The following is a 63,834-nucleotide window of genomic DNA, read 5'->3' as shown; positions in this document are numbered from 1 at the left end:
ATATCTGGGGCAGACACTTGTGAAGTGAGAGGGGGGAGCAAATGGCCAGTATGACATGTATATATATGTTATTTGAGTCAGTGCATGTTAGTTTTTTTTTAGGGTTTGTTTAGGTCTAGGAATTATGTGTTATGTTTTTTTTTATGAATGGGCTTAAAACTCAACTGCCTCGAACTGACGGTGAGGAGAATTGAGGGAGATAAGGCATACCGGAAAACAGAAACCACCCCCTCCAGTAACCCCTAGTCAGTATAGATGATGCAAGTATGAAGGAAAAACCCATCCCTTAGGTCAGACACGAAAGCCCTCTTAAAAGGTGAGTTAGAAGCCCCAAAGTGGAACTGCTTTCCACTAAACACTGAAAAAAAAGAAGAGAGGCTACCACATGATGTCTAGGGCAAGGTGACCGCGTGTAGCAAACCCTGAAGGCAGTAGGAAACCACCCCGTAAAAAAAAAAAAAAAAAAAAAAAAAAAAAAAAAAAAAAACCCTACCCTTAGAACCCCATTTTCTAGCCTGATCTATACCCCGAAATAAACCATCAGCCACTGGAACTGTGTGCGTGCAAGGCATAAGGCAAGGAGGAAACTGCCCAGGAGGAAACCAGCTGAAGAAAAGAAAGACAAAGAAAGAAGGAGAAAAGCGATCTGAAAAATTCCAGATCCAAAAAAATAGAAGAAGGTATAAGGGTGGCAAAGCCACAGGAAGAAAACCGAAGAAAATGGTCGCATACTTGACCACAAAAAGAGAAAGGAAGAAGAAGGAATAAGGGTGGCGAAGCCACGAGGAAGCTACTGACCAGTTGGAAGCCAATGTCAGAAATTGTCCAGCCAAAGAAGAAGCCTTCGCCAAAAGCCCGAATGAACACAGTTCTCCCTCATCAAATAAGTAGTTAGTTTTTGAACCCTAGAGCCTTAGGGACAACTGCCCCAAACATTACAAACCAATAGCCCCGTTACAAGGCTTAAAGACCTTTAGCAGCTACACGTGAGATCTGAGTCCGAAACATCTGTGGTTTAGCATTGAGAGAAAACAGTCCTAACATCCCTTGTGAGGAATGAGTGACTGAGTGAACCCAGTGTTTGGCCTAGGATTGGGTGATCCTGACAAGCAGATATACTGACTGGGGAAGAAAAGGGGGGCGGTGGAAGTTCAAGGCTGCTTAAGGCCGGATTGCACCTGGTCTCGAGGGAAGGGGTGGTTGAAAATATAGCCTATTCTATATGTTTAAGTTAACTATATGTTTTATGTGTTTGTGTAGTTTTCTTTTCCTTTGTGTCAGAGTCTTGAGTCTAGTTAGGTAGAGTCGGTCAGGGGGAGTAACCAGGCTCGAATTCGACTTATTTCTTTTTGTTTGTCTTCACGCTTGAGGACAAGCATGTGGTAAGTGTGAGCAGTTTGATAAGTCGTATTCTAAGCCTTAGTTACTGGTCAGTATGTCGTGAATTGCATGTATTATCTCGCAAAACAGTTGCTCAAGTGTGCAGGATTAAATGATCCCAGTCAGTAGGAGACGATTCGGGTGACGCAAGTGAAAAGGGCGCTAGAAGAGTGCAATACGACCAAGATGCATGCCAGAGAAAAGGCTCGAGATGGAGAAGAAGGATAGCTGGGATATCATTAACAAGGGCATAAAAGTCAAAACTTGAAGGAAGTCTACCCTAAAAGCAAGGGCAAGCCTCCCTATAAAAGAAGCCACTTGGAGAGAGAGAAGGAGTTCGGCCTTTGGTTCTCGGTTCTCAAATACACTTAGTAGAATTCTCTCTAGAAGATCAGTCCTTCAGCATTGTCCAACCTCTCATTCCTCGCCACAACTATGGTCACTTGACGTCCAAGAGTCTGCCGGAGAAGTCATCGATCCACCGTTCCAGCCAGTTGTCGTAGTAGTATAGCAGTATCATCACCCGGAGTGGCCAAACAATCGTTATTTTGCTTTCTAGTTTAATCTTTACTTGTTTTCGTCGTTGGTTTTGTTGCAAACACTCATCGCTGTTGCCTTTTGAAGTACTTTGCGAAGTTCCAACTTTTTAATTATGAAGTTTCTATTTCGTATGTCGCTTTGGTTCGAGTTTGCTTCATTCTGCTTAGGAAAGTTAGATCTAGTTGTTGCTTTTAATTTCTAAGTGTTTTCTTATCTGGAGTTGTCGATCTGAAGTTGTAGTTATGTTCTAGTCTAATCTTCGTGCTTGAGTCTTCGTGTTGCATTATAATCACCGTCTTGCATGTTAGTCAGTAGAAGTAAAATTGCAGTTTCACGTTTATTTTGAGTTTGAGCATTTTAATCAATGGATCGTAAGTTTGAGGTTATGAATCTGAGTTTAGTTATGGTGTTTGAGTTCATCTGATTTTGTTAATGCTTGGTGAAGAAGAAAACGTCAAAATCAACTTTAGTTTAAACCACTTTACTTTTAAGTTACTTTTGCTTTTGTTCCCTACTTTTCAGTTGTACTGTCCAGACCTGTCAGAAAGCCACCCAGCCACCAGATATACCTTGTTGTCTAGATTTCCTCTTTTAGTAACTGTCTACTTTTCATATGCCTCTGAGACACCTTGTCCCCTATTTTCACGAACACCATCACATGCCTGTTTTTTTCACGCCTACTAGTCAGTAGAGTACCACCTTTATTTCTTGCCTAGGTAAAATCTCAACCCAAGCGTGGTAGCTAACCAAAAACACCCAGGAAAGTCACCGCAGTTATCTAAACGTGTCCATCCTTGTGGGATTCGACCCTTACCTCCACTATACTAATCAGTAGAAGTGGGTTGAGGAAACTTGTTTGAAGCCAGGTCCCGGTTGTCGTACCAACGACTCAGCTGGGTCGGGAATCTCTTCCTGATCAGTTGGATACACTCCAAATTACATACGAAAACTGAATATAAAGAACAGACCAGGAGGCACTTTCAATCGGGTTTGAGTGCTAGGGGATGTGACAAAGACATCGTGGTATGTCACGTTAAGGTCGATTGTCGGACATCCTTCGCTCGAAGAGTAGTTTGGTGGCAGAAACTTTGGTTCTCTTCGGCATTCCACTTCCCACCGCTTCTGCCCCGCCGGTGTACTTTGGGCTCTTATGGATAAGCTTCCAAATGTTGTAGTACTTGAAGTGCTTATTCCCATCAGAGAAAAACTCCCCGTTGGCTTTTGCCACTAGGTCCATCTCGTTGTGACCGCTTGGCCACATCCGGACTACGTTTGTCCACTTGCCATTCTACTTCGTCATCTCCTTCTGCACCCGACCCTAATGCTTCCATAGCTTCACGTAGCTACGCTCAAACGTCTCTCTTGGTCGACCAGCGTTGTATTTTTAGGCAATCCGCTTCTAGAACACTTTGCCGCTCTGCTGGTTGCCGATGACAAGATCCTCGGAGACGTAGACGAAGTTCCTGGCTAGCCACAATGTCTCCTCCGGGCTATACTTCTTCGGCTCCTCATCATCAACTACCGCAGCCTTGCCCCTCCCTGCGACAGGCTCCATATCACTAATGTCGAATTCATCAGTGCTAACCGACGATGACAATTCCATGGGCCCATGGTGGACCCCACTCCCAGACTAGGCGCAACATTTCCGTGCGGCGTTGCCGGTAGGTACCAGTTGTTGGCGTTGACGAACTTGTTCAACTCGCGTTCGTCGCTGTTAAACCAATCCATACGAAGAACAAATATTGAAATAATTTAGAGGATAGAAATGAGAAAGATTCGAAACTATTTAAAAAATGTAGGGGGTTTGGGTCCAGCCAGAAGGCCCTCCAACGTCGGGCCGGGACGCAACGGGTCACGGCTCCGGTGGCTCCAACGCTGAGCTAGGCCGGAATTGGCAGCGGCCCAGGCCGCATATTTCGCCCCTCCAACGCACCGGGCTGCAGGCCGTGTAAGAATATTTATATTCTTATGTGACCTATGTATCAATTGGTTTAATATTAAAGTTTAAGTTCATAATATTAAATTAAAAGAGGTTCTAAAATTAAAGACGATACGGTGATGGATCGGTTTTTGATTAAAGAATTAGAATCGGGTGTATTGATAACCCTCCTCTCTTACCTTATTATTTAATAATATATGAAATAAATATATATGTATATATTTATGTGTGTGCCGTCTGTTTACCTTAAAGGAAATAAGTGGCGGTTGAATTGGATATAATAAAAAGAAGTTTAATAACTACCATGTAGTTATAAAACTTGAACAGACGCGTCAATTCATGAACAGCCATATATTTCCTATATAAAGGGGTAATTGCATTCACAATAAAAAAAGAGGGAACCGAGACTTGTATGAGTATGTGTTCTCACGCATGCAAAATAATAGTAGTAACTCATGTAAGGTGTATATATACATTTGTGAGAATACATGTTTAAAGTAGTTGCATGTTATAAGAATCTCACGGCAATTACATGTATGTGATTAAGGCATTCACATACACACATGTATATATAAGGTTACTCTCGGTCCATATATATATATATCTATATTATATCTAAGGTTATTGATTCTTTATCCATCAAAAGAATTAAATTAAAGACTAAAGGCCAAAGAGGGGATAACATCAATTATGGAGAATCCAATCAACGTAATGACAAACATTAAATGGTGGATTTCAACCTCTACATCAAATGAAGAAAGCATGGATGGAGGTTGGTGATTTTATCTCCACTTATAGTATAAATGCTATGGTTGAATTGATTCAAATCTAGAATTAGATTTCATTATAGAAATCATTAAAGTATTGAGAAATGGCTTACAGTTGGTATCAGAGTCAACCTAGATTTGGTTAATTCACCATTTATGTGATTTCAAAATCAAAATTTGAATGGTCTTGGATTTTTCGATTTTGGTTAATATGCTTCCGCTTATGTGTTGGGTAATTGTTTTATGAAATGTTAAAACAATATAAGGTTATTCTACCCATTAAAGATTTCAATGTATAAATAATATATAACTTGTTTATCACCAAAGTGGTCTTGTTATATTGCATTTATTTATTGAAAATGATAAGTGTTAATTAATTGATCATGATTATAGAGATGTTGTAAATGACATAAGAGTTTGATTGATCAATTATTTTATTATCTATATACTGGGAGATCACCCAAAGGTGGATCATTGTATATAGTTAATAAATACGAAGTGGATTAATCATTTATTCATGTGTCATTTAGCATGTACACCCAAAGACAACATGCTTATTTGATATATGTTTAGTTTGATTAATTGTTAAAGCTATATTTAGCATCGCTGAAAGTACATGTGCTTAAGTATTACCCAAAGGTTAGTTGAATGCATGTTATTTAAATTTTTATTACTGTTTATGAATCTGTGTTAAAGAACTCAAACATGTATAGATAAGCATGTATAAATGTTGCAGCTTTATAAAATTTGTATGCATATGCTTACTCTGTCATTAAATTAATGGGCAAAATTATAGAGAATGGTCTGAATAGATCCGGCTTAAGCTGGGTGTAAATATATTAGACCATGTCATACTAACGGAAGAGGAATCCTCAACCATTATAGATGTCACTCTGTAACTAAAAATCTCAATATGAGACTTGGGAGTGATCAAATAGGTTGAGCCTTATGAAAATGACGATGGCAGAAAATTTGAGGTCATCTTTGCCCATGACAGAAAAAAGCAAGGGAATTTATTAAGAAAATTATAGAGTGTTAACGATCGGGTTTGGCTAATAAGTCAAATGTAGAAGCATAATGAATGAGCTTACTACAAAGTAGTTTGACTAGTTTCAGCCGATTCACGATCATGTGACAAACATGTCTAACTTGACGGACAGTAAAGTTAACGACCTTAAGAAAGGAGGTTCATGAGCAATTGTCGGCCAAAATTTATCATAAACTTCCTACATGTTGAATTTAGCCGGTTCCAGGTGAATTAAACACCATTAAAGATAAATGGGACAATTAAAGAATTAAAAGCTATGTTGGTATAAAAGGAAGGGAAATTAAAGAAGATAAATTATCAAGTTGCGAATCTCATAGGTCTTGGAAGTGTAGGCACCAGTAAAGGAAAACTAAGTAAGTAGGACAAAAGGAAGGATAAATATTTTCTGAAAGGTCCGGAAAAGCATATCCATAAGGAAAGAAGTGTTTCATTTGCAAGCAAATAGAACACTTCAAGAAAGATTGTCATAAAAGAAAGGCTTGGTTCGATAAGAAAGTTGAACATAACAGTTTTGTTTACTTTAAAATTAAATCTTATCGAAGAGCCTAATAATACTTAGTGGCCAGTTTTTGGTGCTACAATCCATATTCTCATGTTACATGGATTTAGTTCGATACAATCTACAAAAGGATTTGAACAATAATTGTTCATAAGAAACATGATAAAGGCATGGAACGAAGGCATTGAGACTTATAGATTGATCGTAGACATCAGATGTCATGTAAATCTTAACGGTTATCTCTATATGCCTGAGTGTGCTATAAATATTGTTTCTATAAGTGGATTGGATAACTTAAGTTTTAATATTAAGATTGGATATGGTGTATCCACATCGTACCGAAATGATTACTATTATGGTAATGGTACATTATTTGATTCACTGAATAGATACAATCTTGATGCAAAATTTTCTGAATCCTTATTTAATATTGAGAGTCGAGGCGTTAAAACGTTTTTCGTCAAGTAAAAGTTTGGCATTCTTGTGGCATATAAGAGTAGGTCATATTTCAAAAGAAATGATTATGAGGTTGGTAAAGTATGAAAGTCTTCCTCAAAAATTGGAAATTAGTGTCCTAAATATGTGTGTAGATTGCATTAAAGTGAAGCAAACTAAACACGTTATAAAGAAATCAGCCACGAGAAGCACTCATCTTATTAAGTTAATACATACTGATATACTCGGTCCTTTTGATATTCCTTCTTGGGTTGGTGAGAAATACTTTATCATCTTTATTGACGATTACTCACATTATGAAATAAGTATCTATTGCATAAAAGATTTAAGCCAGTGAATGTCCTAAAAATATTCATTGACGAGGTGGATGGCAGTTAGATAGAAAAGTTAAAGTTGTGAGATCGGATAAAGTTGTTGAGTTTTTATAATAGATATTATCCATGTCCATTTGTAAAGTTTCTCAAAGTAGAGGCATTTGTGCATGGTATGCAATGCTTAATACTCCGTTACAGGATGGTGTAAAAGAAATGTGGAATCGTACATTAATGAAAAATGGTTAGAAGTATGTTAAGTTGTTATACTTTACCCTTTTCATTGTGGATTTATACTTTAAAGAATACGATGTATATGCTTAATTAGGTTCCCAGTAAGACAGTTCCTAAAACTTCTTTAGAACTGTGGACGGTAAGGAAACCTAGCTTAAGGCATATTCGTATTTGGGGTTGTCGAGCATAAGTAATGTTATACCACTTGAAAAGATTTTGATTTAAGGATTGTCAGTGAATTTTTTATTGGCTATCCGGAAAAATCAAAGGGGTATACACTTTGTTGATCTAACCATAGTACGAGAATGTTTTAAACGGGAAATTCTAGGTTCATTGAAAATGGTGAAGATTAGTGGGAGTGGTTAAAGGTGGATGTTCATGAAGTCTACAATAAGGTTCATCCACATGTTGTTACACTTAAGGATGTTGTTCCTAATGTATCACAATCAAAAAGACACAATAGAACAACATGATGATGTGTAAAACCCACTAACCGAAAATGAAGTAGATGAACCTGTCACAATTCTAGAAGAGAATAGTGAACCACAATAAATGTTGAAACGATCAGTAAGGAAATGAAAATATGTCGTTTCAAATTACAGTGGTTTACACTATTAAAACTGATGTGACATAAGTCGTGATAAATATTTACTCATTTCAACGAGCCATGAAAAGTGACTATTCTATAAGAATTATTGGCTCATTATGACCACGAGCTTCACCAAATGGATGTAAAAACTACTTTTTTGAATGGAGAAATGGTAGAGAAAGTATATATGGACCAACCTAAGATTCTTGACCACATAACAAGAAAAATTAGTATGTAAGCTGAGTAAGTCATATATAGACTAAAATAAGCTTCCTGGGAATGGTATTTTAAAGTCTAATGGTACCATTGTGTCATATGATTTTGTAGAGATCATTATTGATCGATTATCTATGTAAAAACCAGTGGGAGAAAGTTTATGAATTGAGTCTTATATGTTGATGATATTTTGCTTGTTGCAAATGACATGGGTATGTTACATGATGTTAATAAATAGTATCTCCTTTAAGGATTGCTCCAATTCAGAAGAGAGACAAGTTCGGTAAAATGAAATGTCCTAAAAGTGAATTGGAGCATAAGATTTTTGAAACGAAAGATATGAGTGAGACATAAGTATGTGATCGAAATAGAAATATTTTGAGCTAGATCACAAGGATTGTTAAAGTTGTCTCATAAAGGATATATCTATAAAAATTTTAGAGAGATATAGAATGGAAAATTGCTCTATAAGGATAGTTCCAATTAAGAAAGGAGATAATGTCTTAAAATTGAATTGGAGCATAAGGAAATGAAAAGAATTCCATATGCATCAGTGGTTGGGAGTTTGAACTATGTTCAAACATGTAGACGACCAAATATTACATTTATTGTTGGGTCGATATCAAAGTAATCCCAGAATAGATCACAGGAAAGTTGCAAAGAAAGTCCTCAGGTACTTGCAAGGCACCAAAGAGCACATGCTTATGTAAAGGGGATCCGATGACATAGAAGTCATTGGATATTCAGATTCAGGCTATGCCGGATGCGTCAATGGTAGAAAATTGACGTGTGGCTATTTGTTCCTTTAAGTCGTGGGAGCAATATTATGGAAAAGTGGAACATAGTTTGTCATTGCTATTTCCACTATGAAAGTTGAATTTTGGCATGCTTTGAGGCCAAAGTTCATGAAAAGTGATTGCGAAATTTAATCTCGGGACTTGGAACTTTTAACATTATAGCTAAGCCGTTGAGATTTTGTTGTGATAATTTCGCATAAATCTTCTTCTAAAGAAATTATAAGTACTTGAAAGGTGATATGCATGACGTTGAAGTATTTGTCGGTAAAGGAAGAAGTACAGAAACATAAAGTGTCTGTTGAGCATATTAGGACAAATATAATTGGAGCGGATCCGTTAAATGAAGGATATCACCCAAAATGTTTATTGGCCATGAAAAACATATGGGTATTATAGAGGAAGCCTTGCTATACAAAATTACAAATTATATTGTGCTCATAAGGTGTAAGACACTTGGAATTCAATTAAAGTTGTGTTTCTGTTTATTAAATATGTTATCATTATAGTATGTATACATTATGGTTTTAGATAACATATGAAAAATTGAGAATAAAGGATCATCTCAATGAAATGACAATATAAAGTTAGAATTAGTTTGTGATACATGGAAGGGATCATGTCGCTTAATGATGTGTGACCGCCATGATTCGATTAGTTCTAATTTTATATGGTATTTAAAGGATTTATGAACTTGATATAAAAGTGCGCATTATAGTAATTAAACCATCAAGACGATACAAAGGTCAAGTGGGAGAATGTAAGAATATTTATATTCTTATGTGACCTATGTATCAATTGGTTTAATATTAAAGTTTAAGTTCATAATATTAAATTAAAAGAGGTTCTAAAATTAAAGACGATACCATGATGGATCGGTTTTTGATTAAAGAATTAGAATCGGGTGTATTGATAACCCTCCTCTCTTACCTTATTATTTAATAATATATGAAATAAATATATGTGTATATATTTATGTGTGTGCCGTCTGTTTACCTTAAAGGAAATAAGTGGCGGTTGAATTGGACATAATAAAAAGAAGTTTAATAACTACCATGTAGTTATAAAACTTGAACAGACGCGTCAATTCATGAACAGCCATATATTTCCTATATAAAGGGGTAATTGCATTCACAATAAAAAAAGAGGGAACCGAGACTTGTATGAGTATGTGTTCTCATGCATGCAAAATAATAGTAATAACTCATGTAAGGTGTATATATACATTTGTGAGAATACATGTTTAAAGTAGTTGCATGTTATAAGAATCTCACGGCAATTACATGTATGTGATTAAGGCATTCACGTACACACATGTATATATAAGGTTACTCTCGGTCCATATATATATATATATATATATATATATATATCTATATTATATCTAAGGTTATTGATTCTTTATCCATCAAAAGAATCAAACTAAAGACTAAAGGTCAAAGAGGGGATAACATCAATTATGGAGAATCCAATCAACGTAATGACAAACATCAAATGGTGGATTTCAACCTCTACATCAAATGAAGAAAGCATGGATGGAGGTTAGTGATTTTATCTCCACTTATAGTATAAATGCTATGGTTGAATTGATTCAAATCTAAAATTAGATTTCATTATAGAAATCATTAAAGTATTGAGAAATGGCTTACAGGCCGAGGCTAAGGTGCGGTCCGGCCCGCAGCGTCAACGATGCTCTTAGTTTCACAGGGTATGAGAAGAATTAGTCAATCCTGCGCATATAGTTTGTACCATTGTTATCAATGTGTTTGCTGCTAACTTACAATAATAAATTCTAGTAATTTGTTTGTTTTCCTACTTAATATGATAAATTGTTGATTTTTCTCAAAATGAAGTCTGAATTCTTCAAGTTGGATTGTGACGCAAGCTTAATTCTTCATCTTTAAATATAAACATGTAATAAACCTACTATGTTTGTTTCCGCATAGTGACATGGTTGTCTGAGATTATGTAACAGAAATGCAGGGGATTTTCTTGAAATTTAAGCATTATTGATTGCAGCAAATTTAATCATCATTGTTTTTGGAAAGGAGAAAATGAAGGATCAAAGTGCTATACCTAATCTTCTAAATAGAAAGGCTCCAGAATCATGACATACAGCCCTAACACAAGAATGATGGTCCATTTAGTGTCTGAGATATTGCTACTAAAAGATAGGGTAATAAATTGCTACTACTATTAAATAGAGATTTTGTTATTTTTGATACAACCTGCCAAGATTTAAAACTTCCTATCAAGATTTGAACTCGGATAAAAACACAAGTGTAGTCCATTTTTTAATTATTTTTCAATGCAACTTTACCAAACATATTTATGAAAACAAACACTAAAACAGAGTTCTACCCAACTAAAGACTAACAGTGGTTAGCATGCAAGAAATACTTGAGAGATTTTCATTTTTTTTCGATAGCTTTTTTGCACAGCTTAACCAGGAAAATGATAGCAATGCTGAATGATAAATACACAAAAAGCTAACAAGATAATAACGAAAATTATATAGAACTAGCTTAATAACAAGATTCAAGGTAACATGTATATTAATACATGGAGTATTAAACTAAGAACTTAGAATAATAGCAAAATACTTCTACTACCTAGAGTTTCGAGCATATCCAAAATACTTGAACAAAAGAGTGTAAATATAAATATTGTTTTAGGGACTCTTCACTGGATAACAAAATGAACAATGATGATCTTCACGGATGGTGGGTTGAGCTTCGGACATTGGGTAGCTGGACTCTGAGTGGTGGCCGAGCAAAGAACGTGGCGTTATCAACGAGAACTCGGAGTGGTGGCCTAACAAATTACCATCCGTGACAATGAGGACGTTAGTCCTTAAGGGGGTCAATTGTTACGGACCCAATGTTCCACATTGATCGTAAGAGCAACTAGTGTGGGGTTTATAGACGAAATGGACTATCTCCTAACACGCTAGTCTTTTGAGATGAGCGTAGCACCCCTACCAGATTAATGAAATTTCCTTTTTGGCCTCATTACACATGTTTCCTTCCCAAGGATTGCCCAAGCAGGCAATAGAAATCACATTTCTCGTGCGAATTTATCAATTATCGACCAAGAACCAACATTACAAAAAAAAAAGTTTTTTGAGGACATAAAAATCGAGATACAAAAACTTGTTTTAGAATATTTTTAAAAAAACAACGATTTAGGCCGCCAAAGAAAACATTTCTAAATTAAGGATAAATTAACTTAATTTTCAATTATTATTGTTTTGTTGTTGTTGTAGTACTAGCAAACAACCTACAAAGGGATGAAAAAACCTAGTCTATAAACAAGCTTATAAGTTCAAAATGAATCGCCTATAAGGCGATACTAAAACCCGTTAAAGATCAGTGAATAAGTCAAAATAAAATACGGTAAAAACACACATTTAATTAATACCCCGTTAAGGATAAAAGAATAAGTTATAATAAAATACGATAAAAATACACATTTAATTAATACCCCTTCGAAAAAAGTTAATAACCTTTTTTCGCCTTTTGCCTTTCTTTCTCTTAAATAAAATAGTTCAAAAAGTGGAAACTTCACTGGATGGCACGTGCTGGATATATTTTGAACAGACAATATACAAATGTATTGGAAAAAAGAAAAGAAAAAGAAAAAAGAGGAAATACTTGATAATGATGGGCCTAAAGGGTGCTCCCACGTGCCGATCTGGGCTTTATATGAAAGGTTAAGACAAGAGGGCCGACACGATAAGGCCCACAACCACTCATTAAAGCGAAGGCCCCAAGACGCACACTGCACGTGGATCTCTAATTATTGGCGTTCCACTTCTCTCTCTATTACAACAAAATCTTCTTTGCAATTATTATATCTTAGGAACCATGTGATTTATGAATAACTACTTACTTTACCAAAGTTAGGTTTCTTCTATTCAAAGTTGTTTTTCAGTAGTATCTTTAATTTCTCTCCGTGTGCGGATAAAAATACGATTAGAATGGGATTTACTTTTTTTTCCCTTTCTTTCATTGATTAATACGGTTCTCATTCGTCCAATTTTAAGTAGAACATTTCTTATTCAGTATAGAATTTTTTATAATGTTGTTTTATGGGTTAAATACAGAGAGAACAAAATAGAAAGAGTAATGTTCACGTGACATTTAAAATGGGACATTCTATAAAAGTAAATGTGTCACTTAAAATAAGACAGACATATTATTAAATTATTACAAAGTTTCTTTGAATAAAAAACATGGAAACAATCTATATCAAATTTGATTGCTCAAATACGAGCTGATTTTCCATTATTATAAATTGATGAAATGGTAGCTTATCCGATAGTTGCTTACTCTTAGAATTTGTAAAATGTTTTCGCGTTCTTCAAGTGTAAACATTTTATAAAAGTATGGTGTGATATAATTTGGTCTAACAGTAGGATGTTAGAATTTGAAAGTTCTTTTTAGAAAAATATTTATTGAGGAATGACATGTATTTGTTTCGGATCGTGGGAATTACATGCATTTAAATTGCAACTGTATCTTATAGTAGTAATAAACAATTTATTTATGAATAAGTTGTTAAAATGATTATTTGTCTAGGAGTAGTACTACTAGGTTTTCTTTATCAAATTAAACTCAATAAATGTGTTAATTGATTTGATTAAAGAGTTCAATTCGGATTTTCGATTCCAAGTCCATATAGTAGCTTATATAACTTGCGCGTGAACAAAATTAACGTTAAAATTGATCAAATTATGAACTATCAGTGTTGTACATAATTAAAATGGTGAAGAATATGCATTTGACAAAATAATGCAATATGCATATATTATGGTGAAATGAGTGTTAATTACACCGATCATGCCGACTATATAGAGTATATAATTTGTTGTTTGTGACCAAAGCAATATCGAACTATTGTTATATTTTAATTTATGTTTTTCATTTTTGTAAAATACGGTTTCTTTCCTATTAACCAACTAATTTGTGAGTTCAATAGAGAATATTCTGTACAAGGTGATGCATAAACTTTGATATGATGACTGTACTCAATTTTGTTTGAATATGTATATTCAAATCTTTGAATACTGTACTCCCATTTGTACAAGAAGATGCTAGCTAGAGGTAATCATATAGTGGCATTTTCCCATTTTTACTATGTATGCATAATGCATGCTTAATAATGTAAAAGCAAAATTACAATTTTCGTCCTGTTTAACTTGATACCCAGTCAAATCCCAATAAGACTGTTTAATTAAGTGTGAAACTACTAGTAACGAGTATGGATGCTTTTATTATACTACTAGTATTCGAGGTCAAATAATACTCTATAACAATCCTATAATATAAGTACTCCATATTTTGTGTCTCAGAGCTAGCTCAAGTGACAATGATGAGACACTTGCAATCTCTTGCCCATAGAAAAATGACGGAATGAAAGAAATGACAAAAAAAACAGGAAAACAATGGGATAAAATAAATGACAAACTCACCCGTCTAAAAATAAGCTAGAGCTAATGACAATTAAGATAGTAGTAATAAAAAACGCACCAACAATATAGAAATTTGGAATCTGTGTAAGAAACCATGATCCTGTGGGATTGATTCAGTGATGATGTCCACCCAAATTCTACATTAGTATGATATTGTCTGTTTCAGAATAAGTTTTAGGGTTTACGGTTTGTTTATAGGACACTTTCCAAAAGGTTGCATATTAATAGAGTTGCGATAATTCTTATATAAGTATAACTTGCAACTATTCCCTAACGTGGAATGTGGTTTGTATCCTAACAAATTCTAGACAATACTAATCAAACTCAACTCTCGGGGAAAGAAAAAAACTAATGCTCCTTATATAATGAAACAAAAACCCCAGTTTTCTTATATGATGAAACGAAATTCTAGAACAAGCATCTCATAATAATTAACCTACAGTCCAAACTCAACTAAAACACACACCCACACACATTATCACAAATCAATCACACATATACAAATCCATAGGATCATTCAATAATGTCTAAAAAAATAGTAAAATTAAAAAATAAAAATCATGGTAGTCCTCCTCATGATGAGCCTAACATACATTGTTGGTCCCCCCCAGTCCTTTTGCATGGGGAAAGAAAGTAGGGTATCTTCTATTGGCAACTCACAATTTTTTGTTATATTAGTACAATATACAACCCCATTTTTTCCCCTAACCCTAACTAACTGATATTTCTCTCTCTCTCTCTCTCTCTCTCTCTCTCTCTCTCTCTAATGATCAATGGAACAAGATCATCAAGAAATGCAGCTACTCTCCTACTCCAGCACCCCACAATATCCTCTTCCATGGCCGAGCCAAAGCCCCTCAGTGGACCTCCAGCTGTCGATAAGCGTGGGGGGGCCCTCGGTGGAGGCACTGAAGAGGGAGGCAGCGGAGCAGATTAGGCTGGCGGGCATGGAGAAGGCGTACGCGGAGCACGTGATGGAGATGAGTCGGAGGGAGATGGAGGTGGCGCAGACGGAGTTTATGAGGGCGCGGAGTCTGTGGGAGAGGGCGAGGGAGGAGGTCCAGAGGGCCCACAAGTTGAGAGAGAGAGCAGCAGCCATGGAGATCACATGTCTCTCCTGCAGGCACAAGTTTAGGCCTAATTGATCTCTCTCTTCATTTTCATACTACTACTAATAAATAACAATATATTTCCTCTTTTATTTACCAAAATATGTATATATCGGGTTTTTATCCATGCAAAACTAGATCTAAATAGAAAAACGCAGAACAAAATAATATAGAGGGTATTTTAGGTCATTTTAATAAAGAATGACTTAAAATGATCCAACAATGACATCAAACACAGATTTTATAAAATGATTTAAAAATGAATAGTAATGACATTCTGTGTTTTTGGATAGTTATTGACCATCAGATCGCCTAATCTTAAGGCCACGATTTGGGCTCATTTCTGGATTTAGATGTATTCTTGTTTGGATCAAAATCCTATATATATCTATCTATCTTGTAGTGTCAAATATTGGGATTGGGAGGGTTCATGATGAATTCAAATGATTAAGATATATGGGTTTGATTTACATATTTCACCAGGTAAAGCTATGATTTTTCCTTCTTCAAACTATGATTCTTCCTTCTTCAAATTCCTAATAGGTCTTTTCTTCTTTTGCCTTTATTTTATGCATGAAAATCTGGATTTTATGTAGGCAGTACTGATTAATCTTGTAGATGAAAAACCTAGCTTATAGTACAAATGTTGGATCCGAATTTTGCTTAATCAATTAATTTAATTTCACTGAGTGCGATTTCAAGTAAGGTGACTGTTACAGCTTAATTCCATCAAACAAATTTGTCATCACTAGGATTTGATGGCGGATATTCAAAAGAAATTGTGTGGTTCTAGGGCCTCATCCCCAGAAATTGAGAGTATAAATGAATATTGAGAGTTGGGATGCATTATATAAATTTCATGAAGAATCTTACCATGATTAAAAAAAAATTATTATTCAAATGAATAATCACCTCAGATTTGTGCAGGATATCATATAATGTAGTCTTTGAGGTCATATCACATCCCAAAACAAAATACTACTAGTAGATTAGTATATTTTATTTCGAACCCTTGTTGGAATTAATTAAGATCATTACCAAAATTTAGAACGCAATCTATACATGGACTACACTACACCATTCTCTGAAAGAAACATATTATTATACGAAAAAACCAACTACAAAATTTAATATACTGAATCAAGGGTTTTGGGATATTCTAAACTTCCAATTTATCTTAATAAATAGTGGATTAACCTATATCTTTTAACCTAGAGCGAACTAGATTAAAAATCAAATGTTATTTGTAAAATATTTACTGACTACAAATTGAGTATTACGTAGTAAACAAATGTGGTGTGTACAAAGTCTTAAAAGTTCTAGTGATAACAACATATAGATATGTGATGGTCATAGTCAATTTTTCAGAGATACATTCGAAAAAGGCAAATAAATCAGCACAAAAAGTAAACACCAATTTAATTTACAAAAAGACAGCATAGCTGTACACAATTGCTATGCATTCAGCTTTTTTATTCACCCAAAAACCAAACATGAAACACCCACTATTCATGTCTGCGATCCTACACTGAATAAGAAGACGACGTTTATGTGATAAAATGATAAATTTTACTAAAACCATCTACCATATCTATCCGACTTTCTTTCCATCTATATACTCATATCATTTGATGACATAATGACATGATCCATGTTTCTCTAAATCTTCTTTCTTACATAGCTACCTAGTTACAAACAAATTAATACTACTACTCATTTATATTTGGCTTCAATGTTAATGTATAGCTGAAGTTGATTGTTGATTTTGTGTTTTTATGGTTGGTCAACGCGTGAGCAGATTTCATAACTTCAAGACTTTTGAATTCACTTGATCCTAATAGTACTTCATTTATTGTGTTCAGATCAGCTATACTTTAGTTCCAGGTTAATTGAATATGCATGCTAATCGAAGAATTGTTATTTTTATCAGGTTATAAAATTTTATTCATAGTCCTAAAAATTGAGTCCTTTATATATTTTCATCCCAATGAATTTGTCGAAAAGTTAAAAAAGGTCACTCGGGCTGAAAGTTCCATTTGCAAGATCCCAGATGTGAGCCTTTCAATGCCTAAAATATTCTACCGTAAGAAGATATTCGAACTTGCACTACGTACCAAAAACTTAAGTTCCATTTATATAGAAACGAAATTACTTGCATTGATTTTTTTATTTTATTTTTTGAAAAGTAACTGCACATAGGACGCAAAAGAGAGTGTTCAAAGTGTTGGTAGTATATTTACAGACGTATTGTATTGCATTAAAAATACCAGCAGGACTTTATACTTATATGGAAATAATTATAACTCACTTTTGTTCTGATTTGTTTAAAAAGATCTTCAATTTCAATCATTTGTAATTTGAATTTAATTTACTTTTTATATAACATAAAATTGTTAACAAAGATGCATTTATCTACTTTATTTTTCCGTTAACACATGAATTTATCATTAAAATGAGATACCTAAGTCAAGAAGACTGTGAGATTTGTCCTAAACTGAGCCAGCAACTGCACAGAATGACTAACTTAGACCTTAGCTCTATCAATCGTAGTAATTTATTTCAACATTTACTCTTCAATAGTAACACAATCTATATAACTTACTAAGAAAAGTTGCACACCCAAACAAAAAGTCACACCCTTCTAGTGAAAACAGGTGCCTTGGGAATTTAACTCATGACAAAGATTTCAGATGTTTACATATTTGGATGTATTCCTATTGTTTTTACTGCCTCTGATCAAGGAATAGTTAGTGTACATGACCATATATACACAGTAAATTTCCAAAAAACAGAAAAAGGAAAAGTAGCAGAAATAAGTTTCAAGAGTGATATTGATTCATTAATTTCAACTATTTTAGAAGATGTGCAGAAAGCATCATGGCAGAGATCACTTTTGAAGGTGAGTATGAAAGTTTCATCTTTTTGTGGGACTCAAACACTGACAATCTGGAAATGGCTTTGCACTGGCAATTTTATACATATTTCAACAGTAATGGAGTGGGTTGCTTTTATCATTGCCCACAAATAAGTGTACATACCATAAAGTGATTCATTATTCACTCCAAATCTTCAATTATTATTGCTCTTGTCTTGTTCCTGCTGGCCGGCTTCATGTGGGATGTTGCTACTACTTCCCTCAAGTCCCCATCGCGCCCATGTCCGTTCTAAACGCATACAAGTCTCGTCTCCCACCTCTGATTTTAGTGCAAGGCACAAAGACTGGGAAAATACATTTGCTTGACAGAAGTAGAAGAGAAAACAACATAAAACCTCAAAGAACACAAACCGGGCCCTTGAGACAGGTCTCATCAACGCATGAAACAACATAACGAACATAAATGTCGTGGAGAAACCCAATACAATTAGTCCCAATTCATTTAGTCCCACCTGCTTGTCTTCAAATATAATATCGTATGCCACTTTACTGAAATTTTTTCCTAAACATAAAACCGACAAAAAACAAACAAACATGAAAATAGCATGTTAGCTTGAATTGGCAAACTTAGCTTCTTCTCTTGATAAATCATAAGAGTCGAGTTGGTTCTAATTGTCATGTTATGTAACACATTATCCACCTTGAACTTATAGTGAGCCTGTGCTAATCACAGGTTATCACAGATACTGCATGTATGTATATACTAAGACGTTTATTTTTGGCATACAACATTGATAGATGTAAAAATTTAGGCTAATCTACCACATATTTTGATGGAGTGAATATTTTTTAAGTTGTTGGATAGTGTAACTCATGAAAATACTTAATCATATGTATTGTGATTCAATCTATCAGTCAAAGTAGACACCTAACTAAGACTTCAGTTGATGTAAAGGAGAGATTTATCCGAGTTGGTGAAAATTGGTCAGTGGAAGGGCTACCTCATGTTTCTATTTCATCAATGGCTGCATACAAGGCCTTTTTTTAACCTCTAACTATATATGTTTATGCTAGCTAGCCAGAAAAGGTTCATGGTGGTCCAAGTATCCAACACTAGTTGACAAGCATATGTATTTGACAGAGGTGTGCATTATACAATAAGACTAAGCACTAAATATCATGTTGCATCTTAAGTATATTCTACGCGAAATGTGATGTCTAAAAGACAGAAAAACGAGTTCAAGATAGAAATTCTGTGGTAGGCTATTATTTTAATTTTTATGAAAGATCAAGAAATGCGTAAGAGTATAGTGATAATAGACAATCGACCATATTACACAAGATATTGATGTGATGAGAGAATATAGATCTATGCCTAATTGCACATGCAACTTGTACTAATGCTGTGGTCACCATCCTATTGCTTTTCATCATATTTCAATCACCTTTCTCAACTGGAAAATTTCAATCCACAGAACTATGGTATAATTTTCACCAAAACACATGCCACTCATCGAAAAAAAGTTTTGATCAAGTTACCTGGTGCTATCTCTTTGAGCAGTTTACATCACATTGACTTTTGGTGAGAGCCAATATCAAATCGACCAGCCTGCAAGAATGACCTTTGAAACGAGAGGATGCCAACTGCACCGATGAAATCATGATCATCTGTTAACTGTAGTTGTAGCAGAATATTCATAAATACGACTATGATGTATCATAAAAGGAATCAGCATTGACACTTCATGACCAAGATAGTGATTGGTGCAAGTGATGCTTATTAAATTGAAATGGGAATTCTTACTTTTGTGACCATGATTGTGACAAACTGATAATGATGCATACTAAAATGATTAGCAATTTTTACTCTGCGACCCTGACCATTGGCTCACTTGAAAGCACATGATCTTTATCTCTCATAGTGGAAAGTTAAGCTTCAGTTGCTAGTCTTGAAAGGTGATCATAGGCCAAAGTTAATGTGTTTAGAGCTACAACATACTACTTCAGACATGTGGAAGCTTAAACTATGCAAAGAATGATTCGAGTTCCTCTCCCTCGTTAGAAGAACATGCTGGCAGTTTTCTACATTTTCGAAATCTAACTGAGATTATAATCTCAGCCACCTAGGCCATAAAAACACTAGTGATGCACCTTGACAAGATTACTGTATATATCTGGAATTTCCATCAGACCTGAAAGCCTGCAGGGTTGCAGCATCCTAATAAACCTCATAAACAGCAGCTTAAATGAGAAAAATAAGATTATTTAGTCAACCTTGTAGAAATCGAGGATTTTCATGCATATAATATAAGAAAGACCCTGCATCTACATGCTTCTCTACTGATACAGAGGAGGATGGTAGCAAGTTAGTATGTCTTAGCTGTGAAAGAAAATGGTTAAGTTCTGTTCAATCATGCATCAGAAAGGACTTCAAGCCAGAAAAGGTTGCCTGGGAAGCTCTCACCTCATCTCCCAACAACGGCACATTTGTTCATTCCATACATGACATAATTACGAAAAAAGAGATACACAAACAAGTCTAGGATCATTGAAACAATGAGTGGCAACTTTACAAGGCAAGACCTTGTTTCTTGCTTCAACCCTAGCATTAAGTATTTATTTCTGCTCAGTAACAATCAAACTCAGAAGAGGGTATACATGCATAAAAATATATTATAATCTGAATGTGGTGGAACTGACCAGTGGCTACCCACAATTGACTCCTTTATAAGTTAAAGCAATGTATATCATCTTTCTATCAGAGTGCCTACATAAGTGACATTGTCAAGATTGTAGAAATTGTAGAAACAAATAGATGCAAGAAAAGTAGCCAGCATATTAGGTTATTATTTCTTGTAAGAGTATGAGTATACATTTGTGACATATAATGGTATAAAAGCTTATAATTGAGAGAAACAGTACAGTGTAACATTAAACTGAAATTGTCTCTGCAAGAACTTTCCACTCTACTTGTAGGTTCTGTGATCTCACTGACGAAGAACAAGTACGTTAGGAATTGACTGGACATTGATCAACTGATTACAACAGCCAAACCAGATAGTAAAGGACAATATGAACTGGCTTGTCTGTAATTCAAAGTAAGAGCATTGATAACATAAATGCATTGAGTCAGAAATAAAGGAATTTCCAAAATAATTCCACACATATCATATTTGTTAGCAAAATTGGTGTCCTCACACACATCATGATATCTCTTCAATCTTCCTTCAAGGTTTTATGCTAGAAGATAACAAACTAAAAGAGTTAAAAGAGAATGCTAAAATTAAATATATCAAAATCCGTAAAAGATGAAAAGAGATGTGACAATTAGATTAGAAAGGCCATAAATATATAGATTTATGGATATTGTAACATTTAGGATCTTATTATGCACATTATAATAGCTTTAGTTGCAATCGTTGACTAAACATAATCAAGACCTCCCCTTTCAACTCAAAATAAAAACTACTATACTAATTAGTTGCAACCATTGCATGATACGCGTCATGAACCCATGTGTGCAAGCATTTATATAATCAGCTTTTAACCACTATTCTTTTCAAGGAAATACTCATCAGTAGATTATGTTCACACAAGCATTCATATAATCAGTCTTTATGCACTATTCTTTTCAAGGGCACGCTCATCAAGAGAATAAATACAGACCTTCTACACTATATTATTGCGAAACGGATAAAAGGTACCAACATTTGACAAACGATGTTTCATTTTCTGAGTGAACTAGCAAATGACTCAAAAACTTCTAAAATGAGAGCACAATAAAAAAATACATTATAATTAAAATATCAAGGAAAGATTGTTCTTTATCAAGTAAAGTTAAACGTAAAGTAGCCCAAAGGTCCAGAATAGGGTTAGCAAATGAATATCTTGGAACAAAAAAGTGCCAAAAGATAATTTTATAGTAATATAGAATTTTTGAGGCGAAAAGCAAAGCATATTTAAAGGAGAAAGTTTGCATGGTACTCCATATTATGTACAACGAGAACCATTCAGACTTTCAAAGAGCATTTATACAAATTATAATGGACTTCTCCCCAGAATGAAGACCAGCCTAACCCTCTACCAAAATTCACAGAGCTTCTGCACATAAATGGTTCAGTTTTATACTAACATGCAAATGACCAGTAACCCAACAGTCAGATTGCCTTCAAACACAATCAAGATTGCCTTCAAATGACCATGCACATATATAGTCACCTTAGGATGATAGGAAAGTCAGAAACGATAGATCTCCATACTTAAGTCAGCTAGATAATCAACTTACTACTCTATATACGTATCAATCCCTTAGGGAATCACGAGTCATCAAAATCTTCTATTAGTGACTACATGTATCATCACTACTTCAGGTTCAGTTCTCCATAAAAGGATGATAGGACGAGAAACAGAGTAATGGGGATGCAGAATATGAATAATTGAAAAACAATACTCAATCACGGAATTAGGAAGCTAAATCATGAAAATGCAGCAGCAATATATAATTCTCCACAGATATAAGCACCACAGATTGAAGAAGGTAGAGCACAAATGAGAGTAATGAAAGGATGAAAGACACAATAAATGTGGATGCAGCATATGAATCTTTTGAAATTATGAAGCTACATCACGCAACAACAATATTATCAATCCTCCACAGCATAATGCAGCACGGATTGAAGAAGCTAAATCTCAAATGCGAGATATAAGGATGAAAGACACAAAGTAATGCATGTGCGCGATATGATTTTTTAGAAACAATACATCCTTATCCCAATTAACTACTGCATATATCAAATCTCAAATCACGACTGCATATGCTTCAATTAATGTAACTTGGGTAGTCTCCGTCGGACATATATCAAATCTCAAATTACGACTGCACATGCTTCAATTATATGTACATCGGGTAGTCTCCGTCGTTGGGTCCGACGGAGACTACCCAAGCCCCAAAGTACATATAATTAAGTACATGCAATTCCGATGAACAAGCATACAACGGGAAAAAATCGGTAAAGAAATCAAACTTAATACGTGCATTTACAAAGGCAAAACAGGTAAATGATGATTTCGATGACAACCACACACCTGATGCGAAAATCATTTACAATTCCGCAGTCTAGTGAAATTCGAATGCAGGGGTTGACGATTCAGCCATCTGGTGCTTCAAATCAACGAGAAACAAGGGTAAAAATGGGAGAACAGATTGTTTTCAAGAGTACTGAGATAAGGGGAAATCCTTAAACCTGCTCCCACTAGAGCTACACCAACCTCCACGTTAGTTAACGCTGAGAGCCTGAAACCATAAGGTGTTTTACCGGGTACACAAAGTTGGTTTTCATAGCTACCAAACAGGGGAACGTGGTGGTGAACAGTGCCTTTTCACCTTTTCAGGGACTTTCAGCCCTACCATTCAAGCCCTATGTATATTAGAACAATACTCCATGTAACATTGATAAATTTTGGGTCGATTTCCAAAACAAATATTCAGGCTATGTAGTAAGAGCTTTCCTTCAACTTTACTGATACAACATAGTAAGGCAGGTATCCACTTCATCCTGAAGCTGAAAGCCTAACAATCAAATGTATAATACGAAAATAAGCACTTTCATTCTGCTATTTGCTGAAGAAGTTTCAACTCTCAGCCTCTAACCAGGACTTCAGAAAACTGAAATGGAAAGTACTTTTCCCTAAGTTGCTCGCATCAGAAGTGCACGGAGATAAAATAAGAGGAATGCAATAATGAACTCCAGGAAACTTCTCACCTGTCAGTCTATTCAGCTTCAAGTGCGGAATAACAATGATTATTCTTCTCTGCCTGCTGCCCCTATTTTTAATTAATTGATTTTGTTATGATTTTAATGATGCAGCCTAATCCTGCTAGTAATGAAGTTGATCTTTGTGAAAAAGTAAAACTATTTGGCTAACTGATTCCCTGCTGATCTTCCTCTTCCTAAACTAAGGCTTGCCAACATTTTGCTCCTAAATGAATGTGATCAGGTTAGGGTTACCAATCTTATTTTTTATCTGCGGATAATCCGTTTTAACTAAATAAATAACTTGCAGTGTAATTGAGACAAATAACAAAAATAAGGCTCTAGTATGACTTCTGAAAAAAAAAGGCTTGAACACATGAACCAAAAGACACTGTGCCAACAACATTGAGATACAAACTAGTGATGAAACTACATGCTACTAATAGACACAAAATACCAGGAAAATAAGAAATTCAACTGTAACAGTTGAAATGAAATCATGCTGAAGTGGCTGAGTTTTGGATTGTGTATAAATGGTATGATTGATCACATAGGTTTAAATTAAACTGTTTAATACAGTGATACATTGATTCATCTTATTGTAAGATACGGACTTTAATACAGTTACCACGAGGTGTTGAAGCATAACTTGCGATCTTTTCATGGGAAAACGATAAACTATATCATCATTTACAAGAAGATTCAGCATATGCTGGGGTAAATTGTTTAAAATGAAGGAATCATATGTACATTGAGATTAGAAAATATAGAAACAAGTATCAGGAAGGTGGAAACAAGAAAAGAGATATCAACAACAAGGAAGGGGAGCATAAAAGTAAATCCTTGCTAATGAAGTGAAGGATTTGATCCAGGAGTATAAACTGGGATTCACAATATTGTCAAAACCCAGTTACACTCATAGTTTGGTCCATCAAAAAGTCTCAGAGAAAGGAATCATGCAACTCAAAGCAAAATATAGTTTTCCTGAAGCTTACAGACAATATAATTTCAGTTTCTATAGCAATATGAAAAGTAACTCAAGAGATGGCTGACATTCTTTGGAAGAAAGAATGCTAGGTAAGGCCTACATTGTTGAATAAAAAATTATTCCTATGTTCTGATATAAAACTACAATTATTACCAGTAATCACCACAAGAACAATGGCCTTCTTTAAAATGATGAAATCTACTACCATCTCTGAAGGCTATTTCTCGTTTGTAGACAGTGGAGATCAATTTGATTGCATTGTGGCAGTCGTTACATATCCTATGACTCTGGACAAGTTGCAGAGGAGTTGAGCTGGGAGTGCTAATAAGCCCAAATGAAATAGCCAATTTCTCACTGTGATGAAGTAGCATGGATTCTTCACGTTTATCTACGTCAGGAAGCAAATTATTTCCGTGAGGTACATATCCATGTTTCGAGAGTTGCAGCTTCATATTATCCAAATTATCATATATCTCCTTTGTCTGAGGATGAGACTTATCTCCAGTGGAGAAAACATACTGCTGCTTCTTTATCTCGATCCAAGTACAAACAGGTACCATTCTTAGACCTTTTCTCCTCAAGGTCCGGAGGACTGCAGCTGCTTCATCTAATTTCCCTGAACTGCTATAGATATTCAATAGCACGACATAATTAGATAGTTTCTCAGGTCCCATTCCGTAAAGTTGCTCAGCTGCATATTTTCCAAGTTCAAAATTTTTATGGACCCTGCAAGCTGTGAGCAATGCAGCCCACATATTGATCGTGGGCTTAAATGTAGCATCTCTAATCAGAGCAAAAGCTTCATCCAGGAGCCCTTCTCGGCCTAATAGCTCAACCATACATGCATAGTGCATTGCACGAGGCTTCACCTTATAATCCCTACTCATAGATTCAAATATTTCCCATCCACAATCAGACAATCCTGAATGACAACAGGCAGACAGAACAGCCAAAAAAGTGATATGATTGGGGACCATTCCTTGGTCAACCATCCGCTCAAACAAATCAACTGCCTCAGCTCCACGGCCATGATTACCATATCCAGATATCAAGGCATTCCACGACACAACATTCTTACGGGGCATCCTATCAAAAACATTCCGAGCATCTTCCAACCTACCCCATTTGCTATAGAAATCAACAAGTGCAGTATTAGCTACCACATCAGATCCAAAACCATTTCGAATCAGGCCAGCATGGGCTTGCTTCGCATGCTGCAACGAGGCCAACCTAGTACAAACTCGTATAATCATTGAATAGGTGAAATGGTCCATCTTGACGCCAGAATCCTGCATATCATAATACATGCCCAGTGCTTCTTCACTATACCCATGGAGTGCATAGCCAGCAATGATAGTGTTCCATGCTACAGTAGTTTTCTCCGGCATCAATTCAAAAACCAACCTCGCATCCTCAATGCTACCACATTTGCTATACATATCAATCAAGGCACACGACACAAAGACATCTCCAGTCATCCCCATCTTCAGAGCACAAGAATGCAGCTGCTGACCCGGAGATATGAGTTCCAAGCCAGCTGATGCTCGAACCATCGTGGACAATGTCCTAGAACAAAGATCTGAAATGTCCTCACACATAGTCAAAAACAACCTGAAAGCATCAAAAAAATCACCCGAGTCCACAAGGCCCCCTATTATGGTATTCCAAGAAACTGAATTTCTGTCCGGCATATCCTCAAACAGTTGGCGCGCATCAATCATCATCCCACATTTCACATGCATGAGCAGCACCCTATTCATCATATACAAATCCAAATCCACCTCGCAGTTCCGCATATGATTGAATACCCTCTTCACTCCTCGAATCGATCTCAATGCAATGCAAGCACCCACCAGCGCGTCGTAAGTATCAAAGCTAACATCAACGTCGCCATCACATTCCACAATCTCAAACATTTCTAGAGCCTCATTATACCTTTTGCACAAAACCAATTTCTCAATCTGGCCACAGACCCCTAAAGTCGAATTGGATTTCTCCAATTTCCTCTCCTCCAAAAATCCAGTTTTGTTCAGATTCCGTTCCTCCTTTCGACGAGGTTTCGGCGTCGGGCGAGGCCTTAATCCCTGATCTAACAAAGAACACCTAAACTTGGCAATGGGGGGTCTGCACCGTCTCCCACCGAGTGAAAATTCGTCTGAAAATCTGAATTTTTGTTTGAAACCAGTGGGGTTTATCAGAGAGCATGCGAATTTGTAAGTGCTCTGGATTTGATCCAGCGGCAAGGAGATGTCCATAGGTGGTGAAGAAATCGAGAGAATGCAACAAATCGAAATGAGATATGAAGAATTGAAGATGCAATCTGGGTTGTTAATCAAGTGAGCGTTCAGCTTCGAGTTGTCCGCCAATTAGCATAAGAATACAAACTAAATTTTAATCACACAAAACAAATCACGGTGTATAACTATAAGTTGATAGGAAAAAAAAATCAATTGAATAGCTGGTATTTATAGTTGAGCTATAATTTTTAAATGAAGAGTTTAATGGTAGTTGTTGAACTACAGAGCTAATTAAAATCATGAGTTTGGCTAGCTGGTAACCGATTTATTATTTCATTCCAACTAATTTTCCAGGATAATTATTACTCTCGGTCCCAACTAAGTTGAGACATAACTTTTGGGCACGGAGATTAAAAAATTGTGTTCAAAAGTGGAGAGATGAATAAAGTAGAAAATATAAAGACAAAGAAAGTAGATAGTAGAATAAAGTAAGACTGATTGGATGTTTTGTTTTTTTTTTTTGTTAAAAAAAAATGACTCAACTTAGTTGGGACGTTCCAAAGAGGAATACGACTCAATTTATTTGAGGCGGGGGAGTACTACTATACTCTTAAATTCATTTTTGCTTCTAGCTTTTACAATTGAGATAATTATTACTCCAGTTCAATTATATTGACTTGCAACATATATAACCATTTGTTTCCAGTGTCAAATGTTTCAAGGATTAACCATATGCCTTGTGGATTAAAGGATAATTGTTAATCTAGATTAATATTTAGTATTTACACTATATAACCATTTATTTCCAGTGTCAAATCAGATTTCTAATAAGAACGTCCGTGTTTTCAGTGATGAAGAGTAAAAGAAACACGGAATGCACAATGGCTGTACAATTTATTCGAATACTACTAGCAATAGTGTTTATTTTGAAAGGTTCACAATTTAATCGAATAATACAAATAATTAGGGATAATGGTATTTTCAGTTTGTAGGAGAAATCATATTTGGAACTTCTGGACGAATGTATAGAATTCCTAGTTCTCTGTTATCAGATTGGGGCATGTCTAAAACTCTTGGGTTTGAAACAACATATTCCTCAAATTACAAACACATGTTACATGACAAGAGAGAGAAACATGTGCAGTTGAAGAAGTCTACTAAAACGTGCAGAAGTAGCCAAGCCATTGAGTCGAAACGTTTTCCTCAAATGCGTATCTCATGGTTGTGCTGCTTCGAGAAGCTTCTCGTAGACCTGTCTAGCTGTCATATCTTCTACCTGGTTCAGAAAAATGCAGAGTTCAAACTTAAAGCAGAGCGCATGAATATCTACTTCTTCTTACTCGGCCTTGTACGTAAGCTACTTCTACTTTTTCACTCAAGACCAAATGTTAAAGATACAAAACTCTTAAAAAAAATCAAATGCTGGTCTCCAACGTACCACCAGGAGCTTTGATTTGTTATTCCACCCTCGTTGAAGTGTCATCTGGCTTAATTTTAGACCCAGCACCTGTCTCGAAGCTTACCAGATCAGTTGCAGTTTTAACTTACAAACTGAAGCAGTTCCAGTAAAATATCATTTTCTGTACCTTCCCCATGAATTCCAAAAGCTCATTGTTAGCTTCTCCTCGGGCAGCAACTGCAGCTACAGAAACTCGGACGTCATCAGCGTTCACTCCTGGAAAATAAAGGAGCAGCATTATAAGCGTCAAATACATTCTTTTCTAAAAAAAAATCTAAAGGTTCCAACATATAAATAAAATTTCAAAAGCATCTATGACAGGTACATTAGCCATCAAACAATCAGTCGGGGAGTAGTAAAAATCCTATTTTTGCAGATTACAAGACCCAAGTTGGGTACTTTCGAATTGTCAAGGGCACCACTACAATAACTTAATGAAGAATCTAGAAGATAGTAAGATACCTATTACCTAGTGATATATATGCATAATCATGTCTTTTAAATCACCAATATACTTCTTTCAGTGTTAGAATGTATTGGGTTCATTAATTAACTGTAGATATATACCATACAAGATTTAAATAGTAGATTTAGTGTAATATGATTATATTTCCGAAATGATATCACAAAAGTATTCCTAACACAATCATTAGTATTTCAGAAAACTACTTGTAAAGGTAGTAACTTGCAGAGAATAGTTAAGATGTGTATAACTAGGGCATCTAAAAGCAGCAGCACCAAAAGCTATTCACCATGTTAAGAGTTTTAACATCGTGCCAAATATACCTTTCTTCTCATTTTCAGACTACACACATGACCAATAAATATTTAGTCTTAAGCATGTTCATTCCTGTAAAAAAGCTATCACGTTATTGTTGGTAAGGATTTTTAGGCTAAATGCAACACAGATGTGATCAAATGCATTATTAGGAAATGGACCATTGCCTTACTTGTGATTGCAGAACGTTGTGCACGGTCTTCCACTTCTATGGCTACTTGCACAAGACCCCCTTCTAATTGGGATATGCAAGGTGGAACAGGAGCATCCTAGAACATACAGGAAATATCAAATTACAATCTACTAGAACAATGATCTGAATTATCTGATGGAAGAGTAAGTTTCAAGGATCAGCAGGAAGAGAAAAAACGCATGCAACTAGTTTTAAAAAGAATGAAAATTGACAAAGACTTGAGCATTGTCACAAAACTGCAAGTCAGAAAATCTGAGACTGCATGAATCCTTGTTGCATATCTGGCTGACGCATTAATTATAAGAGACTTTACCGAATATGACAGTTTTATGAATTCAATTCGTCTTGCCTGTGGATTAGTTTCAGCAGCAATTGTACTGAGTGCACCATCAACTACATAAATGTACGAAGCAGACTCCAGGTCTTCTTCTGCACGATAGCAAACAAAAAGCTCACAGCCCACACAATTCATTCGATACTGCCTCTCCACTTTCCCTTCGCCACTGGATTAAAAAGCACCACCATAAATAATAACATTGTCAATTCGGATCAATTTATACTACCACGCAAAAGCCACAAAATGATTAACAATCTAGATTATCTTCAATTGCTAACAGATTGATTAAACGATCATTACCTATAAAGATATACAATACCTTATACTATTAGATAAAGCTACAAACAGCAATAAGAAACATGGTTAATGCACATGTACACAGGCTACAAGAACACTCTTACAGGCTACAAGAACACTCTTACAGGCTACAAAGAACGCTCTTACTTAAAAGTGTCATTTTTCCTTTATTTTAAAGTTCTAAATTGATGTTAAGTTACTTTAGTATTTCCCATGCGGTATAGGGAAGAACCACGATACAGTGATCATGCATCAGATAACACTATAATATATTTGTATGGTAGAGAAAATCCAACAGAAACTTGCCGCTTCAAGAGGATCTTTCCTGCTTCGCTAGTATTCAGCCTTGCCAGATGCTTCTTCTTGTCCAAAACATATGCATTGTCCGTTTTTCTTTTGGGCATTTTCTGCAATTGTGTATCTAAAAAATACTACTTCAGTATATAGACACTAACATTTCATCATATTTCAACTGAGGAAAAATTAAGTAGGAAGAACAAATGTTAGATATATAAATTATAACATTAAAAGAAACTATGAGATATCAAAATCCCAAAGATATGAGAGCAAGTTAGTTTAAGTTCGAGTCTTCACAGTAAATTAGTAAATTACTCAAGCACTTGAAAGTAATAAAATACATATATACAAAGATGAAGATAGCACAGACTGAAGGTTAGGCTTAAATTCTCAAAGATTGGAACTTAAGAGGAGGAACGGTGAGCTGAAGACAACGACTTGGGCCGAGATGCGCTAGATGCCATACATGAAACAGAGATAGGCCAAGACATACTCGATCAAGAGGTGCAGCCAGACCAATCAAGAGGTAACATAGCGGACAAGATGGGGCGAGCCATGAAGCAATAGGGCGAGATGCACCCCCGCTTCAGGCAAATTATAGGATTTAGTTAGTCCTTCTATTCCATTAATTATTGTAATGGGTGGTACTTTAAAGAGTCGAACAATATTATAAGCTCCTTTCAAGGTTTTCTACAGTTATTTCTGAGATCACAAAAAGAGAGTTGGAACCAACAGGGTTGTCAGATAATTATAAGTGTCTATTTAACTTATCTTGATTACTATGAAAGGTTAAGCAAAACCCTAACTACCTCTCTACTCTCTAGAGTATCTCACATATCTGTTACCTTTCTCACATCTTCATTCTTCTACATCATTTTACAACATCTTGTTCATTTCTCAGGAGTGAGAACTGAGAAGACACTCGAAGTTTTCATATTCGTGTGATATCATAACAGGTGAAAGAAATTTGTTAATTTATTCTTTCATGAAACTCCAAAACTTGTAACTTTGGGAAATAGGGGAAGGGCAATGTTTGGAACCACTAATCTATCCTCTAACTACTATCTATTATCAGTAGTGCAAGGTATAGTATCTTGGTCAGTGTTTGCTTGTTCCAAATCTTGTTGATCATAAGGAGAATATTACTATGCTTCTATTGAATGCGAGCTTACTCTAACCAAGGGTCATCATCCCGAATTGGCTTGACGATTTTTATTGTGTGCGTCATATAGAGCAAAATTCCTGAAATCAATATTATTAAGCAATTCCAAATGAAAATTTGTGAGAAAGGTTTAAGCAAGTAGTGAATTTGTGGTTGCAAATTACATTCGTAAGTACTTAATAACTAATCAACCTAAAGAATTAAAATATCAGTTCGAGGCAATTGCAAAGCTAAGTGAAGAAAGAGCGAACAAGATGAATAGTTAGATAATTATTATAATGATATTATTGTTATAATACTAAAAACTGATAGTAATTAATAATAATTATAGTATAACTATATAAATTATGAATCACAAAATATTATGTAATAATAATAATAATAATAATAATAATAATAATAATAATAATAATAATAATAATTATTATTATTATTATTATTATTATTATTATTTCACATTAAATTAGTAACTAATCAATATAGCCTTAAAATGTTGAATATTTTTAGTTAGGTGTTTCAACCTTAAAATGAGTATAAAATAATTTAATAAAAAATATTCAATTAATTTAATTACTTTCAATAATTAATTTAATTAGATATTTTGTTTTTTATTTATATTATTAATGCAATTAGATGTTGTATAAAACACTAAAAGGAAAGAAGAAAAAGAAGAGAAAAGAAAAAGAAGGAAGAAAAAACATAAACTTAAGGAGAAAAAAGAAAAAAGAAAGGAAGATAAAATTAGGGGTGGGTCGATACGATATATCGTATCGAAAACGTTGTATCGTGTATCGTATCGAAAATATCGATATGAAAGAATTTCATATCGTTATCGTATCGAAAGTTTCGATATATCGAACTTTCGATATAAAAAAATTCCATATCGTTATCGTATCGATATTTCGATATATCGTTAAATATCGATATATATTGAAAATTTCGATATATATCGATATATATCGAAAATAAAATATCGATATATATCGAAAATATCGATATATCGAAAATTTTCGATATATATCGTATTTTCGATATAAAACGATATATCGCGATATAAGGAAATTCATATCGTTATCGTATCGAAAACTTACGATATCGTATCGTATCGAAAATTACGATATATCGAAAATTCGATAATTTTTCGATATTTTTCAATACGATACGAGCGATATATCATTTTTTCGGTATTTTTCCCCAGCCCTAGATAAAATACTAAAAAAAATGAAGAAAAAAGAAAGAAGAAGAAACTAAAGAAGAAAAAGAGAAATAAGAAAAGAAGAAAAAATAATCACATATTTGGTATATTTAATTGAAATTTCCAAAAATATCCTTCACTAAAAAAAATCATATGTTTGGTACCTAGGGTTATTTTTGTCACAGGGTACCAAAAACGATACAAAATAAAGATCAGGTACCATTTTTGTGCAAAAGTGAAAGATCAGATACCATTTATGTACTCTTTTGTAAATGATTATTAAGAGAAATGATATGCTACTCCTACTTATAGATTATAGCTCAATGACCTCTTTTGTAAATGATTATTAAGAGAAAAGATATGCTACTCCTACTATATAGATTATAGCTCATGTCATTGTCAAGTGCACACCCCGTGCCTGAAATGTTTTTCGGGTATTCGAATACCTATTACGGGTATTCGAACCCAACGAATCGGGTCAAATATCTTAACTCTTTATATATAAATGATTAATAAAAAGAATGAAATAGTGATTTATACGAGATATTTGATGTGTTAATGGAGAGAGAAATATATTTTATATATTAATGTAAGAGTGATTTTTTTTCCAAAGAATGAAGAGATACTGATCCCTAAAATCACGAATTTTAGTCAAAAATTGGTATTTTTAATGAACTTTAAATTTAGTTTTATAAAAATCATTAACTTGGTCCTTGTAGTAGATTTATTAAGAAATCTGTATTTTCCTCAATTTATGGAAAATTCACTACAAGAGATAAGTTTATTATTTTTGCAACTAAATTTAAAGTTAAATCAAATTAGGTTTAAAGTAGTTAATTTTATTGAGTCTCCTATTTGAAATATTTACCACACACACTAAATACATGAATGAATATAATCAGATAGTAGAATTTACCATATGCTAAAACACACAAACTATTTGATTGCACATATTTTCCATAATACAAAATTTCAGTATGAAATGAATTCAGTTAAAAATAAGAATTTTTATGTGAGAAATGATAAATAATAAAATAATGTTATAAACTTTACCCTAATTTTATATTTTCATGGATTTAAAATTTAGAGTGAACTGCACCAAATATCTCTAATTTTTGCACTTCTTGCACCAATGACCTCTAACAAAAAAAAATTAGCACCAGAGGGATCTAACAAAATATATAATCACAAACGAGATTTTGTAAGTCATTTTTCGGACGAAAAATCCCAAATGGCTTGAAGGGCAATTTAGTCTGATGACCGCAAAACCTGCACACCTACTCTGCATACCTGCAGAGTTTTGTCAAATCATACAGGATTATATTTGGTGCAGATTTCCTATGATGAGTTTTTGTGAAGTACTACCTCCATCCCCCAAATTTTGACACAGTTTACCATTTCGGTCCGTCCCTGAAAATCTGACACGTTTCACTTTTACCATTTTTGATAGTGGACCTTATATTCTACTAACTCATTCATACTCACATTTTATTATAAAACTAATATTTTAATAGTAGAACCCACATCTTACTAATTTTTTCAACTCACTTTCCATTACATTTCTTAAAACTTGTGTCGGATCAAAGTATATCAAAATTTGGGGAACGGAGGTAGTCATATTCATCTCTATCTATTCATTTAATTTTACTCATTTCTTCCTCTTTTGTTAATAGTCTGCTTCTACCGTCGTCTCATTTTTCGTCATACACTTAAGTTACATAAATACACTAGTAAAGATTTTTTATAGGGCTAATAATTAGTAAGCCCATGGGATGGGACTCAGTTAATTATAAATAATTAATAAGATCACTAGCTGTATTCCTAATTCTTTAGCGCGTATTTCCCAATCATAACAAAAATTATCAGCATTTTTTCGGATTGAGTGCGAGTGCGACATTGTTAGTATCATAACTTTTATTAGTCTTCAATATGTATTTAAAGTTAGTCTTGAATCTTGATGGCTGAACTAATTTCTTGGCCGTGTGGGCCTCTCAAAACGGAAAAGGGAACAACTAAATTCTTACGGTGACTCAAAAACATCGATTTGGCAGTTCAAACCTTTTAGGATTAGCAAAACCTCACATGTCAAAAGGAGTGCCCCATGGTCATTTGTTTAGAAAAGTAGAGTGAAATGGAGGGAAGAGAAGTGTTTCAATTTTGGCAAAATAACAATGCAAGTACTACTCCCTTAAGTGGCGTGTTGAACAACTTAAGAGGTGAAGGGTTACTGCATTGTTTCGAGAGAGAGAAGACACTTTAAGTCATATCATCCGTAGATGTGTCAGTCACACGGAGAATGTTGCAGGTTGCATTGTTTCAAGAGAGAGAAGACATTTAAGTCATATCATCTATAGATGTGTCAGTCACACAGAGCATGTTGCATGCAGGGCGCCGTCATCATTGTGGGTAATTTGACAAGAATGTCCTTTATGGTGTTAAAAAACCTCTTTTGTGATTGTATATTTTGTTAAGCTCCTTGATGCAAGAAGTCCAAAAATTAGGGATATTTAGTGCAGTTCACTCTAAAATTTAATCTTACAAAATCATGAACTTAAACGTTGTAACAAATCTTACATGATTAAGTCCATGATATTTGTGAAACAAAACTTTTAATTTACGAGATATAATATTTTTAGTGAGATAAACTAAAAAAAAAGTCTACTCAAATTAATTGATTACTATTTACTAACTTTAATTAAATCTAAAGGGGTTTGTATTGTAGCCGTGATTTTGATATGAAAACGGATCAGCTATAATTTTAAAAAAAACTATATATAATATAAGCCCAAGCAAAGTCGACATTTCGTCACAAGGCTACTATTTCGCCACACAACAATTTACGTTTCGGAGAGTCGTTCAAAAGGAACCAAATATAACAGAGTAAATAAGCTTCATTGCTGTGATACCATGTCCGCCCAGCTATATAATCATGAACCAGGAACTTTCTGCAAAAAAAAAAAATGTTTCCCCTTGGTCACTTAGCTATACTACTATATACATAAAATATCCAGTAGAAGAGCAATTTGCAAGAAGCATTTAATTTTCAACCGATGAGACAAATTGTCTATCGTATGAATGTGTCACGGTGCTTGAAAACACAAGATACTGTACAAATTTCCAACAAATCTCAAAGAAATAGGATGACAACGTGAATTTATACAACCCCTACATTGTACACATGAATTTATACATTTTTATAGGATTTGTTAAACACACGCAATAGCCGTCCCTGAATCCATCAACCTCACTCAGCATATGATTTTAGAAAGATATCTTTTACTTACATCCAAGCAACTTAACTTATGGGCTAGGCCAAGAACATTCACAGAGAAAAGAGATGCACATCTTTGCAATAGAAGATACTTACAAATTTTGTTGAAGGCCACAATGTCAACACTCTGGACGTATTCATTGATCGGCTCTGCAGTGAGATAGTCCTCAATGAGGCTGTCAACTGATACCAAGTCATCCACAATGGTTATCATAATTTGCAGTTTCTTGATTCCATATCCAACAGGGACAAGCTTAGCTGTAAAGTCACAATGCATAAATTATCAATTTTGAAAATGTGATCATATACATACCCAACAGGAACAAGCTTAGCTATAGAATCACAAAATACATTATATTCAATCCAAAATGTAGTGTTAGCAAGCATAATGTGACCAGTTAGTTATTTCCCAGAGGTAAGATTGCTTACATGCTCCCCAAAGGAGACCCTCCTGCTGCACACTTCTAACTTTTTCTTCGAGAACTTTCATGTCAGTCTCATCGTCCCATGGTTTAATATCCAATACAACCGATGACTTCCCGACTGAGGAATAACAAACAAGATAGGGTTACATTTTATGCAAGATCAATAAATGTAACATCAACTTTTGAAAGCAATTTGAATGCTTTTTAATGACGTTAAATACACAAGAATCCAATTCCTTGTGAAGTGGAAAGAGGAACTAACCAACTTTCTTCTTTCCAGCAGCCTTTGCAGCAGCAGCACGCTCTTCAGAAGCCTTCTTCTCTTCTTCAGTCTCCTCACCAAATAAGTCCACATCATCATCATCGTCATCGTCATCAGCAGCAACAGCCTGAATCCACACATTACGCAAAATTAAAGATAATCAAATCTACATTGTACACCAAATTCAAGATCGACTATATTAACTCTGTGTCATATACGTCACTCAGTAAGTATACAAATCAACATTCAAGAAAATCTTCATCATTACAATTGTAAAAATATAATAAATCTGTAACCATATCCACCAAATCTTGCCTTAGTGTCTGTTGCAGGGGGAGTTGCAATGGCATCACTGACAGGAGCTGATCCCTCAATAGTCACACCACTTCCCTCACCAGAAACACCACTACAACACAATCACAATCATATATATTAACAATCTAACAGTTTAAGCTCGTGAGAATCATAATTGAAGAAAAGGACATACGAAATCCTCAACAGCGCATCAATGTGGTTGAACCACCGTGACAGATTGACATAGTCCGAAGACGGAGGTTTGGCTATAGCAGCATAGACAGTCAAATCATCCTTTGAAGCTTGGTACCTGAAACAAATCATAAACACTTCAAAACGACAGCATCAACATGCATTTTCAAACTGAATCTCAACTTGCAACACAGATGCAGCTAAAAGACTATTGCTTTTATCGCCAACCACCAATTACAATGCGACGTCAGTATACCCTAACCTAAACCAACAGTAATAAACATGTAAGTGTAAATGTTTCGATTTGTTTCGTCTCTTAATCTTAGGTAGAGCAAAAATACTCATAAAAAAAAACTGATGCTTTGTTACTGACTCAACAATAGCATAGTGATCAAGTTTCGGATGGAAATTTAGAATTAAATCATTGTGTTATAAACTTATAATGCCCAAAATTTTAACAAATAGCAGCGTCGCATTTGCAATCAATAGAATTCTAAAATTCGCAGAGGGGAAGGACTTAAGCTAAACTAACCCAGTAATGTAACTGCGGGAAAGAAGGTACTCATCAAGCTTCTTAAGGCCGGCGGCGGAACTGAGGTCGGAGAAACTGACGGCCATTGCTTAATGACGATTTGGATGATCTGCATCGAACAAAGAGCACCGAGTAAAACTAGATAAACCAGATCCGACTGCCATATTCGGGATATTCAGAGAGAGAAACTTACAGAAGATGGGCAGCGTGAGCGGATTAGGCAATGAGGAAGAAGTATGAAGCTTGGGTTTCTAGGGTTTTAAAAATGATTGTGGCTGGGTTTATTGCTATTTGACCCTTTTACTATACCAGTTTTAGATATCTGTCCCATTTGCGTGAGCAGCCAAATTGAAAATTGTTTAAGTTTGGTTTTATACCATCAATTAACCCAAAAAAAGAGCCTCATTTCTCAGTAGTTTAAAAATCAGACAATAAGCTAATTGGCGAAGCTATTGATTTACGATTCAATTGATCAGACCGATTCAACCGCTTGTTAGACTGAAATATTGTAGCTAGTGTGTGTATATATAAAATCAAAATATATTAGATAAATATATCCAAATTTAAATGTAATTATATTTATATTATATAAAAATTTAATGTTTTAATAAAATGTAACTATAATATAATTAAATTAATATATATTTAATATTAAAATATATACATATAACTAAAGGTGAGTGTTAGGGTCCCACAACTTCTTAAAATAACACCATACCACCATTCCTAACCAATCATTTGTACACGTGGACGAATAATAAGCTGTCACATGGCAAAAAAAATCTGAAAAATACGGCCAGCAATATGTTGTACACTATACAACAATTTTTCTCGACCAGCAATATTCAACACGCTATACAGCATCTATAGATTGATGTGTAGCATTTATAATATTGTTGTGTAGCGTTTATAATATTGCTGTATATGTGGTGTCACAGTGTCACTTTAAGAGGTGTTGTCATTTTAACATAAACCTATAACTAAATATATAATTTGACAAGATTACAATTTAGTACTATATAATAAATATAATTATATATAGAATATTGGAACAAATTAATTAGTGTTTTATAAAAGTATATATAATTAAATCTTACAATATTAAAATTTTAGCGATATATAAAAGACTAAAAATAAATCATCAGGTAATATAGATAAATTTGTTATTGATATTTTTATATTTTATATATAAATTAAATTAATTATATTGTAAGAATGTACTACTCCATTGTTAAACACGGACAATTACTAAAATATTAGTATATAATATAAAGGGATATTGTCATCTAATATCACGAAACTTTCAAAAAGTTGGGTTTTTCTCACGAACTTTAAAATTGACAAATAATATCACGAATTTTACCTTCGGTTTATTTTTTCCCACGAATGAAAAAATTCATATTATTTTAATAGATTGAAGAACAATTTTGGAGGGTGTGCTTCAAGAAAAACTATTTTCAAAGAGTGAAAAACTTGAAGCTCTCAAAATTGTTATTGAGAAATTACGAAAACAAATCCGTATCATAATATTATTTGTGGAAATTTTTTCATTCGTGGGAAAAAACAAACCAGAGGTAAAGTTCGTGATATTATTTGCCAATTTTTAAAGTTTGAGGGAAAAACCCAATTTTTTGAAAGTTTCGTGATATTAGATGCCAATATCCCTAATATAAAATATTAAAATCAGATAATTATTGTAAGAATGTGCTAATAAACATAAATAATTAGTTAATTTGATAAAAATTGATATCTATATAGATATATTTTAAATTCTACAAGTGTCAAGCAGGATCTCGTGGTGGAGTGGCCCTCAAGGGGTACAGAGATCGAACCTACTCAGAAGCAATATTTTTGTAAATATTGGACAAACTGGGCCAACCGGCTGGTGGTTTCTGGCTGGTAAAGCATGAATCGGTCCAAATCAAGCATCGGTTCACGGCCGAACCGGGTGGTCTGGTCCGTTTTTAAAACATTGTCAATTCTCAATTATTCCAAATTTTCACTATTTGATACACATTTGATTTTTCTCAAAGCTCGCTAAACTAAACTCAGCCTGCAAGAAAGCCCGAGGAACTATGTTGCCTCTCACCTGTTAACTCTTTCAAGAAAAATTGGAGGTTTTATTCTGACTTCATAATATACGCTAGAAAAAAAAATTGCTTTCCATAAAAAGCCCTCATCTTCTTAGCAACACTACTTGCTTCTCTTCTCTCTAGTTGTGAGAGTTTGAGAAAATCCTTATGTTTTGGATGAAAGCAGCAAACGGCACCGGACGAACAACGCGAGGTTTGGATTCTATCTAAATTCAGCTTTGTTGGACATCAATTTTCATCCTAGAGGTTTGATGTGAAGCTTCTTGTGCTGGTTTGTTTAAACTACTATAACACCATACATATTTTAGAAGTCGAGCAACCAAAAAGTGTTCAACCGCTAGGTGTCAGCCTATCCATAGAGTTTTATTTGAATTTGAATATTTTTCCATGACACTAATGAGTCAATTAATATCAAAGTTAAAATGATTTCCATGTTGAGTTACCTACATTTGATTCAGCCTTTTGGACATATAAATATGGAGTAATGCTAATCAAATTATTTGATATAAACTCGTCCAAATTCATAGAAAAATATAAGTTCCCCCATGATATGGATCACAACTTTAAAGCTCAACATGAGTATTTCTACCATGATGGGTGAACACCTTAAATGGACAACATACTACTCAGTAGTATTTTGAGAGAAAAGCAAGTGCATAGTTTTGAGGGCACTATCATCCCAGTGGAGTTCTTGTACAAGGTAGAGGCAACTATCAAAGAGGATATAAGCCATCTAACAAGGTCTTCGCATCATAGAAAACCCGGACTGCAATTATTAGCAATTTGCGTAGGGGTGGCAAATCGTGCGTGTTGGGTCGTTATCGTGTCAACCTGTTAAACACTCAACCTAATAAGGACAAACACGAACACGGTCTGTTAAGAAAATCTTAAACACGAATATGAACATGACCTGCTATCTCAAACCCGAACACGATACGAACCTGACACGAATGCCTTAATGACAGAACCACCTCGGGTTAACACGACACGATAACAACACTTTCATAAGATGACATAATAACGACACTATAACAACACAGCCTGATAACACGGTTAAACCTGATAGCGACACGATAAGAATTTGATTGAAAAAATAAATTCTGATTTTCAGATTACACAATTTGATCTAAACCATAATATCAATAATTTCATAGAAACAAAATCCCACAAAAAATATATCATTTTTTCTTCCAAATTTATTGGTCATTGCAGCAAACAGCAAACTCCAGCAGGATCTTCACATCTGCATACACATAATTTAAGTAAGAAACAATTAAATTGATGCATTGTATATGGCTTGTACAAATTTAGCAAGTATAAAGTCTAAACTATGAAGCTTTCAAGAAGTAGCAAAAGTCGTGGATGTGGAGGCTATTGAACTTCCGATTTGAGCTTCGTCATCGACATTTAAAAGTCTTCAACTATGTCATTTGTTGGTATTTCAGTTTTGATGACTTCGAAAGAAAAAAAAATAGAATTAATGAAATGATTATAATAATAAGTTTAGCATGAATTATGCAAATTACTTTTTTTTTCCAAACAACCAATCTCTAGTGCATATAATCGCCTCTACCGTGTCCAGCTTGATTTAACTACGGTATAAATCAGAATTCTTCCACCAACACTAAACACAGATCAGAAGCAACTATAGCTATCAGAATGCTCAAAATATTGCGAGTCATGCAAGCAACTTGAGGATACTTGAATTGTGATCCTTTACAATAATTAAGAATACCAAGATTGGATTTTGAAAGAGCGGGTTTAGTGTTTTCACACACGTGAGTGCAGGGTCATGTAATCAACTGATCAGGGAAAGATCCCAAAACCTAGTCGTGTTGCTGGCACAAGGACCTAAAAAACATGTTATCAACAATATACCTCAACCAACTTCTACTGGTTAGTATAGTGGAGTAAGGGCCGAATCCAACAGAGACGGATGATTTCGAAATGCTATTGAGGTGATAGTTTGGAAGGGGTTGAGATCTACCTAGACACAAAACTTAAAAGGGAACTATACTATTTTGACTAATAAGACTAGTTCATGTTTGTAATAAGTTTGAGTACGTGAAAAATGGGTTTTGTAAAACTGGAGTGCATGTGAAAAGTGAAAGTTTACTAAAAATGGACAAACAACAACTGCCACGAATATTCCAACCAACTGGCTGATGAACTGCCAAATCCGCAGAGAAAAGCAAAGGACAAAAGGTCAAGTAGCTGAAAAGTGTAAAGTGGTCCACAAATCAAATCTATGTGTTATCTTCTTCAACAAGTATGCAACAATTGCAGGTGAACGAAAACTCCATGAGTAACATCTTGAATCAACACTTTGCACAGATTAAGATCTAAAATTAAGAACTAAATCGAGAAGATTAAAAACGGAAATCCTAGATTATGCAGACTGCCTAACATGCAAGGTGACGAAAACTATGCGATTGCAATTTTCACGCATTTCACTTTGAAATAAACGATCGAACACTTAGAAGTATTACTCAATAAAACCAGATCTATCCCATCCAAAAGAATCCATGCTCAAACAGTTGAAAATTTACGTCTAAATTACTAGATCTAGCTAATCTAGACAAGAAGTAAACATTTGCAACCAAAAGATAAACGAAAAGTAAATTCCAACTTCTTAAATATCAGATCCAAAACAAAGTATGTAGAAATCCAAGAAGCAACAACGATAACAGAAGATCCCAAATAAAACATGTAAAAACTAGAGTTAAACTATGACAGTGAATAAAGATTGTTTGGCACCGAAGTTCGGTACGATATACCGAAATTTCGATACGATAAAGGTATACATATCATCCATACCGAAATTTTGGTATACCGAAATCCGGTATACCGAAACTTTCGATACGGTAATGATATGAAATTCTTTAATTTTGATATTTTCGATTCGATAACGATACAAAATTTTCGGAACAATATACCGTATCGACCCAATCCTAATTATCTTTCTATTAAATTAGGACTTTGAAAATATGTATTTCATGGTTCTCTGTTATATATCTCTCTCTATTAAATTAGGACTTTGAAAGTATGCATTTCATGCTTCTTTGTTATCTCTCTCAATTAAATTAGGACTAGGAAAATATGCATTTCATGCTTCTTTACTCTATTATCTCTGTCTATTATTAGGACTAGGGAAATATGTAAACGAAACCCTAAACTCAAACTATTTGTGAAGATGAAAACAATGTAACAGTAAAAATTATCACGATGCACTGATAATATTTTTCGATGATGTTTACTACTGCTGCTACATAGCTTATATAGTAGGCAATGGAATCATCTAGACAAAATGAGTTTTGCATATGTTAACTATTGCGACTAGGAAAATCTGTATCTCCAGAAATATGTTAACTATTGCGACTATTTGTAATGAATCTCCACATTCATATTATATTCATTTTGCAAGTCCTTCTCTTGGTCGTTAGATACTGTCCCCTATTATTTGTTGGCGTTGCTCCCCTTCTATTGTGATCGTAACACATACGTATTTATTGATAGGCGTTACAGAGGGGACGCTTGTTTTCGTACTGAATATGCTTGGACCGGCTGACATGCAACAAAGAGAGCTTGATGACATGCAGGATCAACTGGATGAATTGCTTATGGACCCCGTGCACGTTAGATTCCTATTTTACATACCCGTGATCCAGAACTTATTCGATCAAAGCAATCATACTGCTATGTGGGTCTGCTATTTGCTGATAACTGGGATTCGAGAGATTGCTTACGTGGATTTGAAACCTATTCATAACAATCCTGCAACCCTCCAGATCATATTGAATGCAGCTCACAACATTTCAACAATGCAGAAGATGATGGATGCGACATTGGTCAGAACCAAACCTAGGAATAAAGCTCTTCGCCATATGAAATAAGGCGATAAAGTATAAACCGCCTTTCTAAAATTAGAATAGAAACCAAAGGGTAAATGCCCGATATGTAACCCGCCTGAGGCAAGATCTTATTATTTCCCAGTCTCTCCTTAAACAACCACTATCTCTATATCATTTCTTATAGAAGTGCGGATACGCTTAACAAACCGACTTCTTTTTTGAAGAGTCAAGAGGGAAATAAAAAAAAAGAAAAAGGTACGGTCTTCCTTAGTATCCGCCTATAAAGATAGTAAGAGCCCATGCCCGTTGATTGAAATAGAAAATTTCGGAAGAATTTTAGGTTGGAATAAATTTCCAATCATCTGAATCCCTTTCTTTTCGAAGTCCAAAGACGGGAATCAATGAAATATCTCTTGGATTGAAAGAGTATGATTCCTATCATAGATTACTCCATTGGAATCCAATGGGATTCCAAATTCATTTTATTTTAAATAATTCAAAATGCGTTGCAGAACGATCTATAAAACAAGCGGGTTTGGTTCCTGAACTCAATTAGTAGTACTTCTAAAGTCCACTTCTTCCCCACACTACGAGTGAAAGGGAAAATGTAAAGACTACCATTAAACCAGCCCAAGCGAGACTTACTATATCCATGTGCATTATGCCCCCTAATTTCTATAAATACGAAGGAATTATTCCTCCGTAATAATAGTGGAATTAATGTCGCAGAGTCAAAAATGGGTTCTACCGAACACTATTGAGAAACCAATCCAATAAATCGATTATGATTTCGAGTTTTTTGGTAATGATGACGCAAGTTTCTGATGGGGTTAGGAGCCCCTTGCACAGCGGAAGACTTGTACAAAACAAATAAATCAGGCGTAGGATCTATTTGACCGATTATGTGATTAATCAATTCACATGTTAAACAGATAATTGCATGCTAGAACGCAAATAATTCATGCTCATAGAAAATAAATCCTAAACATGATTTCTACGGTTTAGAGTTACCGATTTGATTCTCCAAAGAATCATCGATTGCTCGCGCCTTCTCCACGATGATCTTCGATACTAGACCACGGATCTTCTCTCTGGTTCCCGAACTGTATCTCGATATCAGGGTGGGCTGATCTTATCAAAATACTAGGACTCGAATAAAGAAGACATAAGAAATCCTTCTCCAATTAGGAGAGAAATTCGAACTCCTCTAGGTAGAGGGGGACGAAAATTGTGAGTAATAATAATAATGATTTCTGTCTCCTTTATTCTCCTATTTATATTAAGTTTCTTTTGGGCCCAGACAGGGATCTATGGAAGGTTTTGGATAAGGGCTCCCCCAATTAGCTTTTTACTAATTAAATTGAACCCACAATTTAATACAAGCTTATATTGGAATATTACGAGCAACCACTACAGAAGTAATATTGAACTCTCCCCATCCAAATCCGAAATTACAAGTAATCCGGGTTTCCACTTTGTTTATTATTTATTTCCCGCGCTTAAGATAGAAATGTCCATTAATTAATTAATGTCTCCGCTATGGACTTAATTAATTAATATCTTATTAATTCCAAGAGTGGACTTAGCAAGAAATATTTATTTATTATTCATAGAGTAATAAAACTCCAACTGGCCAGTTTTCCGAATAATAAAACCTTGTTCGAGCTCCTCTTGAGGACATTATCAAACAAGACTCACCTCGCGCACGTTTCAACATAATAGCAATCCTAGCACCGCTAGATATTAATCACCACTACCCAATACATCAGGATTATTGGGTTGCGAAAAACCCGCACCATTTGATAAGTCAAAGTAGTGCATAATCAATACCGTATGCTCAATGCTAACATATGTAGATTAAGAAATAGTATTTTATCAAGACCTAATCTTTCAGTAGATAGCATAAAGACACGTCTTGCTGTTAGATCCGTTTAGTGCTATACCACACCAATGTCATCTTATTTCAGTAAGGCTTAGAAATATGCAGACTGACATTGCAACCTTTCACGCTAGGTAGCCAAAGCCTATCTAGGTTGTGAAATTCTTCTTTTTCTTTTGCAAAACATTGCATAGATCTGACCGTGTTACCTTAAAGTGGACGACGCCCACAACCGGTCTACTAAGCAAAAGACTTAGACTTTGTTTACTTCTTATGCATTTAAATGTTTGTAAAACATCTTATAAATGCACAAGCAAACACAATGTAATAATAATAGTGATTCTATTCGTGCGAGACTGCTCGAATAATACTGAATCGGGTTAAAAGTGGATTGTAGAGTTTTACGTATACAAGCAAGATTCTATTCGCGCGAAACTTGCTCGAAACATGCTTTTCTGATACCAAACCTAACAGTTTCCTGTTCCAAATTTACATGAAACTCGGTAATATTTATGGTCACAATATAAAATTGACATGTCTTTGTACCACTACCATCCAACTCAACATTAAAATGATTCCATGCATCTGACTTATCTTTTTTGTGTAGTTGGTGGCTTAGGGGCATTCAAAATTAAGGTTCTTCGTAATCTCCACCTCGTCATCGTTTGACATTTGTGGCGCATGACTTGCCGATGTTGGAGAGCCTCCACAATCTTTGGAGCTGCTCCCAGGTCCAAGGTTTATTGACATAATTATTAATTCGTCCCTACATTTAATCAAAAGACATAATATTAATTAACAGAGTTAAATACGGTTGCTCATTAATTTCAATTGTCATCTACATTTACTGCACAAGTTATTGGTGCATCTATATCACATTTCAATTAACACCTGACTTGTAACGACCCACAAATTTATGATATTATTATTATTAAAATTTTTATTAAACTTAGCTTCATTATGATCAACTCTAAATTAGTGTAGTTAGGATATAATAAACATCCCCTCTCGTATCGAATAATCGACCGTCGTGCTGGTTAGGAATCAGCACAAGGCATACATGAGAAGTTACAAGGTAAAAGAATAAATTCAAATAAAAGTTTATAATGTCCGGTACACATGCGGGGAGTTCAAAATCTAATCTATTACAATGGAGTGACATGCAAATCACGGACAGCTATCTCACACAGTCGCGCCGCAACTCGAGGGAGCTTGATACGTCCACACGATTGTAAAATGCTATTCAATGAGAAATCCCTGCATGAAGAAAATAGGTTAGAAGGAAGAGAAATCATTATTAACGTATTGTAGAGAAAAAAGCTGAAATAAGAGAATTTCAAGGGACTAGAGAGAGAAATGAGATCAAAAGTAGATATTATAAAATCTTTGAGAATTTTCAAAGGCTGCAACCGGAGATGTGTAATAAATGCACATGATCAAAATCTACGGTGGCAACTATACTCATTCCTTCACAGCATTAAATGCAAATCTTTATTTAAGATTTTGCAAATAAAAGAAAGATACACCTCCACTCACAAGAATTTATTTACGTATCAAATATCTGTCATAACATAATCACTATAGGATTTTTGATAAGAAAGCCTACTGATATGCAATTATGAAACTAGTAAACCTATCCAACTTCTCCCCTTTATCACACATATATATATACCTCAAACTTTCCATTTACAGCCACCCATCACTATCATACCCCAAACATTTTCCACATAGCAACAACTTTCAGGAGACATAAGGAATAACAGTAGGTGTTCCAGATCAGCCAAGTCGTACCAACACTTTCTGGTCGTACCAACACTTTCTGCTTCCTACCTACTAAGGTAATCTCCAAACCTTTTTACCTTCTTTAATGCACATACATTCACACTTGAAACCTAGGACTATAATAGATGCATTAGTCAACACCAGGATCCACATGACTCCTTATAACAAATATTTAGAACCTCAGACTAATGGAACAGAAGGACTAAGAGTCTTAAAACAACTAACTAAAGCATAAACTGGAACTCATCTCTAGGAAGTGATCTGCCAAATCTCCTCTAGCAAGCTTCGACACTCCGTCGCTGATAATGACACCTTCACACAAAAATCCCTCACTAAAGTCGAAATGTTTACGAATTTATATAGTCAAATACCATAAATACCCGATTTTTTAAGCGAAGAAAAAAATAAAAAAAATCTAGATAAGATAAGGGAAAGAACTCTTTCTGCTGGAGGACGGCGAACGGTGTAGGTAGGCGTAGGGCCGAGAGGGGCAGCGATGGCGTAGATTATGGCCGAGCCACCACCGGTGCATGCACCGTGGCGGCGGCGGAAATCCCGAGAGAGGAGATCTGGGGTTGTGGCGACGGTGGCAAATCGGGGAGGAGGGGGAAGATCCGGAGGCAGCGGCGGACGGCGGTGCTGGCGGGCGTGATGGTGGCTCGGCGCGCGCGCAGCGACAGCAGCGGCGATGGTGGTGTGAGCGTGGTCGAGAGAAAGAGAGAAGAAACGAGAGTGAGAGGGCCGCCGCCGGCGACGGCGGCGGACAGCGATGCTAAAAATGGTGGTGGTGACGGCGGAAGTGAGAAGAAGAGGGAGCCGCTCATTGTGTGAGGAGAATTAGGGATTTAGTGGTGAAGGAGGTTAGGTGTGATTGTTTATATGTGGGTCTTTTCTTTTATTTATTTGGACTATAGAATAATAAAACACCCCAACCCATCCCACAGAATAAGTTAAGTTCTAGTAAAGTGATTAGAAGGCCATTTTCGAAAATTTATTTAATTAGGCTCCAGTTTTTCTTAAAAGAGATCTTGGCCTACCTTTGGAGATAACTCTTTTCGGAAGAAATATTAACCTTTCATCAGCCTATGTTAAGTTTTAATTAATATTTTGTTGCATATTAACTAATTAGTGTAGTTCCCTCTTCTAGCGAAAGGAGAAAAAAAAAAGAGACAGAGAGAGAAATTTGAATTTAATATCAGTAAACTAACATGTACTGAATTGATGCATTTGTGGAATTTAAAAGAAGGAATAAATAGTGTTAAGTGCATCCTTAGATTGCTACATCTTTTTATTTGAAATTTAAAATAGCCCAGCATTTATTTTCTTCTTTCGTAAAAAAAAAGGGGGGGAACTTACAAGGAGTATAACACCGAGTAGCAAGGAGTTAACACCTAAAAATCTTGAAGACGTACAAGGTGAACTTTTCTATCCTACATACTAATGTGGATAAAAATAAAGTTATTTTCAAATGATTGTGAAAACTCGAACTCATGTTCGTTGCTCTTTTTTTCAAATAATATTGTCTTGCCATAAATGTTTTGTATAATGCCTATCTGTTGTTTATTTTGGCGTGAGGCCAAGTGATTTGTGAATCGAATTCGGGTCCAAGTAAGGGTGGTGTCCCTACTCGGACTAGTGTACACAGGAGACCTATGGCCAGAGGGCAGGTCTGGTGACCGAGGAAGGTGGCCACCTTCCCGGCACAAGAATGTTGATGTGACCGTGAGAGAACACCATCTCTACGGCACAAGATGATCAGATATGGCTAAGTACAGGAAAAGGGCCCAAATGTGAATATTTTTAGTAAGCTCGGATCTTTTCAATAAAACCCCGAGTGTTACTGTGATAATGGTTTGACAGTAATTTTTAAATGTATATGTGTATATTTCGGCAATGTGTTCACTGAGTACTTTTGTACTCAGCCCTGCATGTATTTCTAAATGTGCAGGTTGAGCAGTGGCAGGGTGAAGTGAGTGCTGTTGATCCACCAAGAATAAACTCTCGGAGGTTCATGTCTCCAAACATGGAACCGAGTTCTTTTGCTTCCGCGGTGCCTTTTTAAAGGCAACGTTTCTCCTATCTAAGACTCTGATATATTCTATTTTGTTTAAGACCTCGTTAATTTGAATAGAACAATCGCTCGAGTCTGCACGTTGTGTTAAGTACCGTTTCCTCCATTTCATATTGGATATTAAATCGTCAACTGTCTTTTACTTTTGTTATTTCCCCCACTTCTTTCCCCCTCTTCTTCTATCCCCCCCTTAATCACGGTCCCCCAAGCTAGATCATCCTTAATCAGCTACGGACGTGACATGACTAATCTTTCATTCAACTACTAGTCCAATTTTGAATATCAAATTTTTTATCTCATTGCTTTTTTTGCAGCAAACGAAGTTCCTAGTGAACTTTCTACACAAAATAGGAGTATCCTTCTAGTAACATTCTCATTGTATGAATATAGTTGTACTTGACATAAAAAAACATAAAAAATCTCATATATGAAAGGTAAAACCACAAATAGACAAAATATAAGTATAATTCATAATCATATTGAACAGTAGTAAAATTTCATTTTTATTAGCATATGACACAACAAATCGTGGCAAAGAACAAAAGTACTAGTTAATAAAGGAACCAAATTTCGTGTAAAAAGACAAAAGTTGCTCACAAGATGGAAGATAGAGTTTCTAATTAACTACTGTAATGGAATCTTGATTCATACATAAGCACAGAGCCCACTAAAATAAAGCATCATTTAAGGACAAAATTAAGTGAAAAACGAGAGAAAGTTATATCTGGAGAAATCAGATCAGCCCGTGTTTCAGAACAGACGGAAACCAAAGGAGTCACTAAAATATGAGAAGTGATGAACAAACTCCAAAGACTGACGACTAGAGATGGTGGACAGAAAGCAAACGACGATGAATTAACTCCAAGACCAGAACGGTGAAGAGCTGAGTGGCGAAGTCACGCAGTTAAATGAGTGATTAAATATTTAAATGAGATATGCGAGTCAATTTACTCCCTCCGTCCGGCATTAGGAGTCCTGGTTGAGTTGGGTGCGAGTTTTAAGAAATGTTTGAGTGTGTAAAAATTGGAGTGTATGATAATGGAATGTGGGACCCATTTGCATTATTATTTGCTTTATTCTTTGGATGTGTTTTTACTAGTGATTTTTTGTATTTTATTTTATAATATTTTTATTTCACTTTTTATGGAAATGTCTAACCGGGAATTAATGTCGGACGGATGAAAATGGTCTACCGGAACTCCTAATGCCGGACGGATGGAGTAATAAGTATTGAAAATAATAAGAATTAATACTATTATAATATTATTTCTTAATGGGTAACACCACATGAAATTTTCGTGTTCTTAACGGGTCGACCCGATAAGCACACGAACTCATTAAGCTTTAACCCAAAACCATTAATTTCGTGTGGATTCGTGTCGTGCCAAAAATTGCCAACCATAATTTTGTGTTTGATCTCTCTCACGTTATAAGGTACTCCCTCCGCCCCGCTTAAGATGACACGTTTTTCCTTTTTAGTTTGTCCCAACTAAGATGACACATTTCCCTTTTTTGGTAACTTTCTCTCTCCAATTAATACACTCAACCATTTTTTCTCACTCCTATTAAAATATCCATCTTTCTTTATCTCTCTACTTTAATACTTACACTCACATTCTCTCTCTCCAATTAAACACTTTAACCAATAACTCCTAAACCCCCGTGCCGGCTAAGCAATGTGTCATCTTAGCCGGGACGGAGGGAGTATTATTTTTCATATGTACTATGTTCTCTTCAGGATTCTGAATTTGTTGGAACATATACTATTAATGGCGAATGCGACTACAAGCAAATTGATACGCTCGGATTTTGCACTATTTTAGGGCCCTTAATTTGTCTATTTTTAGTGTCTAAATCGCAATTCATGTCCATATTTCACATATTTTATCTATTTTGGTATTTTGACATGTTTTGTGAGAATTGTGCATATTTGAGATAAAAAGATAGGAAAAAGTCGAAGATAGAATTCTGGCGCGTTCAAGACGTCCTGCAACCGCTGGGACGTGTGCAGCGACCGCTTGAGAGAATCCGTAGCCACTGGACTAATTTGTAGCGACCGCTGCAGGACATGCAGCAACCGCTACCCAAATCCGCAGAGGCTTCGGACAACGCACAACGACCGCTGGCCAAAGCGCAACGGCCCGCTGCAAAAAGGCGGTGCACGAATTTAATTAAATTTTCTCCAGATTTTACAAAGATTAGCCAATCTTTTCCTTTCATCCATAGGATTCGACTTACTCCCTATATATACTCCCTTAAACCTCTTCATTCACACACACCTTTTACACTCTTTGCCTCACAATTCTAGAGCAAAAATATATGAGAGTTCATCACTGTGCAAGAGGTTGAAGACGGAGTCAAGTGAAGATCAAGGCTACAGGATTCTACCTTTGGGTTTTATCACTTTAGTACTTATGTTTACATTGTTTTCCCTTCAAACTAAATTCATAGGATTCTAGGGATGCGTTAGTAACTCTTTTTGGTTTATACAAATTCCGTTTTCTATTTAATATCCGTTTTGTTTATACTTCGTTTCTTCCTTAAGTTGTTCCGTAATACTGCATGTTTGAGTGACACATTCGATGCTGATCTGCTATTACTTGCTACATAATCGTGAGAGGAGGTTGACTAGTTAGATCCACTTAATAGACACTACAATTAGATTCCCTTAAAACGGCACTGTTAATTGAGAGCGAGGACTTTTCAAGGGTCTTAGGAGCTTCTAGGAGTTACGAATCTAGGATTGAGAACCTTAGTGTTAGTAATCTACGCTTGTACCGCACGGGCAGAACTTATGTAACTCGTCCTATCGAAGTATAAACTGTGCTAGGCAGTGGCGGACGCAGAAATAAATTTTGGTAGGGGCTTCACTAAAATTTTTCATACGCGATCGTCCATGAAAAATAGTGTCACTTTGCTATTTTGGGATGTCCACTAATCTCATTTTTAAAAATGGAAAGTTTCATTCTCATACTTTAACCATTATTCTCTCTTTCTCTTTTACTTTATCTATTTTTTTCTTTCTCTCTTACTTTATTAGTTTCTCACTAAGACTCTGTGTCACTCACAAATGAGACTATTTTTTATGGACGAATAAAGTGTTATATATATTATAAAAAATCAAAATAATAGAAAAAATTAATGCATAAATATATGATATATAAAATTAATCTAGTTGTGTTTATTTTCCGAAAGCAATAAATATCTACATAAAAATGCATAATTATCTAATACTCCCCCCGTCCACAAAAAATAGAGCAATTTGTTTTGCGTATGACACGGGTTCTAATGTAGAATTGGTAAAGTAAGAGAGAAGAGAGAAGGAGAAAAACTAAGTGAGAAATAGTGTTAGTGGAATGATGTGTAGGGTTATTATTTGTTGAAAACTTTCCATAAATGAATGTGCTCTATATTTTGTGCACGACCAAAAATGGTAATTGTGCTCTATTTTTTTTGAACGGAGAGAGTACAATGTGATTTTGTGAACTACTCCCTCCATTTTCTAAAGATAAAATTCTTTCTTTTTTAGTTTATTTTCTAAAAGTAAAAGTTCTCAATTTTAGAAAATAGACTACATAATTCATCAATATTAATTTTATTACTTTTTCTTTTTTTTTTATTTATTAATTTTGTATTAAAATTTTCTAAAATCTTACCTTTAGAAAAGGATGGAATATGACAAAATGAAAAAACTGACCTCACCTCGCCGATTGAAGTTATAATTCTCATTTGAATAACAAGTGTTAGTGTCTAATTAGGAAACAATTTAAAAATTGTTTTAATAATTTTAGAATGTATATATAGTTACACTTTTCAATTTCATACTAGTAGTAAACGTGCCACCTAGGGAGTAGGGATTGACCAAGACAACTATTATTATTATATCAGTAAAGTTCAAAATTGATCCTGAATATATGGTCATTTTACATTTTTGGTTCTAAACATTATCTTTTGGATTTTTTGGTCCTGCACATATGAGAATTTGATCATTTTGGTCCTCCGTCAACATTTCTGTTAAAAACTAACGGTCAACGACCGAATTTGACCAAATTAAACTTTTAATTCTAATTTTTTTACTCCCTAATTAATTCTCTAATTATTTTTACACTTCAATTTCATCTTCTTCCTTCCTCTCATCTTTCATCTTCTTCCTTCATCTCCTCTCATCTTTCATCTTCTTCCTTCCTCTTCCTCTCAAACTCTAGTTATTTAAATTCCGTCAATTCCGTGAACCGCCATTCTAGATCCGACGAAGAGATCGGTGTAGGCGACCTGTACGCCGTCGACGATGAGGCCGATGGAGGCCCGATCCGTGGAGACGTGGACGTCGCGGAATTTGCCGATGAGGACGGCGTAGTCAGAGAGGAGGGTGTCGAAGAAGGGGGCGGAGAGGTTTTTGAGATCGGCGAAGGTGTGGCGTGTGGGGACGACGTGGTAGCGGAGGGTGCTGACATAGGCGGCGACGGCAGCCATGTCGACGAGGGCGGCGAGGAGCTCGTAATTGAGGGTGTGTTTCAGCTTTACCCCTTTAACATGACTGAATGGGGTTAGATTATTAGAGAGAGAGAGAGAGAGAGTGTGAGGATGAGGGAGATGACCATGGATTTTTTTGCTGTGCAATCTCAGTCGTTCCCTCTTTCTTCTCTAGATGGGTGATATCACTTAATTCCTGGATCTAAGTTTTTCCTTATCGTATTTCACTTTTTTTAGTTCCAAATTTGGATCTTTCCTTTAAAAAACCCATCTTTTGGGGATTTTTTTTTTCAATTGGTAGTTCGATTTGGTGTTGAAGATCTTGGCCTATCGATATTTTCTGCAATTTTACCTTTTTTTTATGTTTGCGTTCTGTTCAAATGAGTAATATCACCTTTTGATTTTTGGATGATGTTAAGTGGAAGGAAGAAGATGGAATTGAAGTGTAAAAATAATTAGGGAATTGATTAGGGAGTAAAAAATTTGAATTAAAAGTTTAATTTGGTCAAAATCGTGATTAAATCCGTTGACCGTTAGTTTTTAACGGAAATGTTGACGGAAGACCAAAATGATTAAATTTCCAAGTGTGCAGAACCAAAAAATCCAAAAGATAATGTTTTGGACCAAAAACGTAAAATGGTCATATGTTCAGGACCAATTTTGGCCTTTACTCTTATTATATTCATTAAAATTCATCTTCTTCCTCATCCCAACTTCATGCGGCGGCAGCCATTGCCGAAATTTTCTCTGTGAATTTATTTTTCAGCCCCTCCTCCCATTAAATCTCTTTCACATTAAACCCCAAAGATATTAAGTTGGGAAGGCTGAATATACGTTTCTAAAGAGTTTGAAAATTTTTATTATAGAAATTTATTAAAAATAAATGGTTTGGGAGGGGCTTAAGCCCCTCACCTCCTCCACCTGTGTCCGCCACTGGTGCTAGGGTATTGCAGTAGGAATTTGTATAACCATAGTTGTGAATGCACATCCCTGGAATTCTCTTATCTCATTTATTCGACCTCTAGTTTGTGCTGCATTCATCCGCTTTCTGTTTTCAATTTAATTGTTTTCAAAAAATTTTATGGTTCTCCAAATAGTAAAAGAAGCTTAGTAGAAGGTAGCCAATTGGTGATCTTATTCCCCGTGTTCGACAACCCGGTACTAGATCTACCCTGTATACTTGCATGTATATTTAGTGCTAATAAATAGTGCATCACATATGCAAATATTGATCGATGGTGAAGATTTGAAGCAGGACAATAATGACGTGGTCATTACCATATCCGACATACTTGTGGAAGCAAAATTTGATGAGACAACTTATTCGGGTAAAGCACACATGTGTGGACAATCTTATTCGGCCGCGGGTAAACAATAGGGTAAGATGAATCCACGCAAACTTTTCGACGATGTGGGAAACACCTCTGATCGCGAATTTACGAATGGTAAAGGAACAATTAGATTAACAAATGCTACTTCTTGTGCTTCATATAACCCGAATGCATGATGGCGTCGTCCGTACGAATGGAATCTATTTCTAACATGCCACGTGCCATATGTGATATTAGGATATCCATTTGAATAATAAGTCACCCGTGACATGCTATTTTCATTTATACATATGTGTGTAGTGTGGATTTTGTAAGATGTGAACTCATATTTGAATATAAGACGTCAGTTGGCATAAAAAGTCGCAATCGCAACATGCTTTCAACCTTATTTTCTTAAAAAAAAAAATTCATTTTGGTTAAATTGATTGATGAAATGCGAGTTATTTTCTTTTTGAGTTTCTTTTTCATTGGTACGACAGAATAGAATTTGGTATATACATTGTTAGATTGTTTTGTTTGAGTGTTTAGATTCTATATTGATTGTTGTTCTGAAAGTATTTTATTGTCTCACAAGGAGTTGTTGGACAGCGGAGTGTGTAATGTAGTGATTGTATCAACCCCAAACAAGACTCACTATGAAATCTTGATGGATATTATTAATTATAAGCCACCCCAAATCCCAACATGTTTTGGTGGAGAAGCCTCTCTGCACCATGGTTGCACATTGCAAACAGGTAGTAAACCACTTACTACAGTATTTTTTTTCACGATTGTGCCTTGTGTTAACGAAATAATTGAGCATCGAGGGGTAGTGAGAGAAATTATATTTAATCTATGATGTGCTAGCATACAATATCCTTCAGTGGTCTATTATGTTGTTTGATGCAAATGAATATGACAATGGTACGTGGCTAGACAAGTCTTTCTGTACATTATTCTCTCTCTAAACGAGTGAAGGAAATAAAATGACTCTATTACTATGAAATGTACATTATTTTCTCTCTAAATGAGTGAAGGAAATAAAATGACTCTATTACTATGAACTATGAAATGAAGAGAGTATAAATTTTAAATTTGATCTAAATAGTTGGAGTAAAACTACTTTTTTATGTAACGTATACTCAACAAAAGTGGATTTGAGTTTGGTGTCAATCAGTGTTTTAAAAACCAGTTCAGACCAGACGGTCGGACCGGTCAGCCGCGAACCGACGCCTTATCTGGTCCGATTTAGACGATAAAACCGTTCCACTATCGGGCCGTTTTGAACCGCTCAAACCGCCCGATTCAACCGAAAACCGATGACCAGTTAAACCAGTTTAAAGCTTTTAACTTTTATTTTAAACATTGTAATTGGCAATTGTGCTTTATTTATAGAAGTTCCAAGCTATGAATCAACCTTTACTCATCGATGTGGGATACAACATTTCTATTCCTGCTGTACTAATTTATTAAGTACTACTACAAAATATTCGCTCCTTTAGTTAAGATGTATTTTTAAATTTTTATTCTTTTTAAATTAAAATCTGCCATCCGTTTAACCAACATGTTTTTACTCTTTACTTTTCAAATTTTTTATTGAATAAATAAGTTGAGGACTTGAGGTTTTGATAACAAATTTTATATAGTAAAAATATACAACTAGTACAGTGGTATAATATTTAGAAAAGTTTTGTTCTAGCATCTTTTCGGTGGAGAAAGTTATATAGATTGTAGGATTATTGATATTTTATGTTACGAATGCTCAAAACAATGCATTATAATTGTTAATTTTGTTTATTACTGATATTATTTTAATTATTTGCACAATATATTATTTAATTAACTATATAAGTGTGTTGCTACAGTATTCCTGTCTGACCAGTGGTTCAACCGGTCGGACCAGTTGAACCGTGAACCAATAGCTACATCGGTTCGTTCACCAGTCCGATTTTTAAAACATTGGTGTCAATGATTGGAAATGGTTCAAGGCAGCACGGTAATTCTCCATCTATATGAATAGTACATTTATACTAGTCCAAATTAATTTATGAGAACAAAAATCTACAACGTTTTAGATCGACACTAGTATGCAAGTTGAGGTTGATTAGTAGCAGCAGCCAGAAATTATGTAGTTGAAAGCCATCAGCAAGGTTATTTGCGTCATTTCAGATACTCTCCGCACTTTTAATAAGACTTGCCTTCATATCTGTTCCTCCCCAGAATTTGAAGTTTAACCCTACACCGTCGACAATGGCGGCCGCCGCTTCCACCTCCGCCTCCCCAGCAATCACCAACAACACCTCTCTCCTAACCAAACCAAAGCTCATCGCACGATTCACTCTTCCATCCCCCCATCCCTCCGCCCCCTCCCCCCTCCGCCGCCGCCACCTTCAAATCTCAAACGTCCTATTTTCCCCCAAAACCAACACCCAACCTCAGGATCCCCCCTTCCCCTCCCGATTCGCCCCCGACGAGCCGCGCAAGGGCAGCGACGTCCTCGTCGAGGCCCTGGAGCGCGAGGGCGTCACCGACGTCTTCGCCTATCCCGGCGGCGCCTCCATGGAGATCCACCAGGCCCTCACGCGCTCTGACATCATCCGCAACGTCCTCCCCCGCCACGAGCAGGGCGGCGTCTTCGCCGCAGAGGGCTACGCCCGCGCCTCCGGCGTCCCCGGCGTCTGCATCGCCACCTCCGGCCCCGGCGCCACCAATCTCGTCTCTGGCCTCGCCGACGCCCTCCTCGACAGCGTCCCGATGGTCGCCATCACCGGCCAAGTCCCCCGCCGCATGATTGGCACCGATGCTTTCCAGGAAACCCCAATTGTGGAGGTAACTAGGTCAATTACGAAGCACAATTATCTCGTATTGGATGTTGATGATATTCCTAGAATTGTGAAAGAGGCCTTCTTTATAGCCCGATCCGGTAGGCCCGGCCCTGTTCTGATTGATGTTCCTAAAGATATTCAGCAGCAGATGGTTGTTCCGAATTGGAATCAGCCTATGCGATTGAGTGGTTATTTGTCTAGATTGCCTAAACCCCCTTGCCAGATGTTGTTGGAACAAATTGTTAGGTTAGTATCCGAATCGAAGAAGCCGGTGCTTTATGTAGGAGGGGGTTGTTTGAATTCGAGTGAGGAGCTGAGGAAATTCGTCGAGCTTACTGGAATTCCGGTTGCGAGCACCTTGATGGGGCTCGGTTCGTATCCTGGTTCGGATGAGGATTTCGCCTTGCAAATGCTGGGGATGCACGGCACTGTGTACGCTAATTATTCAGTGGACAAGAGTGATTTGTTGCTTGCGTTTGGGGTTAGGTTTGACGACCGTGTGACTGGTAAGCTCGAGGCGTTTGCTAGTCGGGCTAAGATTGTTCACATTGATATTGACTCGGCTGAGATTGGGAAGAATAAGCAGCCTCATGTGTCGATCTGTGCTGATATCAAGCTGGCTCTTGAGGGGTTGAATTCGATACTTGAGGATAAAGTGCACGGTGGTGGTGTTAGCCTCGACTTTTCAGCGTGGAGGGATGAGTTGAAGGAGCAAAGGATCAAATACCCCTTGAGTTTTAAGACGTTTGGAGATGCAATCCCCCCTCAATACGCAATTCAGATGCTCGACGAGTTGACAGGGGGAAATGCTATCATTAGCACGGGCGTGGGGCAGCACCAAATGTGGGCTGCGCAGTTCTACAAGTACAATAGGCCGAGGCAGTGGCTGACCTCAGCTGGTCTTGGCGCGATGGGATTTGGTCTTCCTGCAGCCATTGGAGCTGCTGTTGCGAGGCCTGATGCTGTCGTGGTGGACATTGATGGCGATGGGAGTTTCATGATGAATGTCCAAGAGCTGGCCACGATAAGAGTGGAGAACCTTCCGATCAAGATAATGCTGTTGAATAACCAGCACCTGGGCATGGTGGTGCAATGGGAGGACCGTTTCTATAAGGCCAACCGCGCCCACACTTATCTGGGAAACCCTTCGGATGAGTCGCAGATATTCCCCAACATGCTCAAGTTCGCAGAGGCCTGCGACATACCAGCAGCCCGGGTGACTAGGAAGGAAGATCTGAGGGCAGCATTGCAGAAGATGCTGGACACCCCCGGCCCGTACTTGTTGGATGTGATTGTCCCGCATCAAGAGCACGTGCTGCCTATGATTCCGAGTGGCGGTGCTTTTAAAGATGTGATCACTGAAGGCGACGGAAGAACTAAATATTGAGGTAGATGAGGTTATGCTTTGTAGCAGAGCTTATAAAGAGTATCAAGCAGGAAGAGGTATTGCTTGTTTCTGTTGTCAGTGTAATGGTAGCTGTGTGATGGTAGCTGTGTGATGATAATGTACTTTTGATCTAGGGTGTAATAACTAATAATGTTATCTATGTATGTAAGATTTTAGTGCATGGATTGATTGTTTTTATGTATGGTGAAATGCATCAAAAGTTTAGTTATCATACTCCTCTACATTATGTTTTAAGTAGCCTTTTAAGATGCTACTAATTCGGTGAAAAATGCATTTGATTGTTAGTATTAGACGGAACTGTGAAAATTAAAATTGGACCAATTCGTATTGTTTGGCATCAGAAGCTATCACACTTGAATGTATTTTTTTCTAGATTAATATAGGGGACCAATTTTGAGTTTTATACATTTTAAATTTTATTGAGTGTTACGTCTTTCCTCTTTTAAGTAGTGCTCAGTTTCGAAATTATCAATATAGTTCTCTTTTTTCTTGTATCTCTCGTTTTTCTGTTTTACAAATGAATCATGCATTAATTCATTATAAATTTGTTAATTAAATATTTGTAATTCAGAATCTAGTTATACAGTTTTCGTACTATTTTATTAACTACATACCTAAGCTAGTTAAATCTTAAGCCTAAAAAAACATTTATAGTGTAAAAAACATTTGCTATCTATCTATAAATATATAAAAGAGGAGTTTTAGAAATAATTACATAAATGTCATTGATAATATAAAAAGATTTTTCTAATATACTTACTATATTATTAAATTTAAATATTGTATTATTTAATCTAAATGAAATATTGATACGACTCTTTATTTTTTTCATGATTAGCTACCTTCTAATGACATTCATTGCCACTTACTCAATTATCCACTAACCTATTAACTTTGAGATTCCATTAACCTGTTTGGCAACAAATTCAGGATAATTATCCTGAAAAGCTTCAATGAGCTCCCATCTGTTGAAGCCGGGAGAGTTGTTGAGGTCATTGACTTGAACAATGGTGGAAACCCTCCATGTCTGAAATCCAAATTTCTCACACTCTTCTCCATGAACCGAACCCTCCACCTCAAGAATCTTCTTCTCTTCTCTTCATCTTCGTCGTAGCCGCTGTAGCAGACGGGGTGGCCCTCTTTGCTGTGGCCGTCCATGAACACAGCCTTTTCAAATTCTTCTTCCTATTGTTTATGTTATTCTCCTTGCAGGTCTTTATGGTGGAAGTGATTTATGTTTTGAAGTGTCGAGCTTAATTATGTGATTTTTTTCCCTTTTCTTCATGTACTATTGTGAAGTGTCGAATGTATAATTTTTTCATGTATATGAATATTAGGTTGGTGACAGCTCTTATTCATTTGTCTTTCCTGGACGTGGTATCGGTGGTAGCAACTACACGGGAAGTAGGCGATGCGGGAATACTATTAGGTCATGTTTGGTTGGCGGGAAAGTAAAGTTGACAAGGAAAATGATTCCTAGGAAAATGAATCCCAGGAATATGATTCCTAGTAACTTTACTTTTCTGTGTTTGGAAAATATCAAGATTTTAATTATATTTAATTTAAACACCAAATTAAAAATATACTTATTATTTTTTTATTTATAGAAAAGAATAATATTGTAAAAATTTTAATAAATTATTAATTATAAATAATAATTATTATATTATTATATTTATTATTACGATGGATAGTTTAAATATGGATTATCCATCATAAAATATAATAATATAATTATAATTATAGTTACATAGAATAGAATATTATACTCATTTATTATAATAATAAATATAATATTTACGGCTATTATAATTGAATAAATTTTATAAATTAAAATTGCACTATGACTTTATTGATTAATTATTAATTTATAAAATATAATATTTATTATTTATTATTTAATTTATATAATTATATTTAAATTATTAATTACTATTATGAATTATTATAAAATATAGTTATAATTAGGGTAATTTTAATTATAGTTATTTATTATAGTGAAATTAAGGTATGGTTTATAATTTTAAATTATTTTTAAAACATTGTAATTAATAATAATAATAATAATAATAATAATAATAAAACTATACTATATTGCTTAAATATGTAAGAATCCTAAAACTGGGAAAAAGAATACCTAAGAAAAGTTAGGATTCAGAATCCTGGAAAGTTGTACTAACTTTCCTTGTTTTCGGATTCTAATTACTTTCCCAATTAGATTAAAAAACGAAACAAAATTCAAAATTTAAGGAATCAGATTACTTTCCCAGATAGAATCCTGGCAACCAAACATGGCCTTAGGGTATGCAACCAGTTTTTTTTTTCCGGCTAAATGCATGCATATTGATATCGGTTGTATATTCCATGCTATTTTGTTGTATTTATACATTATTTTTATTGGCATGTGTTTGTGATTGATCTTTTGTAGTATAGATCTGAAAGTGATTTAATGATATGTGATTTTTGTGCAATTTTTAGTTTATAAACTTATTTGGTTTTATGAGTTTAGAACTTGAAATAATAATATTGTTTCTCATTCGGTATATGTGTTAGTATTTTTTTTTCTTTGTTTGATTTTATATTTTTTAATAATTGCTTTTTATTTTATATATTTATGATTTCAGATTTCATACAATGATATTTTTATGAATTTATAAAATCATTTTATAGTATTGATACTTAACCCTAAATAAAATTCAATAGGTTGTACAACGCACGAGGTTGATACTAGTTCATATTAAAAACCAAATTTGTGTACGACCGACATCAGCTCTGCATGCACAAGTATGGTATGCATGGTGTCAGTGGTGGCTCCAGAATTGAAAAATAGGTGGCATGGATTAACGCTAATATTAAGGTTTCTTCTTTCGGTGTTACAAACCCACGCTGGAAAAGCTAATACCAAGAGTAATATGCATCATACTTCGATAGACTCCGTCCATTACCAAACAATAGTCTTCTTTTTTGCATTTTACTTCGTTCCACAAAATTAGTCCACCTCTATGTTTGGCAAGTTTTTTGCTTTTATAAGGTGAACCACATTCTCCATTAACAATATTTCAACAAATTTTACTTTATATCTTCCTCCTATTTTTATCAAATTAGCATTAAAATCTCTGTCATCCCCAAAGTTCTTATTTATAAGGCATTGATTTTTATAATACTCCAAAATATTTTTTATTGTAAACTTAATGACTCAACTATGAAGAAACGGAGGGAGTAGTAAACCAAAACAACTCAGTTCAAAGTACCAGAAGCCTAAAGTCAACGCTAAACTAACAACCAATCATACAAGGGCACAAAGACCTCAAAGGAAGTACACAAAACACGCAACAAACTCATACCACAAGCAAGTCTGCACAACAAAGCACAAAACAACTAGTCGAATGCAAGAAGAAGGTTACCTCCTCAATGATCTTTGATTGCATTCTTGGTTCTAAGCTTGTAGCCCAACCATCTTCTAATCTTGACCTCGTACATTTTCCCTGATATAAAGGGAAATTTTGGACACCACCCTTTGATCCACGAACCTACCCTCCAAAGTAGTAACCTTTTCTCCATTTCCCAATTTGGGACCGTCTTCTCAAAGACAACTTTGTTCCTAAGCCACCAAATGGACCATGCTATCACGTAGAAGAGAGAGGGCCATAGCTTTCTATCAAACTTGAAGAAAGGTGCGCTCATCCAACTATGAAAGCACGAAATTGGGTCCTTGGGCATGCAAACGGATAGATTTCAAAAACTGCAACCAAAATACCAAAGGATATCTGAGCACCTACTTCCGAAAAAGGCATGATCGATAGTCTCTGGTTCCTCTTTGCAAAAAGCACATAGATTATGTTCAACTCCAGGGATCCCAAAATGGAACAATTTGTCTTTTGTATTGAGTCGCTCCTAAAAGATAAACTACACCAAGAGTTGCGCACGTGGTGGGGCAACTTTACGCCACGCCAAAGTTTCATGGAAAAATTGATTGTTGTCATTTCCCATCATACGAGCAATCTGCAAACAAAAATAAGAAACAGAAAAGACCTTAGATTTATTGAAGATCCAAACTCTTTTATCGCGTTCGCTCTCATTCAAGGACATATGATCCATGGCTAAGTAAAGACTTCCGATCAAATCTTCCTCCCAAACAAACAAGTTTCTTCTCCAAGTAAACTTCCACACTAAGGGGCCGTTTGGTAGCTATGTTTTGCCTAGATAAGAGATTAATCTGGGTTTATTTGTGTGTTTGGTA

The 63,834-nt window shown here is 35.4% G+C and overlaps 5 protein-coding genes and 2 long non-coding RNA genes across 8 annotated transcripts; 2 read left to right on the top strand and 5 right to left on the bottom strand.

Annotated features, from left to right (window-relative positions):
* Positions 1-14,970: 14,970 nt before the first annotated feature.
* On the top strand, positions 14,971-15,810 carry LOC125191620 (protein indeterminate-domain 16-like). The gene has a single exon (XM_048089012.1). It carries the CDS (start codon positions 15,020-15,022, stop codon positions 15,389-15,391), a length of 372 nt encoding a protein of 123 aa, XP_047944969.1. The 5' UTR covers positions 14,971-15,019; the 3' UTR covers positions 15,392-15,810.
* Positions 15,811-18,241: 2,431 nt separating this feature from the next.
* LOC125196990 lies at positions 18,242-23,743 on the bottom strand. Of its 2 annotated transcripts, none has more exons than XR_007171968.1 (4): positions 23,474-23,743; positions 23,316-23,391; positions 19,770-19,874; positions 18,242-18,591 (listed from the first exon to the last, which is right to left on the bottom strand). It is a non-coding gene; the product is annotated as an uncharacterized LOC125196990 (long non-coding RNA). The 2 variants fall into 2 exon arrangements; XR_007171969.1 differs by having other exon boundaries at positions 23,316-23,385.
* A 1,178-nt stretch (positions 23,744-24,921) lies between these two features.
* On the bottom strand, positions 24,922-27,346 carry LOC125192568 (pentatricopeptide repeat-containing protein At5g50390, chloroplastic). The gene has a single exon (XM_048090181.1). The coding sequence runs from the start codon at positions 27,224-27,226 to the stop codon at positions 25,121-25,123; it is 2,106 nt and encodes a 701-aa protein (XP_047946138.1). The 5' UTR covers positions 27,227-27,346; the 3' UTR covers positions 24,922-25,120.
* An 882-nt stretch (positions 27,347-28,228) lies between these two features.
* LOC125192916 (UPF0235 protein At5g63440) lies at positions 28,229-31,772 on the bottom strand. Its single transcript, XM_048090593.1, has 7 exons — positions 31,748-31,772; positions 30,579-30,693; positions 29,988-30,141; positions 29,618-29,714; positions 28,795-28,883; positions 28,647-28,715; positions 28,229-28,484 (listed from the first exon to the last, which is right to left on the bottom strand). Exons 1-7 carry the CDS (start codon positions 31,758-31,760, stop codon positions 28,425-28,427), a joined length of 597 nt encoding a protein of 198 aa, XP_047946550.1. The 5' UTR covers positions 31,761-31,772; the 3' UTR covers positions 28,229-28,424.
* Positions 31,773-35,682: 3,910 nt separating this feature from the next.
* LOC125192115 (elongation factor 1-delta-like) lies at positions 35,683-38,232 on the bottom strand. Its single transcript, XM_048089570.1, has 8 exons — positions 38,096-38,232; positions 37,903-38,011; positions 37,372-37,488; positions 37,200-37,290; positions 36,885-37,011; positions 36,627-36,740; positions 36,294-36,455; positions 35,683-35,871 (listed from the first exon to the last, which is right to left on the bottom strand). Coding segments are annotated over exons 2-8 (699 nt in total). The 5' UTR covers positions 37,989-38,011; positions 38,096-38,232; the 3' UTR covers positions 35,683-35,869.
* An 8,569-nt stretch (positions 38,233-46,801) lies between these two features.
* On the bottom strand, positions 46,802-48,355 carry LOC125197295. The gene is made up of 2 exons (XR_007172039.1): positions 47,946-48,355; positions 46,802-47,819 (listed from the first exon to the last, which is right to left on the bottom strand). It is a non-coding gene; the product is annotated as an uncharacterized LOC125197295 (long non-coding RNA).
* Positions 48,356-57,583: 9,228 nt separating this feature from the next.
* On the top strand, positions 57,584-59,805 carry LOC125195690 (acetolactate synthase 1, chloroplastic-like). Its single transcript, XM_048093850.1, has one exon. The coding sequence runs from the start codon at positions 57,612-57,614 to the stop codon at positions 59,571-59,573; it is 1,962 nt and encodes a 653-aa protein (XP_047949807.1). The 5' UTR covers positions 57,584-57,611; the 3' UTR covers positions 59,574-59,805.
* The last annotated feature ends 4,029 nt before the right edge of the window (positions 59,806-63,834 follow it).

The sequence above is a fragment of the Salvia hispanica genome, chromosome 6, assembly GCF_023119035.1.
Source record: "Salvia hispanica cultivar TCC Black 2014 chromosome 6, UniMelb_Shisp_WGS_1.0, whole genome shotgun sequence".
Lineage (NCBI taxonomy): Eukaryota > Viridiplantae > Streptophyta > Magnoliopsida > Lamiales > Lamiaceae > Salvia > Salvia hispanica.
Note: the sequence above shows the minus strand (reverse complement) of the source record. Positions and strands in the feature narration are given on the sequence as shown.

Coding starts and splice junctions, on each gene's coding strand:
- LOC125195690 (XM_048093850.1), top strand. CDS start 57,612: ATGGCGGCCGCCGCTTCCACCTCCGCCTCCCCAGCAATCACCAACAAC.
- LOC125192115 (XM_048089570.1), bottom strand. CDS start 37,988: ATGGCCGTCAGTTTCTCCGACCTCAGTTCCGCCGCCGGCCTTAAGAAG. Junction 37,489..37,902: donor TCCCGCAGTTACATTACTGG/GTTAGTTTAGCT, acceptor GATTTGTTTCAG/GTACCAAGCTTCAAAGGATG. Junction 36,741..36,884: donor TGCTGGAAAGAAGAAAGTTG/GTTAGTTCCTCT, acceptor GTTATTCCTCAG/TCGGGAAGTCATCGGTTGTA.
- LOC125192916 (XM_048090593.1), bottom strand. Junction 28,884..29,617: donor ACAACGTTCTGCAATCACAA/GTAAGGCAATGG, acceptor TTTATTTTCCAG/GAGTGAACGCTGATGACGTC. Junction 28,716..28,794: donor TTTTGGAATTCATGGGGAAG/GTACAGAAAATG, acceptor GCTTCGAGACAG/GTGCTGGGTCTAAAATTAAG.
- LOC125192568 (XM_048090181.1), bottom strand. CDS start 27,226: ATGGACATCTCCTTGCCGCTGGATCAAATCCAGAGCACTTACAAATTC.
- LOC125191620 (XM_048089012.1), top strand. CDS start 15,020: ATGGAACAAGATCATCAAGAAATGCAGCTACTCTCCTACTCCAGCACC.